At 39.5% G+C, this 72,089-nt stretch overlaps 4 protein-coding genes, 1 long non-coding RNA gene and 1 pseudogene across 7 annotated transcripts; 5 read left to right on the top strand and 1 right to left on the bottom strand.

Moving 5' to 3' along the window:
- The first annotated feature begins 19,841 nt into the window (after nt 1-19,841).
- LOC113534140 (C-C chemokine receptor type 5-like) lies at nt 19,842-21,848 on the top strand. Its single transcript, XM_026926756.3, has one exon. The coding sequence runs from the start codon at nt 19,904-19,906 to the stop codon at nt 20,846-20,848; it is 945 nt and encodes a 314-aa protein (XP_026782557.2). The 5' UTR covers nt 19,842-19,903; the 3' UTR covers nt 20,849-21,848.
- Nucleotides 21,849-22,170: 322 nt separating this feature from the next.
- LOC113534102 (putative nuclease HARBI1) lies at nt 22,171-25,233 on the top strand (annotated as a pseudogene).
- A 7,663-nt stretch (nt 25,234-32,896) lies between these two features.
- Nucleotides 32,897-36,908, bottom strand: LOC117597834 (uncharacterized). Of its 3 annotated transcripts, none has more exons than XR_004578599.2 (3): nt 33,856-35,771; nt 33,164-33,782; nt 32,897-33,035 (listed from the first exon to the last, which is right to left on the bottom strand). It is a non-coding gene; the product is annotated as an uncharacterized LOC117597834 (long non-coding RNA). The 3 variants fall into 3 exon arrangements; XR_004578598.2 differs by having other exon boundaries at nt 32,897-33,433; nt 33,520-33,782; nt 33,856-35,770; XR_004578597.2 differs by having other exon boundaries at nt 32,897-33,782; nt 33,856-36,908.
- A 164-nt stretch (nt 36,909-37,072) lies between these two features.
- On the top strand, nt 37,073-38,451 carry LOC113534101 (C-C chemokine receptor type 4-like). Its single transcript, XM_053242018.1, has 2 exons — nt 37,073-37,091; nt 37,364-38,451. Exons 1-2 carry the CDS (start codon nt 37,073-37,075, stop codon nt 38,302-38,304), a joined length of 960 nt encoding a protein of 319 aa, XP_053097993.1. The 3' UTR covers nt 38,305-38,451.
- A 21,955-nt stretch (nt 38,452-60,406) lies between these two features.
- On the top strand, nt 60,407-62,808 carry LOC113534135 (C-C chemokine receptor type 4). The gene is made up of 2 exons (XM_026926751.3): nt 60,407-60,454; nt 60,765-62,808. Exons 1-2 carry the CDS (start codon nt 60,424-60,426, stop codon nt 61,811-61,813), a joined length of 1,080 nt encoding a protein of 359 aa, XP_026782552.1. The 5' UTR covers nt 60,407-60,423; the 3' UTR covers nt 61,814-62,808.
- A 5,030-nt stretch (nt 62,809-67,838) lies between these two features.
- LOC113534138 (C-C chemokine receptor type 5) lies at nt 67,839-70,153 on the top strand. The gene is made up of 2 exons (XM_026926753.3): nt 67,839-67,938; nt 68,285-70,153. Exons 1-2 carry the CDS (start codon nt 67,911-67,913, stop codon nt 69,331-69,333), a joined length of 1,077 nt encoding a protein of 358 aa, XP_026782554.3. The 5' UTR covers nt 67,839-67,910; the 3' UTR covers nt 69,334-70,153.
- Nucleotides 70,154-72,089: the final 1,936 nt, after the last annotated feature.

Here is a 72,089-nt window from a genome sequence, read left to right as displayed (position 1 = left end):
GGGGCTTGATAACTGCTAATTTAAAAGATTTAGGTACATAGCCAATGCTAAGGGAAGAATTGATTATCTTTAAAAGAGGTTTGATTGTTTCAGGAATTATCTGTTTGAGGAAACAAGTAGGTAAAGGATCTAGCATACAGGTTGATGATTTTGATGATGAAATTAGTGAAATTAGTTCAGTCTCTTCAAGGGGACTAAAGCGTTGTAGTTGTTTATCTAATATTATCATATTATCATCTACAGGGTTAGTTATAGAACTGTCCGGTTTTAAATTAATAGTCTGAATTTCTAGCCTGATATTTTCAATTTTACCATTGAAAAAATTCATGAAGTCATCGCTGCTATATAATGATTGTGTGCGTGTTTCTATTGTGGTCTTATTCCTAGTTAATTTTGCTACAGTATTAAATAAGAATCTAGGATTATTTCTGTTATCTTCAATTAGGGTGGAGAGATACATTGATCTAGCAGCACTAAGAGCTTTCTTATAGCTCAATAGGCTCTCCTTCCATGCTATTTGAAATACTACCAAGTTAGTTTGACGCCATTTACGTTCTAGTTTTCGAGTGGTCTGTTTTAAAGTTCGTGTGTGATCGCTATACCAGGGTGCTAGCTTTTTCTCCCTAATTATTTTTCTTTTAAGTGGAGCTACCTTATCTAGTGAGTTGCAGAACGTTGATTCTAAACATTCAGTTGCCTGGTCAAGTTCTTCGGGATCAGACGGTGATCCAATCATGGTTGATAAATCTGGGAGATTACTGATAAAACTCTGTGCAGTTGTTGACGTGAACGTACGTTTGACACGGTGACGTGGCAAGGTGCATATACTATGATTAATACACATTTTAAATGAGATGAGGTAATGATCTGAGATAGCTTCAGACTGTGGACATGAGACTATATTTTCTATATTTAATCCGAATGTTAGTATTAAATCAAGAGTGTGACCACCACTATGGGTGGGTCCTATTACATTCTGATTAACCCCTACAGAATCTAGAATGGACACAACTGCTGTTCTCAGAGGGTCATCTGGATTATCAAAATGAATATTAAAGTCTCCAACAATTAATGCCTTGTCTAAAGAAACAACCAGGTTAGAGATGAAATCCGCAAATTCACACAGGAATTCAGAATATGGCCCTGGGGGTCTGTAAATAATAATTACTGGAATCACCTGGGTAGACTTATTTTTAGTGGCTACGTATGTTATGTTAGAATAAAGAACTTCAAATGCGTTGAATTTATAACTAGGTTTTTGTGTGACGGCTAGATTATCATTATAAATGACTGCGACGCCTCCTCCTTTGCCAGTTAGACGGGGCTGATGTATGTAACTGTACCCGGGAGGACTAGCTTCATTTAATGCTACAAACTCGTTTGGTTTAATCCACGTTTCTGTTAAACACAGTACATCAAACTCCTGATCAGTAATGGTTTCATTAACAATAAGCGCTTTAGACGTAAGAGATCTAATATTCAACAGTCCTAGCTTCAGATCAACGGTGCTGGCTATGCATTCGGTATGGTTTAATTTTATGTTAATTAGATTACTAAAACAAACTGTCTGAGTATGTCTATAATTTTGTTTAGCTCGGGGAACAGACACAGTCTCAATACGGTGGAACCTAAGTGACGACTCAGTGCAGCTAGCAGACGGTCGGTTTAGCCTGCTTGTCTGCTCCCTGGCCTTGGCCCTGGATTGTCACCGATTAACTAGGCCTGTTCTGAGACTATGTGCTATGCTGCAAGAAATGAGAGCAGCACCTTCCCGAGTGGGATGGACACCGTCCCGCCCTAACAGGCCAGCCTTGCCCTCAAAGTTAGTCCAATTATCTATAAAGCCCACATTGTTTTCGGAGCACCACCTGGACATCCAGCAGTTCAGCGACCATAACCTGCTGTAAGCTACATCGCCATGCCGCATTGGGATGGGGCCAGAGCATACTACAGCATCGGACATCGCCTTCGCTAATTTACACACCTCTACCAAGTTAATCTTAGTAACCTCAGACTGATGAAGGCGTATATCATTAGCTCCTACATGAATAACTATCTTTGAGAACCTGTGCTTGCCTAAGACCCTAAGATTACCTGCTATGTCCGGCGCCCTGGCTCCCGGTATACACCTAACTAAAGCTGATGGTGCCCCTAAAGGCCTAGCTAATTTCACGTGCCGCAAGATAGAGTCACCTATAACCAGAGCTCTTTCAGGTTTCTCAGCGGGTGCTTCACTGAGGAGAGCAAACCTGTTGGACACGTGAAGCGGAGAGGAGTGGTGCTCCTGTGGGCGAGCCTTAGCGTTAGCTTTGGCTTTGCGATTATGCTGCCGAGTCGTCACCCATTCGCCCCGCTGTGAGGGCTCTAATGCCGGAGTTGGGGGATTACTAACGCCGCCTAAGGCATCCAGACTTTCCCCTACAGAAACTACGCTGCTCTCACTCTCACTAACCCTCTCTAGAGACTGGATGCGCACCTCTAATGCAGCAATCTTCTCTGTCAGAGAGCTAACTAACATGCATTTATCACAAATAAAGTTAATACTAACGACGGAGGAAGAGTGACTAAACATCCTGCACTCAACACACTGAACAAGCTGAATGTTAGACATGTTGTTTAACGCACCTTAGTCGAAGATTTGTTGATATTATTGTAGACGGCGTGGATCCGGTGTGAATGGCCTCCGCTCGCTGTCTTGACAAAATACAAAAGCGCACTTCGAGAGAAAAAAGAAATGAAAATACGGTAGAAGAGAACGTGAAAAATACAACAGATGAAAACGATAGCGCGATATTATTGATTTAAAAAAAGAAAGAAACAGTATAGTTAAGACGCCGATGCAGGCAAGAAACTCCCGGCAAAACAATTCGAAAACAGGAAGTGACGCCCTTCACACGGACACTCTGCTTACACAAGCCAAGACAAGACAAGACAAGGGGTCAAAGTCAACCCAGGGCAGATAAACCAACTTCAACCTCCTTGATTTTATATAAGAATCTGTACCTCCACCAAGACACACAGCTCACTCACACAGCACACCGGTGAAATCACGCACAACCACACAGCACGCCGTGACAGAAACACCACCACCATACAGGAGGGACAGCCTAAAGCCTGCCCTGGGGGCTTGACTCCTAAAACACACAGGACAAAAAGAGAAAATTTGTCATACACCAAAAATACAATCAAAAATATTCAGAAACAGAGTCAAATCAATAAAGCAGTAGTTAACCTGACAAAAAAAGAAGAAACCCACACACAATTTCAATAAAAATAATCCCTCCTTATGGGACTCAAAATATTGGAAGACGGGTTTACAAGCCTGGACACAGGGTCACAGAAAATCAAAGTCTACCAATTCCACGCGAAACGTCTCGGTACAATGTCACACACACACACACGGCATGACACAACCCACATCGCACAAGAAGCCCCACGAGGTAGCACAGTTCGCGTCACACCGGAAGCAAACGGAGCAAAACAGCACAGAACAAACATGCGCGGAGCAAAACACCATCGCCACTGGATACCGCCCTGCAATCCCGATTAAATATCCGGAAGACCAATCTTCAAATATGGGCAGCTCTACCTAAAAGAAAAGAGAAACATTTTACGGTGCGCTACATTAACATTAAATGACCCATACACCTACTGTCATTTTGCTGCTATGATTGGAATTCCTGAAATACGCACCCAGAGGCCAAAGATTTTCCAGCACGTTAAATTGCCAACCCGAGGGAAAACAGCAGACAACCCACACAGCCACAATTAACCCTGCAAAACAAAAACTGTCAACTAAGAAAGTAATGTAAATCAAGAGCATAAACTATTCCAGTCAGTGTTAACCAAGTAGCCAAGCAGCACATACTGTCAACGCAGCGGGAGCTATGAGCGATACCGGAAATGGGCGGTCCCCAAGCTATGGCACACACCGGGCAGTGCCCCATGCCCCAGAATATATACACACGCCAATCACGCAGTGAGTAAACCACGCCCTGCTCACCAAAACTCAACCAGAAACAATTAATGTGCCATCTCAGTCTTAAAACATAAACCAACTGCATGACTCACCACAATCTATCCCACACTCTTGGATCGTCGCCCCGATGATCACTGAATCACACAGCTAGTCCCAAGGCCTAAAAATGGCCCTTATAGCACTAGACCTAGGCTGAGGAGAGCTCCCGAGCCCCACTCCTGCTGACCGGGGAAGGTGGTGGGGCTTAGAATGACTACCTGCAGTCACCCATCCTGTTCTCCGTAACTCTCTCCCATTTTCCCCAAATGAACCTTCAGCCTGGGGCTCCAAACTGTTGGGGGGTCCCTATTGACACCACTTAACTCTTGTTGGGGCCTCTGACCCACCTGCACTGGGCCTAGCACTACTGACTGGCCTGACGGACCTATCCCTGTGTCTGCGTTTACACTATCAGACACTGTCTACGGGGCTATTCGCTCACACCCCTGTACCACAGCCCACAACTCCATCTCATCCTCTCCATCTGATGAGGACTCACTTGCTAGGGGGTCTTGAGACCTGCCCCCTGCCCCACCAGCCACAGGTTCCTTCCGCACATGGCCCTTGAGTAATGAACGATGCACATTCCTTACCATAGTCAAGTCATCCGCGGGGGCAATCGCATACACTACGCCCCCCTCCTTAGGCGCTCGTACCACTTGATACAATACCGGACTCCACAAATCTTGGATCTTATGACGTTCCCTCACCCCATATTCGCGGAGATGCACTAACTGGCCTTCAACCAGTGGCACATCTCTAACATACTCATCATGCCATGCCTTATGCTTACCCGCCGCAGCCTGCAACCGCTCACGTGCCCCTTGGAAAGCCACTTGAAGTCTAGTCTGATGCTCTACCACCCAATCATGCACACTGCATGGCATCGATCACACTCTTAACACCAGCAAGCAACATCTGAAAACAAGCTAGGCCAATAACACCGCTGTCGAACCAACTCCGTAGTGCGATCTATACCCTGATGGCCATGTTGTTGGTGCAGCTGCCGCAACACTTCAACCTTCAAAACCTCAGGCAACAGCACCTGAAAAACCTCCTCCTTACCATTAGGGCAGAATATCCGGTGGTAGAACACTCCATCTCGCTCTACCAACCGGTCCCACTGGCGGAGTAACGCCAAGGCAGCCTTAGACAACCACCGCCATTCCTCAGGGCCTGGATGAACATAATTCCCCAGCTGCATACCCAGGCAGTGTAGTAACTGCACATTGTGTCACCACTCCCGCAGGGTCCAACCCTGTCCACTGCCTTAAGGGTGCCGGAACTGCAGTACTCGGGGCCAACCCACTCAATGCACTGAAGTCAAGTGGGTCCCGCCGAGAAAGTGCATCTGCATTACGGTTACTCTTACCAGAATGAAACCTGATGTCAATGTCAAATGCAGCTAATTGGGAAGCCCACCGCTGCTCAGTAGCGCCAAGCTTAGCAGATGTCAGACGGCTCAGGGGGTTGTTATCTGTAAAAACAATACACTTGTTACCCAACAGGTACTCACGAAACTTCTCGGTCATTGCCCATTTAACCCTCTGGGGTCTGAGGGCGTTTTGGGGCCCTGGAGAAGTTTTGACATGCCCTGCCATTTGTGCATTTTTCATTTGCTTATAAAAATATAAATGGCTAAAGTCTGATTACACTGTAATCAGCACAACCTGGGCTACAATAATATGTGTGCAGCATATATGTACAAGTTTGTATTTTGGAAAAAATAACAGTTATGTGTGGTTATTGAAAAAACAACAAAAAAGTTACTGAAATAAGGCCATAAAACTCATTCAAAACATTTGTCCACAAGACTTTTGAGAACTGGATCTTGTAGCCTAGTTTTTGCTTCAAAATGACGTGAAAATCATCCTGCTCACTGATTCAGAGAAAACAATATATTGATTTAAAATTTCTAAGACACTTTTCATATAGAAAGTCCATATGCGAGGAGGCGTGAATGATCATGCATAATGCAGTGATTCACACCTGAGAAGAAAAAGACCAGCCTAATGAGCCTTTCAGTCAGGTATGTGAAATGACAAAAGCTAGCCAAAACTAGGCAAAACAAAGTAAAAAATAATTTCTCTTTTATATTATCAGAATAGGAATTATATAGGACTTACTCATCCTAACAACTTGCAGGACAATCCTCAGCTGGATCAATTTGCTCTTCAAAATGCAACTGTTCGTCGTTGGAGTTGCAATCTTCTTCTGAGGAAAAGGTCAATTCTTCCTCACTGTCCAAACTCATCTGAAGAGCTTCCTCGCCTGAATAGAGTGCCATCTTCCAAACACGTAGGAAAGTCAAAGAAATAAACTATGTGGAAACTTGATGTTTTTATGGCATTGTCTGGGGGGCATGTGCCTCATACAGGAATCACTGAACTATTTTCCCTGTGAATAGCGTGTGGTTGTGTCCCGCCTCAGGTCATTATCAGATAATGAATTGAGACGGAAAGAATGTACCTCTTCTTGATTTCATATGGATTACATAAACTGAGAATTTTTTTTTTCGATTTGACTCGCTTCATTTAAAAGTAGACACCTCATGCTTTCCACAGATATATTTCCCATCTGTGTGTGTCAAGTATTCACTGAGTTTCAGTTCATTTTAGTGACGCATTTCAAACAGATATGCGCGGAGACTGAGATGGCTGAAAGCACACCCTGTATATTTTCTTTATTTTACAAAAGCACAATGATTTGTTGATATTATGAGTGTACACAAATAAAAATAGACCCTTTAAGTTCTTTTTGCTGTTATTAAAACTGCAAGTGGTGGTGCCGGCGCCCCTGTTGACGCCAAAGGGTTAAGAGCCAAGAACTCCAATTTCATGGAACTGTAGTTAGACATATTGCGCTCGGTGGGCCTAAGACTATGACTTGCATAAGCGCACCACACCTTCCTGTTCCTGTGAGAGGACTGCCCCCAAACCTTGGTGACTCGCGTCCACCTCCAGGACAAAGGGCTTGGAAAAGTCAGCGTAAGCTAATACCAGAGTAGTGGTAAGTTTCTGCTTCAACTCCTCAAAGCTCTCCTGACAAGACTCATCCCAAGCACTAAGGAAACTTCACCCTGACTGCTTCCTAGGCTTATTCCGATTGCCAGCAAACTCTCCAACCAACCTATGTAAAGGACCAGCCAACTTGGCAAACCCCTCCACAAAGCGGCAATAATAGCTGGCAAAACCAAGGAAAGAATGCAGTTCAGTGACACTGGCAGGCCATTGCCACTGAGCCACAGCCTCAATCTTAGCGGGGTCAGTTGTTACCCCTGGGACGAAATAACATGACCCAGGTATTTCACCTCTTGTTAGAAAAAGACATATTTCTCTAATTTAGCCTTCAAACCTTCCCACTCCAAGTGACTTAAAACCACCTCCAACCTCTCTAAGTGCTGAGTGACAGAGGTAGAATACACCACAGTGTCATCCAAATACAAAAGTAGGGACTGACATTGCTGGTCCCCAAACAATCGTTCCATCAACCGCTGGAAGGTAGAGGGAGCATTGCACAGCCCAAAAGGCGGTCTTAGGCTTATCCCCCTCTTCGACAGGGACCTGATTATACCCACTGGCTACATCCATGGTGGAAAACCAGCGGGCCCCTGTCAACGCATCCAGCGACTCCTCAATATGAGACAAGGGAAATGCATCCCTTCTAGTCTTGGCATTAAGCTGGTGGTAGTCCACACACAAGCATAGGCTACTGTCCTTCTTTTTGACCAAAACAATTGGGGATGCATAAGGGCTACTACTCTCCCTTATGACTTGAGACTCCAACAGCTGATTAATGTGAGCTCTCACTACATCATATTTGGAAGGGGGAATACGGCGATGACGTTGCCATACTGGAATGTCATCTAAAAGTGGAATATCATGTGAAATGAGATTGGTACATCCCAAGTCACCCTCATAAGCAGAGAAGACAGTCTGGTACTTCTGAAGCAGAGCCCTGACCTTCTCCTGTTCTCTCTCAGGCAACACAGACAAATCCTCTGTCCCAATCTCTTCCAAAACCGTAGAACCCATGGCTTGGATGGCTCGGGAACACATGGTGGCTGCCACTGATCTAACCTCAGTAACTCCCACTGGTAAAATGAGAACATACACACTGGTCAGGGTACCCAACACTCTGTGTGGAAAAAGCAAAACATCAGACATACCCACATTGACTACCGGCACATACACTGTGCCCACGGTCACCCACAACAATGTGGGCGAAACCAGCAAACCCTCAGGTAACCCTGACTCTAAAGGTTCAAGAAGCACTGAACTACTCGCAAACTGCTCTGCACAGGTAGCTGCTACCAACTTTAAGGTCCCACCCGGGATGCGACATGCCTGGGGACCTCGCACCTTAACCTTGCCCATGCCCCTAAACTGACCACTATTCTGATGGCAGTGCTGCAAGGCTTGAACCACAAAACTTGGAACACTCGAAACCAATGGGGATTCAAAATGTGCAGGGCCATGCTGGCCAAAGAGCTCCTGGTAACACCGCCCAAGCACGTTCATCCCCAGCACACCAGATACTTGGGCACACAAGCCCCCAGGAGGATCTCTGACCACCAGAACACCACACTGAGGAACCAATTTACCACAAAGCTCAATGTCTAACTCCATATACCCAATATATGGAATAGAAAGCCCATTTGCGGCCCAAAGCTGGATCCATGAACAGGATCTAAAACACTCCTGACCCCAGGGTTCAAAATGCCGTAAAAAAACAGCTTTCCGTAATTGTCGATACCATTGAACCAGTGTCTATTAAACAAAAAACAGACACACCACCAATAAGAACATTGAGATGTGGACATGTAGACATTAGATTTGGAATAGGGTGGGAAGGGACAACTATATCAGAGCCAATCTCCCCCCCAACCGAGCTGTGGCTCTTCAGCGCGGCGGGAGCTAGTTTTCCGAGGGCTGAGTGGACCATTGCTGCTGCCCCCCAGGCGCCCCTTGACCCCCACGAGAACGCAAGGGAGGGTGAGGCAGGACACGTTCTCCCTCACACTCCCTAGCAAAATGACCTGGCTTCTGACACCATCTACAAATAACAGGGCCATTACGAACAGACTGAGTGCAGGGGTGGGAATGAGCACCTTGCAAATGTGCAATCTTTTGAGTGAGTTGATTTAGCTGTTCTTGCTGCAGCTTTAACATTTCCCTCAGCTCACTCATTTCGGACTGCCGGGGCAGGCTACCCCTACTCAACTGTGCACCCCCTTGCACCCCATACTGAAACCCATACGTCGCGGAAACAGAATGGCTTCACCCCCTAGTTCCGCCTGGCATCCCCTCCTGCTCCCACCTAATGGCCTCGCTACGAACATCTAATAATGTGGAGTCAGGTTGGCGGTGGACTAATTGTTTTAACTCACGCTGAAGGGCACTATCCAGGACATACTCAACAAATTGGTCCCTCAACACCACCTGAGCATTTGGAATAGCATTGGGGGACCACTGCCTAATTTTCTCCAGGAGGCCCAGGAGGGGCAGAGAAAACTCTAACAAGGTCTCCCCCTCCTGCTGCCTCCTAGAGAAAAAGGCCTCCTGCAGGGCGACATAGGACTGGGAGCAACCATATAGTTCTCGCAAACTAGAAATAATTTTTTGGATCTTCACGCTCTACGGCAGGGCGATAGCGAATCTCTTCCCAAGCTTCTCCCTCTAAACGATCAAACAAAAAGAATGCTTGCTCAGCAGTTGACAAACAACGGGCACGAATACAAGCTTGCGCTTCTTCCACCCAGTCGTTTATACCAATACCGGACCGACCATTAAACTTTGGACATTTACAATCCCTTGGTACAAACACAAATTGCTCAACTGGTCGCACACTGAGACCAACTGATTGACCATCAGGGAGTGAAGGAATTTCACTAGAAGGACCCACGGAAGGACTAAGCGGAGGAGCATGACCTTGTTCCCGCCGCAACTTCTCATTATCTGATCTAAGTTGAGCTACAAGCTCCCTCAATTCTTGTAACTCTTCTTCCATTATCTACTGCTTACTCACCCAAAGAGCCATACCAGAAAAAGTAACAAGAAGGAAAAGAGAAAAAAATAAATACTGAGCTGCTCCAAGTCCAACCAACCAAAAGCACTGCTGTCTTGCTTCTAACAAAAAACACTTTGAACACAAATACACAAACCCAAAAAAACACAAAATGAGACAAAATACAATACACAATCACTCTGCATCCACGTCTCTGCTCCAAGATGGAACAATATCCTGCTGACTACGCCAGATTGTGGCAAAGCGGACTAAGCAGGGATAGTTTTAGCTGATCACTAGAGCCAGTCACACCAGATTATGGCAGAACAGGCTAACCAGAAATGCGAATTCAGTAAAACAATTGCACCGACTACGCCACCCTGTAAGGCACAGGGAACCATCATTACACTATCAAAAGGAACACAGGTTCGTTGGTCCAGGGTAGGAAACAGAAGAATGAATGCAGAGATATGAAACTAATACTTTATTGACAATGTAAAAATCAATCACATAAAACAAAAAAATATTTATTCAATTAATTAAAATAGCCAAGATACAAAATCACACACAATTCCATTAAAATAGAGGGAACTATCCCCCCAATATCATGGTCCCACATTCACGATTTATAAACACACACAAACCACACAAGACAAGGGGTCAAAGTCAACCCAGGGCAGATAAACCAACTTCATCCTCCTTGATTTTATATAAGAATCTGTACCTCCACCAAGACACACAGCTCACTCACACAGCACACCGGTGAAATCACGCACAACCACACAGCACACCGTGACAGAAACACCACCACCATACAGGAGGGACAGCCTAAAGCCTGCCCTGGGGGCTTGACTCCTAAAACACACAGGACAAAAAGAGAAAATTTATCATACACCAAAAATACAATCAAAAATATTCAGAAACAGAGACAAATCAATAAAGCAGTAGTTAACCTGACAAAAAAAGAAGAAACCCACACACAATTTCAATAAAAATAAACCCAGATGACCCAACTTTCACAAAAAACCCTCCTTATGGGACTCAAAATATTGGAAGACGAGTTTACAAGCCTGGACACAGGGTCACAGAAAATCAAAGTCTACCAATTCCACGCAAAACGTCTCGGTACAATGTCACACACACACACACACAGCACGACACAACCCACATCGCACAAGAAGCCCCACGAGGTAGCACAGTTCGCATCACACCGGAAGCAAACGGAGCAAAACAGCGCAGAACAAACATGCGCGGAGCAAGACAGCGCGGAGCAAAACAGCAGCACCACTGGATACCGCCCTGCAATCCCGATTAAATATCCAGAAGACCAATCTTCAAATATGGGCAGCTCTACCTAAAAGAAAAGAGAAACATTTTACGGTGCGCTACATTAACATTAAATGACCCATATACCTACTGTCATTTTGCCGCTATGATTGGAATTCCTGAAATACGCACCCGGAGGCCAAAGATTTTCCAACATGTTAACTTGCCAATCCGAGGGAAAACAGCAGACAACCCACACAGCCACAATTAATCCTGCAAAACAAAAACTGTCAACTAAGAAAGTAATGTAAATCAAGAGCATAAACTATTTCAGTCAGTGTTAACCAAGTAGCCAAGCAGCACATACTGTCAACGCAGCGGGAGCTATGAGCGATACCGGAAATGGGCGGTCCCCAAGCTATGGCACACACCGGGCAGTGCCCCATGCCCCAGAATATATACACACGCCAATCACACAGTGCGTAAACCATGCCCTGCTCACCACAACCCCACCGGAAACGATTAATGTGCCATCTCAGTCTTAAAACATAAACCAACTGCATGACTCACCACACATGTCTGAATCTTCACCTGTGGAGGGTTGTCAGTACTGAGTGCTGTGTCTCACACACGTGAAACAAAACTTCTGCCCTGTATGGATTGTTTTCCCTGTGATGCTGCTGATATGGTCAGCTGTTTTTATGTCAATAGTTCATAAGGATTTCCTTCTGGAGCTCTCTGGATGGAAACTGAAAGGGTGACAACAGACCTTCGGTAGAAAGGAGTACTTGCCAAGAAATACCTTTTCATGATGCAAACACAATGCTGTTGTGAAGTCATGTTTCCTGAACAAAGTCCTTCGAAGAAACAGCTCACGATCAGTTTAAGGAAGATCAAAAAGCTTAGTAAGTCCACATTTTATGATCAAATTCTTGCTGTGGCACTCATCTTCTTTACCCAAATGTATTCTGATGCTACAGTTGTCCATGGTGAGGTGCTGAAAATATATGTTTCAAAGTTTGAGGTGATATCAGTGATTACATTAAATATACTCCTTAGCAGTGGATACTGCTTGATCTAGCATATCTGATTGTGCATCACATTTTATAACAAGAGACAATTCTAATAATTAAACAATCCAGGTGAGGCAAATCTTGGTTTATTGAATATACATTTGGGGGGAGAGCTACCACACTGCCCCAAGAGGCATGCAGTTGTTTCAAACATGTAGCTATGATACAGCATATTTTACCTCTTGGTAGTGCCAAAAGCAGTTAAAATAAACAAAATTGAGAGCAAGTTAATATGCCTCAACTTGACCATTTCAGTGTATTTTTGGCAATCAGATGTTGTTAAAAATTAGTATGTTCAATATACTTGTTTTGATAGAGGGAAACAAGATACAGTTATAGTTTCAACAGTATTTGTTCTTCAGACATTCCTCTTTAAAAGACAAAAAGTATCAGCTGTATGCAAAGTGACCCACATTTAGTTTTTGACCACTGAAAATGGACATTGTCACAAAGCAACTTAAGAAATATATAAATTCCAGATATGATATGTAAATGTATAATTTTATCTCTAATGATCAAGCTAGAGGCGACAGTGGCAAGGAAAAAGTCCCTGAGATAATATGAGGAAGAAAACTTCAGAGGAACCATACACAAAAGGGAACCCACCCGATCCTCCACACCAGATAGTGCGATTATAAATAATGGCATCTATAACTGTATACTATATACTCAAAAAGTGCAACTGTGTAAGCAACTTATGAATATGATCATCAGAGTCATTTCTGAATTCATTATAGTTTTAATTTTAAGTCTATTTTGTTGACGTTATCAACTATTCAGTGATGGAGACTTGAGTGCAAAACTGTTTGTAGCAATTGCAGGATATTCAAGTAAGAACATTCACAGCCATCTTTATGGTTTCTGTGTGGTACCATCCACACTAATGTCATTGATTTTTAGGCTGTCCATGTGCGGCCATCCTCAGCAGCAGCAAGTGGTTTTAAGGTGTTGAAAACTCCAACCAGAAGTAGGGCACCAGCATGGATCAAGCAGATCCGGAGAGCAAAAGGGGTCAGGATCACTGGTATCTCAGGAGTAGCATGTGTAGCTTGACACAGAGAGAGAGAGAGAGAGAGAGAGAGAGAGAGAGACACAGATTATTAAGATTATACAGTGATTTGGAATGCAACATGCTCGGCCTTTCCAGAGGCCAGGCATTGCTCTCTCCTCCTCTTGTGGGTTTTGCCGCAGTATTTACAGCTGAACGTATTTGTGTTAACATTTTGTAAATACAAAATAATCACAACAAGTAAATAGAGCTGGATAAAACAAAAATTGTGTCCGTCATCATTTCAGGCTGCAAAGCAACAAAATGTGATTATTTTGAAGGTGGGCGATTCTTTTCTATACCCACTGTATACTTACCCACTGCTCTGTCTAGAACGAATCAAGGTCAGAGGTGATAGCACTCCCAGATACAGACGGCATTAGGCCTGCTTCTGTCTTATCTGTCCCTACTCGCTTCAATTTTTCTTTATACACAAGCTAACCTCTCCATTTGAGAGAGAGCTGGTGAAACATCAGTGAGCTAGATCAACAGCAGTATGCTGACTCATTGCTGCCAAATTTCTAACAAGGACAACATTCAATTTTTGTGACTATGCAACAGATATCCTACTGGTGGTAGCTAATATCAGAAGGTCTTAATAAAAAGGAATCTACTTTTCCCTTTGTTCACTGTTTTAGGCTCCAACACAAGAAGACTACACATGGAGAGTTGTAGACGTGCAGCAAAAAAGTTAGAGCTAGACATAATGAACATATTGAACTTCCCTTGAAAGTTCCCTGGAGATTTGTTTGAGACATCAAATCCCCTGGAGGTTTTCTGGATGTACTGTGAACGTGTCCAAATGGAGGGCCACTTGATGTACTATGAATACAGTCTCATAAGATCCTCCCATAACATTTTGGCAACCCTACAACAGATGTACGTCCAAAAGATGTTTGGTTTAGGGTAAGTTTCCACAACATATTTTTGTTAGCTGGGACATTGAGGCCACGAGATAATACATTGATGCCACAAGATGATATATTGAGGCCATGAGATAATATATTGAGGTCACAATTTAAAAAGTTTGAGGCCACAATTTAATATATTGAGACGATGATGTAATATATTGAGGCCGTTAGATAATATATTGAGGCCAGAAGATAATTTTTGGTGGCCATGAGGTTATATATTGAGATCAAAATTAATATATCGTGGCCACAAAATAATATTTAGAGGCCTAAAATTGTGTAACTTGAGCATCCAATTAATTATTTGGCAGATATGGGTGAAAAGGAATTTTATACCATCAAAAGAGAAGACTCACTGAATAAGGAAAAATAATATATATTTTTTATAGCTCTTTGGAGAGACGTCTTTCGGGTAAGCCAAGAATCGTCTAAAACCGTCCTGCCAATATCACAACTGTTTCTTCTGTAAATGGTTTGCTACAACTTTTACAATGCATGATGTCACAGACTGGCTTTATAGACTCCTTTAGAAGACAACTTCCAAAGCTTTTTACCAACACAGTTCTCCTAAGATACATGGTTTATTTAAAAGACAGACTAGCTATGTTACACTGTGTACAAAATACATTGGCTATGTTAAGAAAAGAACGTTACGTTTTCTGAAAGAAAGACACCACATACTCTCACTGAGCACTTTATTAGGAACACCTGTACACCTACTCATTCATGCAATTATCTAATCAGCCAATTGTGTGGCAGCAGTGCAATGCATAAAATCATACCGATACGGGCCAGCAACTATGGGTAATGTTCACATCAACCATCAGAATGGGGAAAAATTGTGATCTTGGTGATTTTGACCGTGGCGTGATTGTTGGTGCCAGACTGGCTGGTTCGAGAATTTCTATAACTGCTGATCTCCTAAGATTTTCATGCACAACAGTCTCTGGAGTTTAATCAGAAAGGTGCAACAGCATAAATCCATGGACCCAACCTGACTTGTGACAATAGTCCAGGAATGGGAGATTCGCAGCATGAAAGTACACCTGAAAAATCTGCAGGAACTGCACGATCATATCATCATGGACAAGAATCTCAAAGAAATGTTTCCAACATCTTTTGGAATCCATGCCACAAAGAATTGAGGCTGTTTTGAGAGCCCCTACCCAGTAGGGAGCCCCTACCCAGTATTAATATGTGTTCCTATTTTTATTTACTTATTTTTAATAAATAAATAAATTTTTTTGATTTAATAAATGAATATGAATGAAAAGTGTTTCTTTTCATATATTTATAAGTATATACATGTTTATGTATTTGCTTGTTTCTGGTTTGTTCTCAGATGGTGGTTAAAATCACTGTTCTGGTAAGAAGACAAAGCCCCACCTCAGGCATAGTTGAGACTCTTGTTATATACCCCCATAAACGGACTGCTTTCACAGTCACTCTGGAATGATGAGTCATGGCTGAAATGTCCTCCAACATAACAACAAGTAGGTAGAACTTTTCCATTTAACAACTGCTTGGTGCCCAGTAACGGTTGCTGCCACATTTAGTAAAGTGTACTTTATTTATTTTTGTCTTTTCTCAGTCTTTTCGGTGGATCATGTTCATTAGTTAAGGGTGCTTTTTCGCCTTTTCTTTTTCTTCTTTTCGGGGGAACAAGTTAACAGGGGTGCACATGTCTGATTTGTATTATCTGCGAAACCCTGCTGTTACACGTGCAACCTGCAACCCTGCTGGAAGTTCATTAACATGGATATAAATAAGAGATGCGCTGTTTGTTTCTTTATTCTTTATCATTGCTTTTATTTATTGAACTGTTTGTTTCTTTTCCTCCGAAAGAAACACGCTTTCCAATATTGCCGCTTCTCCCCACGCAGAATGCGCACTGTGCACACAGCATGTCTCTACTGGGTCGGGTGTGTGTGTGTGTGTATGTGTCCACTTTTGGTATGGAAAGATGTCTTAAAATTTATTTCTTTTTCTAACATTTAAACTTAGACCACATTATTAGATTATCTTTTGATTTTATGAATACACATAAATGACAGCTTAATGATTTTTTATATTATTTGTACATTTATTTAATGTGCATGTACCATTTTTTTTGTCACTGGTGTTACCTTACTTCTTATTAAAGGTTTTTATGAAATATTGTTTCTCATTTTTTTCAGCACATGTAGTCAGAGTTACAGAAAAATAATGATAATGCAACAGTTAAGGAGATTATGTTTTATTTATTTTAATCAGGTTTGTTAAAAATGTGATTGAATGATGTTAGTTCATTTGCACAAACATGTATTTGCTATAACAATGAAAATATTTGAAAAACAGTTATAAACAAGTAATGATGCAATCCTGTAAATCTTAACTCTTGAGTGTAGCAGAATTCAATGGATGTAAAATTATTATCATGTCACATGTGACACATTTTATAGAATGTGACAGAAAAAACACACAGTAACACCAGTGACACAATGAATCACCAGTGACATACATAAGACCAAACATCCTTATTCTTCAACTATAATTAACAATTACTAAATTGTTACATTTGGCACATATTTGGCAATTATAGTGAACGTAAGGCATGTGAAAGCAGTTAGTAAAAGAACATAAACAACATTTTAAAACATTTGAACTAAAACAACTAAAATGTACAACAAAGTACATTGTCTAAACTGCAACTGTCCGGTGCTATTTTATGTCATGCTATTATACTCGGTTATGACTAAGAGGTGTAAACTTCGAACTGTCCTCATTTTTACATTTCATGGTGCCTTATTTTACTTGCCCAACCGCCCCATAATGAACTCCCAGAATCGCTTATCAATTTGAACTGAACGCTTATTCAGTGCCTGGGGCTCTGGAATCAGGCATATGATCTGGTCAACACCGTATCAGTTAACATCATCTCTGGGGCTTGGATAGGTGATATGGAAAGAGTGCAAAAGGGGTATTTGAGATGGTATTGTTGTGAATATCCAGGGAAGCAAATCCAAATGTGACAGATGATAATGTAATGGTGTGTGTGTGTGTGTGTGTGTGTGTGGTGGTATTGTCTGCTATGCACTTTTATAACTATGTTTCACAGTTTCACCATTGATTTCTGTATTTGTAACAGTTCAGTTTGTACATTGAAATGCTGGGTGATCTATCTGGTGATGATGGGGGGTCAATGCTCCTGCTCTGACTCTTTGCCTGCATCTTTGCTGACGGACCCTCCATGCCTTACGTTCAACTTCTCTTCCCCCTTTCACTTAAATCGGTTATTCTCTTTCTCTTTTTTGTTTCAATGTCTCTGACATAACTCTGTTTCCTTTTCTGCAAGTATTCTGCTCTACTTTCAGGATCAGCATCCCTACGCTGTCTGTAAGGTCGCTGCTTCTCAGCTGCACTCAGTTTAGCCATACCTGACCAAAGGAGGATTAACAATGACAAAGAAAAGTTAGAATCACAAAATCTTAGTGCTATTTTATGCAGAAGAGCTAAATGAATAGCTTTGAATTAAGTTTATCTAAAATGGCAGTCACTGGTGTTACTGATCTTCACTGGTGTTACCCATAAAGAAGGTAACACCAGTGACAGTAACACCAGTGACAATTTTCATGAAAAATGCATTTTACAAAATGGCTGCTGCAAGGTATCAAACCACATGTTGTCAGTCATAGTATACTCACTAAATTAAGTAGTTTAATCCATTTGTACTCTAGTTTTTTTACAATTCCGTAACCATAAAGTAGGTCATATCAGTGACTTCAACTAAAAGCTTCGTATGAAATCATGAGATAAATGAGAACATTTCCGATAACTGAAAAGAGACAGTGGACTTACCATGGGCCTTTCTTCATAGATCTTCAGGAAATAGGAAGGAGGAAGTGATGTCATCAGTGTGATTTTTATTTCAAAATGAAAGATTTTTGTTAAACGGTAACTCCAGGGGACCGCTATTTTCATTATATATTTTATAATATTTATTTGGCATTTTGTTTTTTTATGTCATTTATATCATATATTTGATAGTTATGAATAGACTTTTGTATTTTAAATGGTAAAAAACCCTGTTTTTGATTTCAAAATAAAGCACTTTCCCTCTGTACATGGCTGTGGGGATGAGCAGTTTTGTGGTGCTTGGAATTCTATATAATTAATAAAAAAAAAAATAATAATGCCACATTGATGGCTCAAGAAGGTGTAATTGTTCAAATAACATATTGTTTAATTTTAAAATATAAAAAAATTGTACACCTAAAGTGTTTTTCAAGTGTAATATTTCTGTAAAATATTACAGGGACAGAAAAATGGATGTTTCCATAGAATGACCCATATATAAACAAGTATGTATATATGTATATTTGCAATTTGTTTTATATATAAACAAGTTACAAATGTATATACATACTTGTGCGTTCATTGTGCGTTTTAAATCATCGTTCTCCATAGTTATTAAAAGATAATGTTACTGCTTTTTAGGGGTTCAAGCACAAAGTGCTGAATTGCCCTACTGTGTTTGTAAGGATTATTATTATTATTATTATTATTATTATTATTATTATTATTATACCCTAACTGAAACTTTGAGGGATGGTAGTACTCCATCAGTCTACAACTAAAAATCCCCCTATAGGCCACAAGGTGGCGCTACAGTGATCAAAACAAAATAGTTTACACAAATGGCCATAACTTTTGAACCATTTGTCACAGACTCAAGTGCCTTATATCATTGGAATATTTGGGTCAAGATGAACAAACATCTGTATATCTCTGTATGTCTGATTTCATTTCTGCCATGAAAACTTTACCGTTTTTTGCGAAACCCACTTTGCAAACTAGTCCTAGGCTGTTTGTCTGATTGGAACCAAACCAGTGCAGAAAGATTCTCTGGAGTCCCTTTATCAATAATTATCAAAAAATATATATTGAACTTCTGATTTAACACATGGCACATCAAAATGTTTGAAGTAGGCATGACCAATTGTTAAATGGCTATAACTCTTGAACAGAATGAGATATTTTCACCAAAATTGACACATTTACGTGAGCACGAACAGTTGGTGGTACAATAACAGTTAAAAACATGAAATTGGCTCTAACTACTGAACCATTGGTCCAATTGACTTGAAAAATGCAAGCAGTGCCTTTGTTAAAGGTCCAATCAATATTTATGAGGACAGTCTGGCTGAAATGACAATAAACTCCACTTGAACTTGAACTTGAACTTGAAAAGGGTCTGTGTAGGCCACAACCACTTCTGGTTTAAATCCTAAAACAGATATGAATATTTTGAGCACTAAACTGATACAGATAACTGCATTGCGTTTCACCCCTGCTGTCACCTCTTCACCAGTATGTTCGTCAGCTGAAAAAGAAGCTATCAAAAGGTGCAACTGCTCTTTTTGTGCAGCCACTCCCTTAAACATGTATTAGCCTTTTTATGTTTTTGTATACATTATTACATTGTAATTTTTCATGCAATCTGTCATAATAAGAGCCTTTTTTTCCATAAACAGCCAATATCTTTTCTGCTTATGACAACATAATACCGGATGAGTTCTCACCCTGCAACTACACCAATGTAATGGCTTTCAGCCAAGTCTTCCTCCCTTCCCTCTACAGCGTCGTATTCATTGTGGGGTTAATTGGCAATGGCCTAGTGGTCTGTGTCCTGGTCAAGTATCACAAAGGGTCCAACATGTCAGATCTGTGCCTCTTTAACCTGGCACTTTCTGACCTCCTCTTCCTTATCTCATTGCCCTTCTGGGCCCACTACGCTGCCATCAGTAAGTGGACCTTAGGGAGCTTCATGTGCCATGCAGTGACAGCGCTCTACATGCTGGGATTCTATGGAAGTATCTTCTTCATGGTCCTAATGACCATAGACCGCTACGCTGTCATTGTCCACACTTATAACTCCCTCTTCTCCAAGTACCGGTCTGTCAGAACTACTATAGTGCTGTCTTTGTTTATGTGGACACTCAGCTTGGGAGCTTCTCTGCCAGCAATCATTTTCTCCCAAGTGAAGAATGAATCAGATGGATGGACATGTAAAGTGGAATATCCCGAAGGGACAGCTTGGAAATCATTCTCATACATTGAACTGAACTTTCTTGGTTTGATCATTCCTCTCTCAGTGATGGTGTTCTGCTACTCACGCATCATCCCCATCTTAATGACCATGAAGTCTCAGAAGAAACACAAAGCTGTCAAACTTGTGCTGGTGTTGGTCATTGTTTTCTTCCTCTTCTGGACCCCCTACAACATCGTCATCTTCCTGAAGTTCCTGCATCACTTGGGCTACATGAACAGCTGTCAGAGGGATCAAGACCTGAACATGGCTATGCAGTGGGTGGAAACCATAGCGTTCAGTCACTGCTGCCTCAACCCCATAATCTACGCCTTTGTGGGGCAGAAATTCAGGAATTTATTTCTAAAGATCCTGAAGGAGTGGTTTCCTCTTTGCTTTGGCCAGGGTACAACAGTTGAAAGTGAGGTCTCAGAAAGGATGACCACTATGCACTCCTAAGGAACATCATGCACAATGACAAAATAAAAAATTGTAACCGTTATCACATATTATCACGAAAGTCTATTTCAATTTGTAAAAAGTCCATAATTCCATAATACTGTTGTTAGACATCCCCTTTTCAGAGAGGGTGATGGTCATTTGTTGTTAATGTTTTACCTTTTTTTTAATGGCATTTTTGTTGCTTTGTTCTCCATTCTGAAGTAATGGTGCTTGTATTGTTAACAGCAAGCAATGAGCAGAATTTGAAGTATAATTTACTGAGAATATGTAATCACATCGTATTAACTACTAAAAATCTCTTTTAGACTGCTTTGTATTTTTTATCATATTATTTGCACAGTGTAACTGATGCATAGTGAAGTTGCTGTTACTACCCTACGATTATTATTTTCTGATATTGTTATTGGAAAATAATCAAATTTGTGTGCTTGGTAAGAGAGAACAACGATGCATTATGTAATTGAAAGAAAAACACTTTAGGGCATGCTTTATTTTGAGTGTTGTCAAGTTTTCATATGTTTTTACACACACATTTTTGATGTTTTGACTTCCCAATCTGAGTCAGACAGTCTACCCAATGTCATATTTCCCAGGAAAGAGAAGTCATTCCTCAACTCATCTAATATATTACAGGGTTAGACAGGTTAAGGTGAGTAGATGAGTGTTTATATTTGTAAAAATCTGGTACGACTGAAAGCATCTGTGCCTTCTTTGTGATAAAACTTTCAATTAGATGGGCATGTATTAACAAAGAATGACAGAGTTTCTAGGTTGCTTTTCTTATTATATGATCACATCACTGTATCACAAAGATATTTAATACTATTATCATTATATTTTGGCACATGCAAATACACAGTGAGGCTTTCACAATACCAGCCCATTTAATCAGCCTGCACAATCACACTCTTTGGTTTAGTTTCTTTTTTCCTGCAGGATCCCAGTGAAAACAATATGTAGGCAGTCACAGCAACTACATTTTCCAAAAACTCTTCTAAAACACCCCTAATTCTGTAACTGCTGAAAGTATTTACAAATGTCTGTAATTTAATTGTTAATAAACAATAAAATGGTAAAATGAGACAGACACATGACTACATGTTACACATGACTACAAATCCTTCAGAATCACTTTCTGCATGAATTGGTCTGTTGAAGGACGCTGCAGTCATGGACCAAGAATAAAATGTGCAGTACAGCTCCATGTTTCATATGTATGTCTATTTACAACAGGCTGTTTTTGTTCAGTGAGTTTTAAGATATTGTAAATAACTAAAAAACAAATTATGGGTACCACTGAAACCAACCACCTAGTACTTATGGGTACCACTGAAACCAACATACTTAGTAAAATGTTATTGGATATTTTCTAAAATCTAAGCTGCTTTCTTCCAACACACTACTCCAAGATAGTCATTCTCAGAGTTAATTTTACAGTGGATATAAAAAGTCTACACACCACTGTTAACATGGGAGGTTTTTGTAATGTGAAAAAATGAAATTTTCAAAGTGTACAAATAAAGTGAAATACAATCAGAAACTTTTTAGGGAAAATAAAGAAGAAAAGAAAAAGAAAAAACCTTACAATACCCTAGATGCATAAGCATGCACACCCCTATCCTAATACTTTGTTGAAGCATGTTTTGATTTTATTACACCAAGACTCTATCAGCGTGGTACATCTTGACTTGGCAATATTTCCCATTCTTTCTTGCAAAAACATTCTAGATCCATCAAATTGTGAGGGCATCTCCTGTGCACAGCCTGCTTCAGGTCACCACACAGATTTTTAGTTGGATTGAGGTCTGGGCTCTAGCTAGGCCATTCAAAAACATTGATTTTCTTTTGGTTAAGCCATTCCTTTGTTGATTTGGATGTATGCTTTGGGTCATTGTCATGCTGAAGGTTGAAATTCCTTTTCATATTCAGCTTACTAGCAGTCACCTGAAGGTTTTGCACTAAAATCGACTGGTATAAGTAGCCATTCATGATTTCTTCCACTTTGATAAAAGCCCCAGTTTGGTCTGAAGAAAAGCAGCCCTGAAGCATGATGCTGCCACCACCATTCTTTACTGTGGGTATGGTGTTCTTTTGGTGATGTGTTTTTTTTTTTTTTGCGCCAAACATACCTTTTTCATTGATGATAGCTGTATGATAATTACTTTTGAACATGAGATTGAATGTTATTAGTTCATTCTGAACATAGTCACACCCCCAATTATAAAAGGGTGTGCACATTTATGCAACTGGGTTATTGTAACTTTATTTTTCCTATTTTACCCTAAAGTGTTTCTGTTTGTATTTCACTTAACTTTTGTATGCTGTAATTTCACATTGAGGGTGGAAAAAGTTCTGACATTCTTTATATTAGTTTCACCTGCCATTTTAACAGGGGTGTGTAGACTTTTTATGTCCACTGTACCTTCAGGAACAGCCACAGAACTGGAAAATTCTTCACAATTTTTAAACACAGGATTATTACTATATGTTAAAGACTCAGAATGATCCTGTACACTTTTGCTTTTGCAAGCTTCAGTTTGTCACATAAGGAATTTTTTTTGACAGCTCATAAATGTACCAATAGATGGCACTGCAGATTTTGCTAAAATTTGTCCTGTTCAACAGTCAGTCCATCAACTAACGATTAGACAATAGGCTTAATTCTGCTTTTAAGCACAGCCACAAAGAAAATAAGAAAATGATAAGCATTCATCATCAAATTTCATAACAATGTTCTTTTGACTGTATGACCTTAGCAACCACTTGAAGTTTCTTGGTAAGGTTAGCCAGGCTGTGTCAAAGTCAAAAATCAAGACAAGCCCTCACCAGGGTAAATACAGAGGGTTTACAACAAAATGTAAACCATTGGTAAGCCCCAAAAACAGGGAGACCAGGGGCCAGTTCTTTGTATGTCGCTAACTCAGTTAGCTGGATTTGATTGTTGACGATTTGGCATGATCTTGTATTATTTGGTTCTTCGACGCTCATCCTGAAGTTGTTGTCATAGCAACGGGTCGGTAAGCTTAAACCTGCTCGGGAGCAGGCTTATTTCATGAAAACAGGATTAGATCATGGCTATATAAGCGGAGGTGATACGGTAAGTCTGTCGCAGCTATATCTTGCCCGTTTTTACGAGAGCAACCTGTTGTGGAAGGTACAAGGATAATTCACAGAGCTTTTAGAATTAATCGCGTTTTGCGAGACAGACAAGATCCATTAGCACAGCGCGATAGTGCAATTTTGAAAGATATCGTTTTTCATGTGAGGGTGTCATTTACATCATTAATTTGTTGGAACCTCATATTAAAAGTTTGACTCGTCAGAGTAGGGCTTTAACAACAGCACAAACTGTGTGCATCGCGTTGAGATTCTTTGCGAGTGGCACTTTCCTTTACACTACTGGAGATGCGGAGAACTTGGCCAACAGTGCTGTCTGTCGTGCCATTCGCAAAGTTTACTTGGCCTTCAAGCATTTTTTAGGAATTTTTGTGGTCTTTCCAAGCCACTTAAGACCCCAAGTTGTAAAACAGAGCTTTTTCGCCATTTCAGGTACATTCTACTTGTTAATAAAAATCATGTGAATGAGACCACGCCAGTAAATATGAATTGATTGTCCCCCAGGCTTTCCTAATGTGATTGGTGCCATTCATATCAAGGCCCCACCAGGCCCCAGTGAAGGGGATTTTGTAAAATGCAAGGGGGTTCACAGTATAAATGTGCAGGTGAGTTACTATTACAATTCTTAATATTTTAGATTGGTAATATATACAAGAATGTATTCCATAAGTATGCAGTTGATTGACTAAAATGTCTTAGATGGTGTGTGACCCTATGTGCCATATCACAAATGTGGAAGCCAAATGGCCAGGATCTGTGCATGACTCAAGAATTTTCAGAGAGTCACGTTTATGCACATTATTTGAACATGGTAAGGAAAATATTAATGTCAAGCTCACCATTTTACACACACTTATTCTGGGCCTAACACAACTGCATTTTACCATTGTACAGGTGACTACGATGGGATCCTGCTTGGGGACAGGGGCTGTGCCTGTAGGCAGTATTTTATGACCCCATTCCCTGACCCCAACCCTGGGACACAAACCCATTACAGTGCAGCTCTAGCCAGGACAAGGGCATGCATTGAATTGACCTTTGGGCAACTAAAGGGAAGATTTCAGTGTCTGAAAAGTCTGAGGGTTGCTCCTGACAGGGCATGCAACATTATTGTCGCATGTGCTGTATTACACAACATTGCCACCATTAGAAAGGAGAGGACCCCTGTGGTGGAGGTGCAGCCTGATGATGACCTCCAGCCAGTGCACTTGGACCAACCTAGTGGCAGAGCTGCACAGGATAGGATTGTGGAGCACTATTTTTGAGAAGAATTAAAAAAAATAAAAATAAAAAAAACACAGAGAAGGCAAATATTACTTTTATTATCTTTATTAATTTTTCTTGAAAAAAAAGGTCATCTTTTGCCTGCAAAGACAGATATTGTTATGCAAGGTCAACAGTAGTGCTCTGTGTGAAATGGTGTTTTAGTACTTACTCTGAAGTTCCTTTTGCAGCATCTCTATTTCTAGTGCAATTTTCTTCTTCATTAGCTGTTGGATCTCCATTTCTCCCCTCAGTTTTTGTTTTTTTTAATTCCAAATATTCATCTTATGCTGCAGACTACGTTTATAGAGGGAACGGATGTCACCCTGTGCCATTTACAGAGAAAATAAATTGAACTAATAATAATTAAAAAAAATAAAAAAATAAAAAAAAAAGATATGCAACACTGTCCACCTCTGTATCACTTCTCTGTGCAGACTCCCTCTCTGCAGGCCTCTCTGCAGATGTGGACTCCTGCAACTCATATTGCAGTCAAAAATAGAAAATACATTAGTTGATACAAATTTATAGTGTGTATTATATAGTGTGTTTTTATGTGTAGTTATGCACTGACAGGTATTTTCTCCAAAGGGCACTCATCCGAGAGGGTTTCTTCACTGTCCTGTGCAAAGACAATGAATGGTATGACAAAGTGATACACTGTCTTCACTATTGATGTAAAAAAACAAAGTACACCAAGTCCACTTACTGCACATGCTTCAGCCACCACTTGCATGGGAACAGGTAAAAGTGTTTGTGTGTTATGTGAAACTGCACAAAAGGGGAAAAAACAGTTTCATTACAATGAGGTAAAAGAAACATAGCAACATTTTTACATTCACTCAAAGTAGGTTTAGCTGCCATCCTTTCATGTCAATGCAATTCAGAGCACTACTCAAGATTTAACATGAGTGTAGCTGACATTTGGATTACACCAACTGCAAGGTAGCAACCAATTATGTTACAGTACACAAAGAGAATTAAAAGCCTCTTTACCAGTAATGAAGGTACTGCTGCTACTGGTCCCCGGCTGTGGGTCTAAGGAAGAGCTGCCCCCAGGGATGCCCTGAACATTGGGTCGGTTCACATTTAACCCAAGGGCCAGCTCTTCTGCCGGGGTGTGATGTGGGGGCACAGGACCACCGCCTGTTTTTTTTTTTTTTGCTCTGCCTTTTTCCTAGTTGCTGATATAAACAGACAAGAAGCACATCATTTCACAGTCTATTTTAAAAAAAATACTAAGAACAGTATATGTAGTTAATATTACCATTTTGTAGAATATTCTTGTATTTCACCTTTACTTGTTCCCAAGTTCTAGTGGGTCCCATGGTGGCTCTAATATAAAAGATTAAAGTAATTATGAAAAAAAAAAAGAAAAGTACATAATATATACTGTAATAAGTGATAAAAACATCTAACACCGTCACTTACTTACGCATTTATTTTGTCTGCAACTTTTTGCCAACCCTCTCTCCTGGCTTTTGCAGCCTTTGAGGTGTTCCCTGAGGTTTTTATTAAAGTTTGGAACTCGCCATAGCCCTCCATTAAGAGTTCTTGCTCTGTCGCTGAGAAAAAGTGGGCACGCTCTTTAGCCATTGCGGACAACCAATAGCAGCGTTGCTGATCAGTGTTTCTACTATCGATACATAGCCCCTTTTAAACCAGCGCATGAACACGCAATGATCTCAGATAACTTAATCTAGCCATAATCATCAACAACAGGTGTGTTCGAAGAGCCGAATTAGCCAGATAATGATTAGCTGGATCATATCATCTCAGATGTGTCTTTTGATCTCGGATGTAATAAGCGATGTATGAAGAACGGGGCCCAGATTAGATTAGAATTTACCAAAAAGACAGGACCTGCTCATTATCCAAAACATATGAGCTCATCAGTCATGCACGGTGGAGGTTGTGTTATTGTTGGCTTGGGCTTGTATGGCTGCTTCTGGAAAATCTTTATTGATGATGTAACTCATAATGGTTTCTGTAGAAACCTTCTGTCTGCCAATTTACAGAGAAATGTATCCAATTTGATTGGGAGGAACTTCATCATGCAGCAAGACAATGATCCGAAACACACTGCCATCACAACAAAGGACTTCATGAGGGAAAAAAAAGCAGAAGGTTTTAAACTGGCCAAGTCAATCACCAGACCTTAACCCAATTAAGCATGCATTTCACATCCTGAAGAGGAGACAGAAAGGAGAAATGCCCCAAAATGAACAGCAACAGAAGGAAGCTGCAGTACAAGCCTGGAAAAGCATCACAAAAAATGAATGCAACAGTTTGGTGATGTCAGTTATTTACTTTATGACGACTACCTGTTTTTATACTTTTGCTCACCTAACAATTGGGTGGGCTTCCACCAAAGGTGCCATGTACTAGATGTAAAATCAGGAAATGAAAGCTGATTGGCCTTGCTAATACAATACTTTCGGAGGGGATTGTATATACTGTGGTAAACTGCTAAAATAACAATAACTTGTCAGTGTCCAAATATTTATGGACCTGACTGTGTGTCAGTAAAAGATAATGATAATATACACAGAGTGTACAGTGAGTTTGAGTGAGTTTGTGTGTGTGTGCGCGTGTGTGTGTGCACGTGTATTACCCATGTGTTAATGCATCCTGCTTCCTTAACGGCTAATGCGTCCTAAGTGAACACAGATGGGGTGAATATTTCTAAAGTGGGAGACTTTTGAAAATATTACTTTTTATATCACTTTTTCCCATAATCCCAGTGTCATATAATCTAACAGAATATCTATAATAAAAAGCTTAAAATCTCCTTTGTACTATTCAAAAGCAACAAATAAAAAACCAGGTAGAATGGCACTTCTTAGAATCTTTTCTTACCTCTATTTTTTCATGTGATACTGTTAAAGTGGGACACTGTAACACTGTAAAAGTTACTGTAAAATCAGGAGACATGCTTGGAATTTCATGTACATAATGTTTTACCCACATTTATTTAGCTTGGTAAAAATATTTATCATGGCCTTTGACCCTCTGGTGTAGGGTGGTTTTTTTTTGGACCTCTAAATCTCTGCCATTTTCTTCTCTGTCTTTCTCATGTTCCTCCCTGACTTTCTTTGTTTTACCATTTGATTCTTAAATACATTTCAACCATTATGCATTATGCATAATTCAATTATGGAACAATACAGATACAATACAAACTATACCAATATTACAGGCATGGCCTACATTAACTGAGAATCTCCCATCGTTTATAGAATTTTAAAAGCAATTTACTCATTCAAAATAAGGCATTCAATCTAGGCGTGCACAGTATTTGTCTTCTGCGAAAGACATAGAACATCAAAACCATATTTGTAGCGCTTTGCTTTGAGCACCAGCTGCAAAACTGTGCAATACAATAGAACTTTGTTGTAACAATTGTGGTATAATAAATAGTAGCCTTAAATTTTCCAGCTTGAACACATACAGCTCATTTCCTTATAAAACTGCACACATTGTACCGGAGACTACCAATTTTTTTTAACACAAAGGATCGTCACACCAAATAGTGACTTTGTTTCACTTATTACTGTTTACTGCTCTTTATAGTATTTTTTTAAATGTAAAAACATTTAGTTTCATTATTTTTGAAGGCATCTTTGCTCTACAGCATTTCTTTGCATGTGCCTAAGACTTTTGCAGTACTGTATATATAGTTTTATATTGAGGCCATGAGATAACACACACACACACATGTATATATATGTTCTGTTCTGTCTTAAGCACAAGGTTGAGTTTCTAAGACAGTTGTAGAGTTGTAGACTAGCATCTATTAGACTACAACTCTACAACTTTATTTTTATTTTGTTTTAAACACAAAGCTTCAGTGAATACATGACTAGCATCTATTAGACATGTATTCACTGAAGCTTTGTGTTTAAAACAGCCCTGGCCACTTTATTAGACACACTTCCCCTGTTGCCACACTTTGGATGATACTATAGTGGTGTTCTCTTTCTATCGATGGACAGGGTAGACGAAAGATAACATATTATGTGTCTGTGCTACAGACAATAATTGTATACCTAGAAATGCAGCTGAATGAGGTAAACATGTAATGCTTAGTCATTACTGAATGATCCATAATTTTTCTATTGGCCATAAAAATCAGCCAACAAAAGTCAGAAAGAGTGTGATACACATTATCTTCAAAATATGTTAAGACTTTAAAACTTTTGCAGTACTTTCAGATTTTTTTAGCCAAACTTGACCGGGTTTTGACTTGTAGTAGGTTTTAAATCAGTTATTCACAAAACTTCAAGAATCAAGCTTAAAATTAATGAAGTATGAAGGGTAGTGTCTTAAGAAAGTGCTGATAAGGAGGAGTGCACAGCTGTCTCCAACAATCATGGGGAACAGCAGAACACACTATCACCATCCAAATGACACCAAAATTTGTGCCACATTTGTCATTTGTGCCACATTTCCACTGTTGAAAGAAACATTATTTTATCAAGTTTTTAAGTGATATATTTTAAATGCATGAAAAGAAAGGCAGGATTTGTCACTCAAGAATCCATCTAATCACACCCAATCCTAATCACACAGGTAAAATCTTGTTCATTTGTGCTCATTCTATGCTGTCAGAAGGTATTGAACCTTTGTGCCATTTTATTTCTCAAGTTAATAAGCAACGTATTTTTTCACTGTGTAACACCACACAGCATTAACTCAATACCAATAATGGCATATCTGTTGGGGTCACATCTGATCCCAGTAAAAATGAAGAAATTCCAAGTATGTGACTTTATAAAAGGAATCATTATTAGAATCCATCTTTCTGTGGTGACCAGATATCAGGTGATCCACAGACGGGACAGAGGATCACTATTCTGCGTATTTTCAGCAGGCAGACAGCTCACATGTGGACATAGATCCATCTGCGGATTTTCTCTTAGAATTTACTTTGGCAGATAAAATGACACTTCATAAGCATAGTCTTTTATATGAGTGTTTGTGACTTATACTATGACAAACACAACAGGAAGCTGGTCAAGAGGAAGTGGTGAGAGAACTAGTGGCACCATGCCAAATGTTGCCAGAGAGGATGATACACCCATTTTTTGCTTTCTTGGGCAACCTGCCTTGCTTTCCTATGTGCTATCTAAAGGAATATAAGTTCTGGCACTTTCTACCATGTACTATGACAAAAAGTTGGTGGATCGGCAGTACAACCCTGAAATCATCCAGGATTACAATGCCACCAAATATGGTGTTGGTAATCTGGACGATCTCTCTGCAATGCACACAATAAGCACAAGATCACCTGATGGTATGTGCTACTGTTATTCAACATGATTGACATTGCAGGCATTGTTGCATTCATTATCTGGATGGGAAATTATCCTGATTAGATGACTTCAGAGGGTAGAAGGTGTTGAGTGTTTTTTAAAGAATTAGGGCTGGCCTTAGTCATGCTACACATAAAGGTACGATCTCAAATCCTAACTCTGCATGCCTTAGTCCAAGCAACAATGCTGAGCAGTGAGTGAGGGAGTGAGGCCGAGTTCTGCTGTTACAGTACCACCGAACACAGCAAATCCAAATGCAAGAAAGACATTTGACCTGAAGAAACTTCAAGATCCTGGATTTCAAGAGAGGTTCCTGCTTGAACTAGCAAACAGGTTCAAATCCCTTCAGTACACCAGCCCCTCAGCCCCTATTACAGAAAGGTATAACAACTTTGAAAAGGCAGTGGAGGAGGTTATAGAAGCATAAATGCAAGCACCACAGACTTTCCAGCTGAATGTCAAGTAGGACAGTTAAGCTGAAAGCCAGGTGAGATTCAACCGAGAGAAGGTTCTTGTTTTTCAAGTTTCCTCAGGCACGGGGAAGGTGGCATAACTTAAATCAGAGAGAGTCACCAAAGCCTATCAAGTGGACATTATTTCAGAAAACGTTGTATAAAATATTTAAAGTACTATGACATTAATTAATCTCATTAATTTGCAAACTTATGTTTGCTCAAAGTACAGTTGTTTAATTGCAGGTAGCTTGCTAATGGTTTTCAGAATCTTGTATGCTACATTAGCTTTAAAATTTGGAGTGGATGGACATAGGAGTTGATTTAATGTAGTTACTGTGATTGGTCATTTAGCTGGATATAAGTAAATAATTAGTTTATTTAGCAACCTAGTTAACCAGTTAACATATGATTACTATTATGAGTACTTTAAGGCTAGCTAGGTCCACTTAAGGCTAGCTAGGTCCACTTACTTATCAACGCTTATAGAAAATAATAAAAATAATCCTAAATTCTTATTTAACACCATAGCAGAATTAACTAGGAATAAGACATCGACAGAAATTTCCACAATAACAGCATACAAAAGTAACGATTTCATGAAATTCTTTGATAGCAAAATTAAAAACATTAGGCAGAAGATACAGGCCCAAAGTCCAAATTATACAATAGACTGGGAGGATAGACTAACCATAGATCAGAGCTTAGAAAGTTTTACTCCTCTTGAAGAGAATGATTTAATCTCGCTCATCTCTTCTGCTAAATCATCAACCTGTCTATTAGATCCGGTACCAACACGTCTTCTTAAGCAAATAGTTGGAACCGTAACTGAACCCCTGCTTAAAATAATTAACTCCTCACTGAGCAATGGGTACGTTCCAAAATCACTTAAATTAGCTGTTATTAAACCACTAGTGAAGAAACCAGACCTTGACCCTAACGACTTAACTATAGGCCGATTTCAAACCTTCCCTTTCTATCTAAAATACTAGAGAAAGTAGTAGTGCAGCAGCTAATTTCATATCTACAAAGTAATAATATCTATGAACTTTATCAATCAGGTTTCAGGCCCCACCACTGCACAGAGACAGCATTAGTTAAAGTAGTCAATGACTTGCTATTAGCCTCTGATCGGGGTTGCATTAGTCTATTAATTTTACTCGACCTTAGCACAGCGTTCGACACTATCGACCATAATATCCTTCTTCACAGACTGGAAAAGGTCGTAGGAATTAAGGGCTCAGGCCTCGACTGGTTTAGATCTTATTTAACTGATCGTTATCAGTTTGTAGATGTAAACGGTGACCACTCAGCACGTTATCGAGTAGAATATGGCGTTCCGCAGGGTTCAGTCTTAGGCCCACTGCTTTTCACGTTATACATGCTCCCTTTAGGTAACATAATCCGTAAACATAATATTAGCTTCCATTGTTATGCTGATGACACACAGTTATACGTCTCAGCTAGGCCAGATGAGAATAGCCAGTTAAAGAAAGTTGAGGCATGTGCGATAGACATAAGAGACTGGATGCTAAGCAACTTTCTCCTGCTAAACCCAGAAAAAACAGAGGTTCTGGTACTGGGACCACAAGCCGCTAGAAGTAAGTTTAGAGATCACACTGTTACTTTAGATGGTCTCTCTGTTTCAAGTAGTCTAACAGTAAAAGATCTCGGTGTGATTATAGACCCTAATCTCTCATTTGAGGCGCATGTGGATAATGTAAGCAGGTTAGCATTTTTCCACCTCAGAAATATCGTACCTGACGCGCAGAATACCTACATGTACTTTACTGTCTGACTACGCCACCCCCTAAAATGGGCGGGGGAAACCCCTTTTCTCTCTATAGTGTGGCTGATTCTAGACCCTGCCCACAAAGAATCAGTTTACACAAGGCATGTACACAAGCTCAAATTTATTACAATTTTGAATAGGTACAATTGCTAATGTGAAAAAGAGACGAAGGGAAACTGGCTGGAGCTTCTCAAACTAATAAGGTCGGGTCGGCACGGCACCCACAGCTCCTCTCCTAGGAGGCCCTGGTGAGAGAGACAGACACAACAAACCCAACACCATACAAGCATGCAACATAGCAACCACTGCACACACAAGGTCAGTAATTACCACTACAAAATACCACACCGTGTTGCATGTTACCAGTACACACCAAAATAGTGTCCCCTCAGTGCAGCCCCCAACTGAATGGAGCAGTAGTGAGGTGCAGATCCGGCCTTGTACAGAGAACCTATACAGAGACAAAAAGAGGAGAACAGCCAGCTCCCAACACAATGACCACCGCGCTGGCTTGGTCAAGGCAGGGTTACACTAGACCAAGGACAAAAAAAAAGGGACAAAGCCAAAGGCAAACAAAACAACCAACAAACAAACTAAAAAAAAGACTTGTACACTGACAATAAAACAGTGGCTGGCCTGGTCCCTTTAAAAAGAAATAATACCACATTAATCCCCAATTTCATTCACCAGCACACATAAAACCAACATATACAAGAAGTATTGGCCTACTTTGCAAGAGTGTTCAATACTCCCCGCAGCACAATAACCCAGGAAGATAAAATGGGGCACTCCAGTGGTACAAATACAAGTACATAATCAACACATTTTAAATACCAATATAAAACAATTTAAAATGAAAAAATAAAATCACATAAGAAACTACCAGAGTGTCTGCAGCCCAGCAACTCAATAGGAGGTCACAAGTCCTTCAAATGCCACGCAGTCACCTGTGTCCTTCATAAAGAGTGGAACACATTGTTCTAGCAGTCACCCTGATAAAGTTAAAACAGAACATGAGAATTCAGTTCCTATATCGATTAAAACACAGTCGAGTCACTCCATTACCTGTATGACGGGAGTCTAGTTGCAGTGGCAAATGGCAGCAGCAAGAGAGTGTGAACTCCACAAGCCAAACTTTATAATCTCCTAATGTGTCATGTGACATGCCTCATGTGACCCAAGACAAGCAGCCACACAATGCAGATCACATGATCCCCACACTGATTATCAGTGCAGGTAACCACCAACAAGAAAACACAGATCCCCACAATTAGAAATATACTTTCGCTAAGTGATGCTGAAAAACTAGTCCATGCATTTATCACGTCCAGATTAGATTACTGTAATGCTTTACTATCTGGATGTTCGTCTAGATGCATAAATAAGCTTCAGATAGTTCAGAACGCAGCAGCGAGGGTCCTTACTAGGACTAGGAAGTATGAGCATATCACGCCAGTCTTATCTACATTACACTGGCTCCCAGTAAGATTCCGCATCGATTTTAAAATATTACTCCTAACCTATAAAGCATTAAACGGTCTCGCTCCGCAGTATTTAAGCGATATGTTAGTACCTTACGTTCCGACGCGCCTACTTCGCTCTAAGGATGCAGGCTGTCTATCAGTACCACGCATTGCCAAAACCACGGCAGGGGGCAGAGCTTTCTCTTACCAAGCCCCAAAATTATGGAATAGCCTCCCAGTTAATGTACGTGAAGCAGACACGGTCTCAGTGTTTAAGTCGAGGTTGAAGACTTATTTATTTAACCTAGCATTTAGCGACTAGTGTTTTTATCAAAGGAGTAGATCTGGGGGACTCGTGGATGTTGAGTTTTATCTCCACACGGTGACTGTGAGTGTACCTAACCACTTTCCTTCTCTTTCTGCCGAGCTACACTCCTGAGCTGCCGGTGATCCAGACCCCCCTACACTCTGGACCAGATGAGCATCACTCCTGAGCTGCTGGTAATCCAGACCTCCCCCCCCTTCACTCTGGACCTGTCCACCGGCAATGCTTCATACTGCCACGAAAACGCTTCAGCTGTTTTCCATGGACTACACCAACACACATTGTACTCACACACACGCACACTACAGTGTAAACATATGAGGATGGGTTCTCTGTTGAGCCTGGTTCCTCTCAAGGTTTCTTCCTATCACCATCTCAGGGAGTTTTTCCTTGCCACCGTTGCCCTGCTTGCTCATCAGAGACGGCACACACACACACTTCACTTTACTTTTGTTTGTGTAAAGCTGCTTTGAGACAATGACCTTTGTAAAAAAAGCACTATACAAATAAAAATGAATTGAATTGAATACTTACTACAATATAATTAAAATATTTTTGTAAAAACAATATTTACATTGTTTCTGTCTGTTTTCCTTTAGACCTACTCTACCTCCATTGTCAGTATGTCTTTCAGAACGGTAAGTCAGCTCCCCAAGGGCACCCTGAGGGTGCCTCAGTGAGCCAAAAGCACACACACAAAACAGCAGGAGTGTTCATTCTTTTGTCTCAAATAATATAGTGTTATTAGATTAATAACAATTAAACTAATCTACCAAAACCTAATTAGGAATATGGTCAAATAAAGGCAACATTTAAGGCATGTTCCGTGAATGTCCCTGAATAGTCCCTTGGAGGTCTGTTGCACGTAGCAAACATCCCCAAATAGTCTCCCAGAGGTCCGCCGTATCGTGAATGTCCCATAATGTCCCATGTGACATTTTGGTGACCCTACAAAAGAATGTCCTGTTTGCATTGTTGGCTCGGGGGACATTCCCACAGCATATTTTTTGTTAGCTGGGATATGGAAGCCACAATTTAATATATTGAGGTCACAAGATAATGTATAGGGGCCACGAGATAAAATATTGAGGTTGCAAGTTAATATATTAAGGCCAAGAGATAATATATTGAAGTCACAAGTTAATATACTGCAGCAATGAATTAATATATTGACGCATTATAATATTGGTAATATAGGCAGGCTTAATATATTGAGGTCATGAGTTAATATTTTGAGGCCACAAGATAATAAATTGAGACCACAAGTTAATATTTTAGAGTTATACAAAAATTGTATTATTTGAGCCTCCAATTAATTATTTGGCAGGCGGGCACTTTGGAGAGACTTGGCTATCAGTTCAGTTCAGTGCTCTTATTTTGATTTCAAACATCACACTTTGAAAATTCACTTAAGGTAGTATATCCATGCCAGTGGTATATCCATGCCACAATGCCAGTACTCTGGTATATATTTATACATCATTCCAAGACTGAAATATTGTGTAATATTATCAGTCCTGGGGGGCACGGAGGCTTAGTAGTTAACATGTTCGCTTTGCACCGCCAAGGTTGGGGGATTTGCTTCCTGCCACTGCCCTGTGTGCGCAGAGATTGCATGTTCTACCTGTGCTTTGGGGGTTTCCTCCGGGTACTCCAGTTCCCTCCCCCAGTCCAAAGTGTGTTGTAGGCTGATTGGCATCTCTAAGTTGTCCGTAGTGCGTGAATGGGTGTGTGTGATTGTGCCCTGCGATGGGTGTTGCATGTTTCTGTTTTGTTCTCATACATGTTCACATGTGCTGTTCTGGCAACAAGACAAAGCCCCACCTCAAGAATTCATATTTCAGACTCTTGTTATACGAGCATATACAGACTGCATTTACAGTCACTCTTGGAGTGAATGAGACATGGCTACGATGTACTCCAACATGACAAGTAGGTAGAACTTTTCCATTTTGCAGCTGCTCAGTAGCCATTAAAGGTTGATATTACCATTAGTAAAGTGTGCATTTTTTTCTTTTCTCCATCTTTTTGGGGGAACAAGTTAACATTTCTGATTTGTAGTATCTGTAAATGCTGCCATTATACGTGCAACCTGCAACCTTGCTCACTGCATCAAGTTCATTAACATAGATATAAATAAGAAATATGCTATTTGTTTCATTTCGTCCGTGGTTTGCTCCACTGTCTTACTGAGCTCCAAAATAAAACCTTACCATATTCTACCATGTTTCTGTACAAACAAAAGAAATATGCTTTCATTTATTTATAAATAAATTTAAGATATTAACTATGTGTTTTTTTTTAATGATTGTTCATCGTTATTAAAAGAAAATCACATGAGTATTTTAATGAAATTTCACCTAAAGGATTTTACAGAACTTTATGCTTTATGCATTATACCTTCTGACAGTGTGTCCAGTTAACTTTGTAAACTTTTCTGATCTTGCTGGAATGTAAAAAACCCCAAAAAGTAAATTTGATAGAATATTGTTAGATGACTGTTGTTGTCACTTGTATATAACAGTTTGTTGATTTGGGTAAACAGTTAAAGCAGTTAGCTTGCTTACTTGGTCAGTTCAGATAGAAAATAGAAAGATTTCCAGAAAGGTACTACAAGGCATCTTGTTCAGGAGCTGAATAAAGTTCTGCAAAATGCTATTTGTTATAATAATTTGTGAATTACAAATGAAGCCACACAGAAAAAAAACTTGCATTAGCCTTTTTAGTGTTCATTATTGCATTATAATTTTTCTGACAATGAGACCATTGTTTGTTTCATAAACAGCTAACACTGTCTACCAGGCCTGCAACAACAACAATGTGAGGGAATTCAGCCGAGTCTTCCTCCCTACCCTCTACAGCATTGTCTTCATCGTGGGTTTCATTGGCAATGGCCTGGTGTTGTGTGTCCTTGTCAAGTACAACAAAATATCCAAAATGTCAGATGTATGCCTCTTTAACCTGGCCCTTTCTGACATCCTCTTCCTTATCTCATTGCCTTTCTGGGCCCACTACGCTGCCAACACTGAGTGGACTTTTGGGGTCTTCATGTGCCATACCATGACAGCACTCTACATGCTGGGATTCTATGGAAGTATCTTCTTCATGATCCTCATGACTGTGGACCGCTACGCCATCATTGTTTACATCTTCATCTCCTCCAAGCACTGGTCTATCAGAACTAATATAGCTGTGGCTTTGTTTGTGTGGGCACTTAGCTTGGGAGCCTCTCTGCCGACCATTATTTTCTCCCAAGCGAAAAATGAATCAGGTAATTGGTCATGCAAAGTAGAATATCCACAAACAGCTTGGATGTTGTTCTCTTACATTGAGCTGAACATCCTTGGTTTGATCATTCCTCTCACAGTGATGGTGTTCTGCTACTCACGTATCATCCCCATCTTAATGGCCATGAAGTCTCAGAAGAAACACAAAGTTGTCAGGCTCATGGTGGTCTTCATCAGTGTTTTCTTCCTCTTCTGGACCCCCTACAACATCGTCATCTTCATGAAGTTCCTGCATCACTTGGGCTACATGGCCAGCTGTCCGTGGCAACAGAACCTGAACATGGCTATGCAGTGGGTGGAAACCATAGCGTTCAGTCACTGCTGCCTCAACCCCATAATCTACGCCTTAGTGGGGGAGAAATTCAGGAAATTATTTCAAAAGATTCTGAAGGAGTGGTTTCCTCTTTGCTTTGGTCATTGCACAACAAATGAAAATTGAGTTCTCTTAGAGGAGGACCTTTATGTATACATGCTCCTCAGCATAAAATCTAAACTGTAACTATTACTGCATGTTATCACTAAAGCCTATTTCAATTAGTAAAAAGTTCATAGTCCATAATACATTGCTTAGAGTACAGTCTTTCCAGAGAAGGTTGTTGATTATTTGTTGTCATTCTGTTACTCTTTTGTTTAGTGCTTATTTCTCCATTTTGAACTAATAGTGCACATATTGCTAGCAGCAGTGTAATCACATCAAATAAACTACTAATAAATCTCTTTAAGGCTGTTTTGTATTTCACATACTATTTGTCTAGTGTAACTGATACTACCCAAGTTTATTCTTTTCTGATGTTTCACCAGTAGAGTACTTTTTTCCCACCACAGATTTCCAAAGAATACAGAATATATAAATATATATAATATAAAAAAGTTGTATAAACTGCAACTGTCGTATTACAAGATCAAAATAAAATTACAAAAAAGGGTAGCTTTAAGGGTAGCTTTATATATTTTTTAAATACTAATTACCTTACTGTACCACTCAAACAGGCTGTTTTCTCTTGTCCCACCTTGCTGATCATTTTGCATGCCAAATATAATAATAAATAATAACATATTAAGTTTCTTTTTTGTCATGGTCAATTTGCTATGTGTATTTAAAGGTGAAAACATTAATTTGCATTATTAACCTATTTTAAGTAATAATAATTATACATTTAAACTATGTCCCACTCAGCCTGCTCAGCCTACCTTTTCATGTTGCTCCATGCTCCCAAAATGTATGTGCAACCCTATAACTGAAACCCATTTATCTGGTTAAAGGAACCGATACTGTAACAAACAAGTAGATTTTTTGAAGACTATTGATGCCTCCATGATACTCCAATGGAATTTTTTACTAGAAAATAGTCAACTATGTGTTGTATCACTTGTTAAGAGAGAACACAAATGAACACTGCATTATATAATGAATAAAACACTTGAGGGTGGTGGAAAGCTGGAGGAAAATAATCCACTGTGACCTTGACCAGGATAAAGTGAACTGATAATGAATCCTCCTTTTTTGGGTTTTGTCAAGTATTCACTTTTTTTTTCTTGTGTTTTTCAACAAATTGAGTTAAACAGTCTACCCATAGTCAGAATGGGAATTTTTTATTGACTTTTACTCATATATAATGTATTATAGAGTTGGACAGGTTAGAACAAGTAGATGAGTGTTTGTGTTAAATCTGGTACAACTGATGTAGGAGCCATGTCTAGTCTACACTGTCATTAGGAAAACTCTTCTAGGAACTAGCAAATGAAACCAAGGGTGAAAATCTCATTTCAGCTTAGGGACAATAAACATTTGACTGACATTTTCTCAAGAGCATTTCCTGAAGGGGACAGCAAAAGTCCTGCTGTAGCAAACACAGTTAATAACATTAAGCGTACAGTAATTATTACTACTGTATATGACTACTAAATGTATTTTTTTTGCCAGAGCCATACATTCATTCATTATATATAACATTCTTTAGGACTATCTGAAATTGCAGTTGTCAGTAACAGTGCCATAGGATGAGCAATAATATAAAATAAGAATATGAGCTTTACCCTCATAGCCTTTTCACAGCTTGTAGACAATACATTATGTAGGCCTATGGGAATAACAGTCTCATTCTGTTTAACCAATCTTTATTGAGTCTGACAGGAATAAGAGTTGTTCTGTACATATTTTTATGCTTTTTTCATTGTTTTAATGATAATAGTATTACCATAAGCACAAAGATAAAAAAAAATTACAGTTCCAGAAACAAAAAGTATATATATTTTAAACAAGCAAATGAATTATCCAGACAAATCAGCCAAAATGTTTACTTTATTGTTCTATCAGCGTGTCACAAAACAACAGTTATCATCAAGTATATGTCACCCAAAGTAAGGCCATTTAAAGTTGCACTACAGTGTTTCTGCCTTCAATTACACTCATAAAATGAGTGTGAACTGTAATTACCTGCTTGACTGCTGGAAAGTGTATGTCTTACTTCTCTCAGTTGCTCAAATTTAATATGCTGCATGTGCTGAGATCTAACCAGGTAGATAGGTATATATTCAATTCAATTCAATTCAATTTTATTTGTATAGTGCTTTTAACAATGAATATTGTCTCAAAGCAGCTTTACAGAACATAAGAAACAAAAAGCATGCAAACAGAAACAAAAACATGCAAACAGTCCTAGATGTTAGACAAAATTATCCCTAGTGAGCAAGCCTGAGGTGACTGAAGTGACTGTGGCAATGAAAAACTCTCTTAGATGATATGAGGAAGAAACCTTGAGAGGAACCAGACTCAAAAGGGAACCCATCCTCATTTGGGTGACACTGGAGAGTGTGATATGAACAATGTCCTTTCTGCATTTAATTATAGTTACATAGAATTTTATGTGAATATTAATTTGGAGGTTGTTGTCTTCCTTATGGCCAGGAAAATAAATGAGTACATTGAACAGAATGCAGTTGTTTTATGAATAGAAAAGCATTTTATTGAGTTCGTAAAAGTAAGCGAATTGGTAAAAGGAGGTATCTAACTGACACATTCTTTGTTTGAGGCTAACATTAACACATTACTTACATCAGCCACCACTGGCACACTCACAAAATCATGTTGCTTCTCTGTAGTCACAATTAGTGTTTGTAAAAAAGTCTTTTTGTTAAGAGGCTTCCAAATTGATTAAGGGTCTAGGACATCTTTATTTGGCAATTTTATTACACTCTTCCTTGCAAAAATGCTCCTTCTTCTTCTGAACCCATTCTTTCTTCTAAATGGTGAAATTTATCGTCATCTTCAGTTGTCTAACAGAAGCCTGCAGGTTTAGATTGGTATTTGGAGCTATCCATGATTCCCTCTATCTTGACTAGAACCTCAGTTCCAGCTGAAGAGAAGTAGCCACATAGCATGATGCTGCCACCACCATGCTTCACTGTGGTTATGGTGTTCTTTGTGTAATAAACTAGTCTTGGGTAGTCTTGTTTTTGAGCCAAACATATCTTTCACAGTTATGTCAAAAATGTGCCAAAAACTTTCTACTTTGCTCTTATCAGACCATAATATATCCATAGACATATGAAGAATATGAGAGATTGTTGTCACATGTAGGCCAGTAGAGATTGTAGACACATGATCAGTACTGAAAAGATGTTCCTGCATCTCCTTTAATGTTTTCATTTTTCATTAATTTTTCAAGTTTTCATCTTATCCTTCCATCAATTTTGGAGGGACATCCTTTTCTTGGTAATGTTACTGTGGTGCCCCATTTTCTCCACTTGTGATGATGTCTAATGTTGTGGAAATTCTTTTGTACCCCAATTCTGAGCAATAACTTTCAACAATGAGATCCAGTACATGCTTTGTAAGCTCTTTGATGACCATGGCTTTATCAGTTAGATGAAACCTAGAAAATGTCAAGAAAAATCTACGTAAACAGCTGATTGTTATTTGGGGTTAATCAGAATCACTTCATTGATAACAGGTGTATGATTATTACTTTTGAACATGAGTTTGAGCCCAGTCACATGCCCCTTATGAAAGGGTGTGCAACCAGGTTTTTTTTCCTTGCCCAACCCGCCCAAATGTTTTTATTAGTTTTTCACGTAACTTTTGTTGTCACATTCATAGTAGAAAACGTTCGGCTACAATTTCTTTGTTTCAATTTGTCTATAACAAAAACCAGCAATTTTAACAGGGGTTTTCAGACTTTTTATATCCACTGTAACTGCACTTTATGGTCAAACGCCAAATGTGGACACCTAACAACCATACCCATATGTTGCCACAATTTGGAAGCACACAATTCTCTAGAGTACCGGTGTATGCTGTAGCCTTAAGATTTACTTGTTTAAGAGACACGTGAACATTTCTGAGAAGAAATAAATGCAAAACAAAAAAAGCAGAAATGGTCATAATGGGAGCCCATGGAGACAGATGCAAGTGCAGAACTTCTTTAATAAAACAAGAGACAACAGGGAAAAACAAACACAGGGAAAAAGGAGCCAAGAACTAGTACATGAGGAGCTAGGCTAATGTTAAGTTAGGGCTAGGAATAACTTAAACTGGTGAACAAAACAATACACAGTGCAAACAGGAACTAACCTAACCATGAACACAAGCTCAAGCAAGAATACAAACTTACATAAACTCAACACATGCTTACACAATGCTCCAACAAATAAAGGCAGAAATATGGAACTTAAATTGTGTAGCTAATCAGAAAATAACACACAGGTATGCATGATCATGACAGGAAATAGGGCAGACAAACAGAATAAGTTCTACATAGGGAATAAGGTGTAGAATGGGGGAATGGTTATCTTCAGCAGCTATTAAAGCATTTTATTGTGACTTTTTTCTGTTGGATAGCACCTAGGATATCCTCCAAAAACTGTCAGAATAAGTAGACCACCGTGACGTTTTAACAGTTGAGTCACAAGAACTAGGGTATGCGGCAGTGGGAAAGGCAGAAAAAAGGCTCTCCCAAGAATATTCTTAGAACAACATTTAATGCAAATACTTTTATTAAAAATTCCAATGAAAGTTGATCTGCCTTATTCATTTTTGTTAGTTATTTCTGTGTCTCTCTGTCATTGTTTTGGGAAATGTAATCAGTGGCACTTCCTGGTTTGTCAGAATGGCATCTGGGCCTTGAAGGGTTGTGCCCGGCCCTAAATAGAGAACTTAGAAGGCTGCAGGCAAAGTCCCTGCATAGTTTGTACCTTCTCTCTTGGAGAGTGGTCAATAAAAGTGCTTTCAGGGCATCTTGATAAATAAAGTAGGCAGGCTCGTTTCTGAATACACTCATTCTGGTTTGATGGCACTTCCATGTCATGCTGGGAAGGCATACTCCAATGTGGGGTGAATATATTCAGTGTATGTTATTGTCACTCCTGCCCTTCTCAGTCACCCAAGGAAATGTAGTTTGGTGTTACCTCTTTTTACTATTACTATTTTCCCACTGTAGGTCAGATCATATTCAGATTCTGAACACCTTAACTGCACCATAAGACATTAGCTGTTGTCCAGAGAGAAGGAACAAACTGTGCAGGGACTTTGCCTGCAGCCTTCTAAATTCTCCATTTAGGGCTGGGTGGCAACCCCTCAAGGCCCAGATGTCATTCTGGCAAGCCACATTCCAAAACAAGGACAGAGAGATGCAGAAATAAGTAACAAAAAATGAATAAGGCAGATCAACTTTCACTGGAATTTTAAACAATGAAATACATGTTTTAAAAGTATTTGCATTGAATGTTGTTCTAAGAATATTCATGGGAGAGCCTTTTTTCTGCCTTTCCCACTGCTGCATACCCTAGTTCTTGTGACCCAACTGTTGTGACTCAACTGTCAGTGGTCACTGTGGTCTACTTATTCTGACAGTTTCTGGAGGACATCTTCAGTGCTATCCAAAAGAAAAAAAGGTACAATAAAATGCTTTAATAGCTGCTGAAGATTACCATTTCCCCAACTATTTATAGATGACATACTGTAATTCAGCACTAGCATTAATATATAAATGCAGCTAGAAAATATTCAATTAGTATTGAACATACTTAAGTTTCATTGCTAATCATATAATAAGATAATGACAACAATACATTCAAGTATGCTTTGTGATGTGCAAATAGATAGAGAGTACCATTCTAATCCATTCACTCCAGCTGTTGTATTGTTTCTGGCAAAGCAAGCTGTTCCAGATTTCTCCAAACAGTCCTTAAGTCCACAATATATAAATCCACAAAAATTGTAATGCAGCTGTAATCTACTTTGGGCTGTGGTGGATTAAGCCTAATATAAATTTGACCTCTCTGCACATTCACTAGCACGGACTTCCACAGAGCTGGAGGAAAATTCTTCAAAGCGTATGAGACACATCTGTACAAAATGTGTTTATTTTGAGACAAGCAAAGCACATATGATTAAACATGATTGTTCTAATAGTCTACATGTTGATATACTTACAAACTGTAGTGTTCATGTATGTGTGCAATAAAATAAAATTTTAAGCTAAAAATAATAGCTCCCTATAAAAATATGTCACTCAGATTGAAGCGCTAAAAGTCACAGTGCCCAACAATAACACACAGGATCATGCCATTTCTGTTCTAAAAACTGTGTTTGTCCTGGAATGAAAATGTCTTATAATTCTCTTAGATTCTATATATATCAGTGCCACATCCCTGATGTATGTATATTAAAAGCAAAAGCATATTAGAATCTTATGGTAACATTGAGGCACCCCTTAACAAACTACTTTTTTTTTTTATTTTCTTTTTTTGTTGATTTAATGTGTTTTACATCATGTAGGTGTTACTACAAATACATCAAACAGAAATTTTCAATCAAATGGTCATACAGTACTAATTCCATTCATCCAGTGTCCTCAAACTAGTACATTACAACTGTTTCATACTGCAGCATACTTTATGGTGTAGTTCATTTGCATAAATAAGTGATAAAAAATATGATTTTTAGTGTTGGAGGATTTAAAAAAAGGATAAAAGGAATCTTTAGTGTTGGAGGGTTTTTTAAATTATACATACATTAAAATCACATTTTCCAAAAAAGGTAATGTGTTCTGCATAGCTGTTTGACTGTAAATGGAATGAATGTAGTTCCCATCATTAGCATTTGCCACCAAATTATTAACAACAAGTACTGAATGGCAATTTGATTGAAGACTGAATACAAAAAAGGGTGTTGACATTTAAGTATGCTTTGTGATGTGCAAATAGATAGAGAACTTACATATATAGGAACTAAAGGCCTGATTTTATTACTACTACTTTAGTACTATGGTTTGTAAGTCTATCAACATGTAATGTAATGTATATATAATCAGGCCATTAGTTCCTCACAGCTGATGTACCTATTAAAAGCAAAAGCATATTACAGTCTAATATAAATGTTTGGGCTCCCCTTATCTAACTATGTTTTTGTGAATTTTCTTTTGTTTTGATTTCAACAAATTTTAACATACAACTAGTACTTATTTACTTAATTTAACATATTTCAAAAAGGAAAATATGTGGCATGCTTTAAATGTTTAGGGGTGTAATACAAAAATAAAATTGTTATGTTAAAATTTGTTCGATGCAGAGGCTGCATTAGGTTCGTTTGATTTTAAAATCAGCCAGGGGTGCCCAAAATTTTGCACATAACTGTATGTAGAACACATACAGGGAGTAGATTTTAAATAAAATAAATTTTAATTGAACTCAAAAATGAAACAACCATTAAGATGTACCAACTGTATTTTAATACCTTGTGATCTGGTTTCACTGCTTCTCTAGATGGGGTACTTTCAACTTCCTTATTGTCCGAATGTCTCAAAAGCAATATCTGAAAAAAATCAAATCAAAAATCAAAAATAAATAAATAAATACATAAAAATCAAATAGTGCTTATTCAATCAAATAATCAAGCATAAGAAAAATAACAAATCAAGTTATAATTAAACTTTAAAAACAATAAAGGTTCCAAAAACATTAATTTGAAGCAATACCATGTAGCATTGTTTCCCATTTCTGGTCATGGAGCTTCTGGCCATGGACATGGACAGTTTTCCCTACACAGATAATCCAACTGATTGGCTTATTATGTGTGTTAAGGCCCAAGAAAAAATGTGCACATAAGGCTACTCCAGGACCAGGAGTGTGAATCTGTGCCATAGAAGAAAAAAATTTGGTTCATTAAAGACCCTAAATCTCTGTATCTGGCCCCAGGGACAAATGCATCTCACAGACATGTTAACTGGCTCATGGCTTCTCTCATAGTATATGATAGGTGGCCAGCCGGACAAGACATTGCAATTTCTCCTTTCACCTGACAGTGGCAGCAGACTGTGTTAACACAGCTTATATGCAAGAGCCTTTTTTTTCTCTGACTACACCTGCAAATTAATATACTAAATGATATTTAGTCATAGCTACAGAAAAAAGCGCAAAATTTACAGTCAGAAGGAGCAATTTCAAAAGAGCTGGAATCAAAAATACTTTTTCATCAAGAGCCATAGCAAATGTGTGTACCTCCTATGTCAAGAGACTGTTGCATTAATTAAGGAATTTAATAGCATGAGACATTATGAAAAAAACATGGGCATTGCAAAATATATTCAGAGGATGAGAGGCAGAGAAACTGAAGCAGCTGGAAGCAACTTTTTATCAGAACAAATGGGAACAGAAGTTTAATAGAGCTAATAAGTAGCGATGCTTCCAACTACTAAGCATGGAAAAACTTTCGTGAATCCTTGAAAGACTTCTTAACTAAAGTGGTCAATGTCAAAATTAAATTCACTATGTTTGAGCTCTAAAATAATATTTTGGTGACTGGCTCTCAGGTATTTTGATGTGGTATAAACTGACCCTCTTCGGTAAAAGTCTGGACACTTGTGCCTATGGGATCTATGTAATTCAATACAAATACATTTTCGTATTTAATATCAGCCATAGAATGTGACACTTGGTCCAAAAAGTTTGCCAATCTCTGCTTTAAAAGTTGACTTTGCCACCGTTGTACTATAAAACATCCAGATATGATTAAACCTTTTCACTTTTCATGTGAATCCTACAATGCCAACTTGTGTCATTAATAAGGGGACTATTCACATGGTGTCATTGGATGTTTCCTTGGACCGATCACATCTTCCATGAAGGGACAGTTGGCATGCTTACTACCTCCAGACTACGTATAACCATATTTTCCTCCACATTAGGTGGACAAATTATGTGCATTCAAGTTTGCTTTACAAATCTCAATTTCTCATTAGCTTACCCCGCCACTTTTACCAATCAAAAAATGCCTTTCTATTCATTAAATTACTACATTCTGTTCAATGTACTGATTTATTTTCTGGCCATATACAGTATACCTATCTACTTAGTTAGATGTCAGCACATGCAGCGCATTAAAAGCCTATCAAGCCATTAAGAGAAGTAAGACATACACTTTCCAGCAGTCAAGCAGGTAATTATAGTTCACACTCATTTTATGAGTGTAACTGAAGGCAAAAACACTGTAGTGCAACTGTAAATTGTCTTACTTTGTTTTACATATACCTGATGATAACTGTTGTTTTGTGACACGCTGATAGAACAATAAAGTAAACATTTTGGTTGATTTATCTGGATCATTCATTTACTAGTTTAAAAATATATACTTTTTGTTTCTGGAACTGTATTTTCTTTTAGCTTTATGCTTATAGTAATGCTATCATCATCATCTCTTCAGCTGGCACTAGCTGGATAGCTCCAAATACTGTCTATTTTGGTATAAAACCTGCAGGCCTCTGTTAGACAGCTGAAGATGGGGAATTTTTTTTACCTTCCAGCATAATAACGGCCGAAAAGAACAAATTCAAGTGAACAAAGGAAAAAGAAGATCAACGTTTTGGAATGGCCCAATCAGAGCCCAGATCTAAATCTTATCAAAAACCTGTGGAATGACTTGAAGAGGGCTGTGCACAGAAGACCCTCTCACGATTTGATAGATCTGGAGCATTTTTGCTAGAAAGAGTGGAATAGGTTTGCCAGTTCAAGATGTGCTAAGTTGATATACTCTTACCCAGAAAGACTGAGTGCTGTATTAAAAGCAAAATGTGCTTGGTATATACATATATATATATTTTGGCTGTAACCACAAGACACGTGTTTGTCACATTAACATTCTAAAAGCTTATCATACTCATGAAGACCTCTCTGGTTCTGAATACAAGGACATGTGCAATGATAAAGCTTTTTCTGTTGGGTTGATAGCGTACCTGATAGCAGTGAGGAGCACCCTGTTGAGGACTCATGTAGTCAGTGATTGACAGTTATGCTCACTTATCAGCGAGGGTTTTTCCCTATTTCAACACTAATTGGTTGTAGCTTGGGATGCCTCACATCTGATTGCTCTTCTCGCAGCCTCATCGCTGACGTGTGGCATTGCTGCGGGAATGCCGTCATCATAACCATTTAAGGGGACTGCTCAATGTCTGGTTCTACTGTGTGTTGCTGCCTGGTTTCATTGCTCCGCTACTTTTTGGCCTAATTTTGTTGCGGGGGTGGGGCTATGTTATTGTAAACTCCTGGAGAACTAATGTGGTGCTCCATATGAGCTTTGTCTCCCTCCTTGGATGGATTGAGTTTTTGTTTTCTTTTCTTTTGTTCTCCTTTTCTTTTTGTTTCTCCAAGTATAATTATCATCCTTTGAATCTATATGATGTAGTTTCTTATTTTATGTTAATCTATTTTTGAGTTTATTGTATTGGTGATTATTGCAACCTGCCTTTGTGCAAGTTGCATGTTACCAACTGTTTAATTATTCCAATACTACACTGTTACTGCTCATTGTTGCTTGCTTCTATGAGAAGGAGCTTATCGCAACCAGTTATTTGGTCATTTTAATATTTTGTGATTCAGTTACTTAAGTTGTTAGTTTATTTATTTGTTTCTGATTTATTGAAGGAGCTGGGGTCCCACGGGTGGAAGGATCTTTCCTATGGTGGTGATGTTTCTTCACTGAGTGCTGTGTAGCACTTGGAGTGTTTGGTTGTGTGATCTGAGTGCACGGTGGTGTGTGTGTGTGTGTGTGCTCTTGTAAAACCAAGCTAGGTAATTGTTCCTTCTGTTGGGAGCCTCAGCCCTGTGGGTTGGTATTTATGATTGTTTTGTTTGGTTTATTTTTCCTTAAGTTATATAAGTGTTAGTATTTGTATAATTTACTTTCTTGTGTTTGTAATTCTATTTGTGTTATTTGAAGTAGTGCTGCCAGTGGCTTTATTTAATGTTATTTAAGTGATTTTAGAGTGTCTAGCCTTTTTTTATTGTGTGTTAATAAAGATTTGTATTTTGTTTTATACTCATGTTACTTGCCTACCTTTTCTATAAGAGGAATTAACCTGTGTGCCTTAAATACTCCATTGTTGGTTATTTTGAACATTGCTCTGGATGTAATTCCTAGGGTGATGTAGTCGGAATCTTAATTAGTAAAAGAACGTGGGCTTGTGTTTTAAACCTGTACTGCTCCATCACACTCAGATGGGTTAGTGCTACATCATGTGCCACAACCCTTTTGCAGGCTTTCAAATTCTGAAATGTTGTCCAGCCTGTCTTCTCTCCTAGGTGATTTGCCTGACCACCAGAAGGTTGGAAGATGTTGAAAGTCTAAATTGTCAGTTCACTAGCATTTTCCAAGATGTTCCTTCCCAGACAATGCTCTTGCAACATGATATACATATTATTACAACAACACCCATTAAACAGCATGCTTAAAGAATCAGTGCAACTAAGAGGGTGGCCATGTAAGAAGAAGTCAAATATTTGTTGGAGCATGAGTTAGCCAAACACAGCTGTAAACAAGGTAAACTCCTCTGGAGTTTGATTTAGATGACCTTGTCATTTACATTACTGAGTGGCCTACTCATTTAGATGTGTGTGCATGAAAGTGAACTAATATTGGCCCTGTGGGGATCTGAAGGTTGTGGTCTCCCTCGACTTCTCCAGTGGCACTTGCCAATATACTTTATAAGGGTGATGATATAGTTGGCATGGCCAATGCACTCCAACAACTCATCGATGCGTGGCATGGAGTATGCATCCAACTTGGAAACACTGTTGACCTCCTGCTAGTCATTGCATTTCTGCAGTGACCCATCCTTCTTGGAAACAATAACCATGGGACTGCTCCACTCACTCTGTGCAGATTCAATGATGCCCATGTTCCTTGTGGTCTTAATTTGTTGGGCAAATTCTGCTTGCATACTCTCAGGCACACGGTAGGGACGCTGCCAGTTAGGGGTGGGATTATGAAGATGGATGGTGTGTTGCACAGTGTCAGTTCTGCCTGTCTCTTTTGTAGACTCCCGTGCCTTCTATTTTTTTTTTTAGCAGATTCACATGGTAGACCTGACAGTCCTTCCCTGGATGTATAATCTTGTAGGTGTCTGGACCCATCCGTCAAACACCCTGGCATTATGGTTGTACCAGAACCATATGGTTGTGCTCTCTAGCGCTTCACTTTGATATTTCTCCATCCAGTCCCTCGTCTGCAACACATAACCCACCACCCCTTCAGCTGGTGGGGCTGGCTTCTTCCCCTCCCAGTTGGCATGCAGCAGGTCCAACGGGCTTTGAACTGTTCTTGCATACAACAGTTCCAAAGATGAGAAGCATGTGGATGCCTGCAACACCTCCCAAGTAGGCAAAAAAGCAGAAAAAGGAGCTATTTGTCCCAATCCGTCCCAGTGTTAGAGACAAGCTAGTCTTTAAGGTCTTATGAAAACATTCCACCAGTCCATCTCTTTGAGGGTAATAGGGTGGTGTTCTCATCCCTGTAATGCCCATCTGCTGGTAAAGCTGCTTCATGATGTTGGAGTTAAAGCTGGTTTCCTGTTTTGTGATGATCTCATCAGGGTTCCCCACCCTTGAGAAAAGCTGAATTAGGGCAGGAATACCCTTGGGGGTGCTGATGGAATGAAGCGAAAAAGCTTGAGGAAATCTGATGGCATAACCACTGATCACCAGGGTGTATTATTATCCTGAGCTGCTCTTCTCTAATAGACCCAATTACATTTGAGGGGGGGAACTCAAATGTAGATGAGGTAGTTCTATTACCAAACTAACCTCTAATTAGAATCAATATAGTTAAAAGATGAACCACTTGGGCACAGCCCAAGAAAATAAACTGAGCCCAACAAGGCTTGCACAGGTTCGCTTGTCACACAGGGTCAGAAACAGTGGGTTCCCATATAAAAATCTTTTATTTCAACTGAAGAGTTACAATGTTAAAAAGCAACACTATGTTCACTCATTCATTCACAACTCACCCAAACATCAAAGATTGCATCTCTTAACAATGACAGTTAGACAAGGACAGGCTCTTGTTCTCAAATAGAACAATTCACTTTCTGTAATTAATTCACACACCCAGTGCACTCACACAACCACCTCCCAAGGAGCATGACACCCGTGAAAGAAACACGGCACCAAGAAAGAGCCTCGATTCCTGCCAACACAAGAGATACAAGTTAAAATAAAATAAATCAGAAAATCAAAAACAGTTCCAGAAAAGAAACACAGAAGCTTAAACAGAATATAACTAAAAAGAAAAATAATTAACAAATCTTAACAAAAATAACAGAAGAAAAGAAAACAAAATAATGTAGAACAGTCAACACTAGTACTGGAAATTAGGGCACATTAAAAAGAACGTTAAGACTCAGCTACTGGTTATTAAGGTTTTACACAAACAGAACGAGTTCGCTTTTTAAAGCCAACGTGCTAATTCACGTTTATTTATCAAGCACGTTAAACTCTATCCGCGGGTTGTGTCAGCCGGAAGGTGATGCACTCCCATGCGAAACACTCTTAAAGAACGCTCAAAACACTGGTGTAAAACCCTTATGTAGAACACGAATATGGAATGCGGATGTAGAACGTAGAACGTAGAACGCAGAGCATCCAGACATGCGTAACACTCGGCCTTTGCACCCCCTTGAATAAAACAAATTAATAAAAGGTTAGTTTCGCTAAAGTGTTATAACATTTTAGAAATATCGGCAAAGCGTACATACATACTGTTGTGCACTTCTGGAATGCACACTAAAGGACAGACAGCAGGCTCCTCTAGCGCATGATAGAATGCCTATTGCCTGAACATGCAACCCCCTAAAATAAACTAAAATGAGCATGCAGTAAGCATCTAATTGCCTTAATTAAAAAAAAGAAACCACAGCAGTGCCATACCGTCTCTCGTGTCCACCAGCGATTTCCAGCACAACAGTAGCGCATAGATGACGTCACGGTCCACCAATGATGACGCATACAAAACCACATACCCTTGCAGTTTTTATACCCTCCAATGCGTCTTCCGATTGGCTAAAACTTAACAAGGAGAGTAATCACCTCTCTTGCCACACCTCCAAGCCGGAAGTAGGTTCATGCTTTCAGACCCATGTTTGGATCTCCACTGGAAGAATGTGGAGAAATTGTTCTAAGACAATCTGCCCCCCAATATCCTCATTGTTGCACTGCTCTAGCTTCATCCACTGGCAGCACAGCCCCTTCAGCCAATGATAGGTCTCCTTGGGGCTCTTGCCGGCTGGGGTGTTCTTTGATCAGAATTTCATCCAATACATTTCTGCAGAGATGTTGAATTTAGCCAAGAGTGCCTTCTTCACGTCTGAGCAGCTTTTGTCCAGGTCTTCATCCATGACTGAGTAGGCGTCCAAAGCTTTCCCAGTCAGCCAGGGCACCAGTCGATATGCCCACTCCCTCTCTGACCAACCCTAAGTCCTGGAAAGCCTCTCAAAATGCAGAAGGTAATTTTCAAAGGGTGTCCTCTTTGGCTCCCCTTGTAAGGATAGGATAGCTCTGCTGGTTCTTCTTGATCTAAGATGGAGAGGTGTCTTTGTAGATTGTGTCATGCACAAGTCTGAGGTTGGAGCCAGTGAGTCTGAAAAGACCCTGTTCATGTCCTCAATCATAGAGGAAGCTGAAAGACACTGTGGGCAGAAAACTGTTGGTGCCTGTTATGGTGGTAACCCTAAGATGTGCTGGTGGAAACCAGTGGTGAGAGATGCCATCAAGATAAAGAAGAAGGCCTTCTGAGTAATGCGCATGTAAGGCTCTCCTTATTTATTTGAGAGGTATATGAGTGCCAGAAGGGCACCATTTTGTTTGGTGCCTCAGGAGAGATGAAGCCATGCACAAGCTCTGCTAAGTAAATGTGGGGGAATGTTAAGCTCTACTGTGGATATTGTTGAGTGATGGATGGAAGGAGCACTTTGAGGAACTCCTTAATTCGGTGGATATTCCCTCTTTTCAGGAGGCACTGTGAGAAATCTGTGGAGTTTTGGAGTCCGTATCTGGGGTTACTATAGTTAGAAACTTTCAGAGTAGCTCCCTAATGCCTCCTCCCAATGGGACATGCCTCCCAAAATGAATGAATAACAGGATAAAATTCATTTATATACATATATACATACAATCATATACATATGATCCCATACTCACTATCACTGGGATCACTGGGTTGTTATTTTGCACTGTTACTTTGCACCTTGTTCTGTTTTTGCACCTTACCATGCTGCGTTTTTGCACTGCATCACTTTTGCACTGGGTGTGATTCGTTAATGTGTTGAATGCATAGCCTTGTCTAGTGCATCAATGTCTTTGTAATGTGTTGTGGGTTGAGGCAGGATGTAAATGCATAACATCAGCATGCTTTTTATTTGGGGATATCCAAATCCACAAACCATTGTCAAAGCCCATTGCAAGGATTAGGAAAACACATGCACATTTTGCCCATTCACCTGCTCTTATGGTAATCCACGATAGCATAAACCTGACTCTCTCTTTCTCGTCTGGCTGAGGAAGTTCCATAAACTGAATATAAGGGTCAAAATCACCATTAAGTGCCTTTGAGACCAGCGTCCCTCAGCCGACACGAGCGACATGGTTTCGTTCGGCGTGATCGAGCTGCTAGATGACAGAATGTCTTTAGCGGCGTCAGACGTGGAGGATATTTCGGGCTCTTCCCTCGACCCCGCCCCTCTGCCGTCTACGGATCCCAGCGTCACCAAGATGGGGATGGATGCCGAGCTCTTCCGCGTCCGCTCCCTACTCGGCTCACCTTCGCACGTCAGTTTCGAAGGGCTACGAGAGACTACCTCTGCTGGATGAGTCAGTGGCTGCACACTTCTGCCCGCCCACTGCCATCGGATGGAGAGCGAAGGTCGCACACCCCTCTAAGCCGTGCAGGACGACGTCTGCCCTTGCTGGACGAGCGTACTCCTCCGCTGGGCAGGCGGCCTCATCTCTGCACTCCATGGCCGTGCTCCAGGTCTTCCAGGCCAAACTCCTCCAAATTATGGACGAGTCGGGGCCCGATCCTGCGGCTTTTAAGGAACTACGCAGTGCGATGGACCTGGCCCTTAGAGCTACGAAGGCGATGGCTCAGGCCATAGGGAGGTCTATGGCCAATCTAGTGGTATTGGAGCGCCACTTATGGCTGAACCTGATAGAGATTAAAGAGGCAGATAAGGTTCCCTTTCTGGATTCTCTGGGTTTGCAGAGCACTTTACTGCTGCACAGAAGTCATCCCAGGCATTGCGACACTTCTTGCCGAAGCGCTCAAGCTCTACGAGCGCCACCAGTTGCCCCAAGCCTGCTCCAGCGCAGCAGCTGGCTAGACCCGTGCATGCGCCTGCTCAGCCTGCCCAAAAGCCTGAGCCTCCGCAGCGCTCCTGCTTGGCCAGACGCCACTCGTTTTTGAGACGCCAAGGACCCTGGCCCAAGCTGACGCTGGATCCTGCGCCTTGGGCATCATCCTGATCTGCCAGACAGGAAGAGGAGGGGGCAAAGTCTCGCCATTGCCGAACCACCCCCCAAACGACATGTTATGTCCCCAAGCACCCCGTTCTGTTCCGGGTGCCGGTGGCAGTGTGTTTGTAAATGCTGTTGTGGAAACTGGGCCTGTTCTGAAAGCGCCCACACAAGCAGCTGCTGTTGTAACAACAAAAATAAAACACAAACATTTTCAGACAGAGAGCAAAATTCCTCTTCCACTTATAACGAGTGTCAGGTTCCCTCACAGCAATCTGCCACTCGAACCTGGCAGGCCATCCCCGGGGTGTCAGATTGGGTTTTGGGGATTATAAAGCAAGGTTACTCACTCCAGTTTGCTCGAAGACCCCCGCGATTCAGCGGTGTGGTTCCCACCTTAGTGCAGAGCAAGGACGCTCACGTCCTACACTCCTATTGGCGAAGGGTGCTGTAGAAACGGTTCCGCCAGCACAGAGTGAGTCAGGATTTTACAGACGCTACTTCCTCGTCCCCAAAAAAGATGGCGGCCTTCGGCCCATCCTCAATCTCAGACACCTGAACCGCGCTCATGAATCAGATTCTCTCGCAAATACGCCCAGGGGACTGGTTCTTTTCTCTGGATCTGAAAGACACATACTTTCACATCCAGGTAGCCCCCCAGCACAGACGATTCTTGAGATTCACCTTCGAGGGAGTGGCTTATCAATACACGGTCCTGCCCTTCGGACTGTCCCTGGCTCCTCGCACTTTTACGAAGTGCATAGATGCGGCTCTTTCTCCTCTGAAACAGAAGGGAATCCGCATTCTGAATTACCTCAATGACTGGCTCATCTTAGCCCAGTCAGAGGCCGTATATTATTATTATTATATTTTATATATATATATATATATATATATATATATATATATAATATATAGTATATTAATATATTTATTAATAGTACCAAAGGTCTGGCCCTGGCTTGCCTTTTTGTCTCCTTACATTTCTTTCTTTTTCCTTTTTCTCTCTCTCACTGAGCTCATTAATACCCTTCTTCTTTCCAGTCTTTTTTCCATTTTTCCCTCTCTTTCTCAAGGTACTTTCTTCTTCTCTCTGGGTCAGCATCACGCCTTTCCTTATATCTCCTTGCTATCTCAGCTCCACTTAGACTAAAAAAAAAAATATTTCAAAACAATTCAAAACTTTCCCTTACAAACTGCTGTTTCCCCCCTTTAATTGGTGGTCCAGCTAAACTAGGCTTGCCTAGTCTTATTCATTTACATTGTTAGGGCTGTATTTTTTTCAAACAGTCAATGAAATCCATTATATGGACTTTATAAAGACAATATTATCCTTTATATGGACTGATACAGATATTGCCAAAATGTTTATATCGTCCACTCATGTATACCATCTACTGGTGTAATATGTGTGTTATAACTGTTGTAATATGTGAAAAAATTATCAAAATGTGTCAAAAACAATGCACATGTCCACCCTGTCATGGAAGGCTTGGTGACAGGGTGGACAATGACAGGATGGACATTTCTGGCTAAAGTTAGCATTTGATGAACACATGGTGTACCTGCAGTTAGCAATTTCTGAAAAGTTTTTATATTAAGTAATATTTCACTATGACAGGGTGGACATGTTAAGCTTGACAACATTCAACTACAAACACAATATGAGGAAAATTAGAAAATATAAGTGCAGATACTTACTGTGTGTGCAGCAGATGTTTTAACCTCCACTGAAGAAAGGCAAAATGGGGGACAGGATGTCACTGAGTACATCAGAGAGTTTCTTAAATGGGCATTTACCACATTATGGCAGGGTGGACAGCAATTTCAGGGACACGTGCAAAATGCTTATTATTATTATGAAAACAGAATATAAATGATCAAAATGACTTGTTTTATCAAATAACTTGTTGAGGACAATAAGAACATTCAAAAAGTATTTTAATTTTATGTAATTTATCTGCTTTTCACACTCACTGAAGTTAGCTGAGCAGTGTGTGGGACGTGCCAAAATCACATACATCCAATCAAAGAAAATGGTATAAAATGAGAAAAACATATTTCGAGAGATTCATTGTACTTCATCATTGTACTTCGTTTGGCCATTTATATTAAAACCTCAGAATTTCATTATTTTGCATTATGTTCATGATGACTGAGTGATTCTGGTGAGGACACCAAAGGCATTTTATAGTGATATTGACCCATAAAGCTTGCACTGAAGAATAAATCCATCAGCTGGGATTTCCACTCTGTCATATGACACTGGAATATCCAGTGGGCATAACTGAACTGAAACAATAGAGAAGGCAGAAACAATGCTTGGACTAAATGCATAATAAGACTTGCAAAGCTACACACAGAGAAGTATATAAATAGAAATACTAACCAGGAAACTGAAAACTAAAGTGAAAACAAATGGAAACAATGGGAAAATCAACCAATGACAAAATATTGGATGGAGACTAGGCTTGGGACAATTGATGATAGTATCAGGAATCGCCAGTAGATTTCAACTATCTCAATGACTATCAAGTCAGACAAATTAAATGTCAGAAATGTGGTGTCTGCAGCTTTAAGATAGACAAATATAAAATGTGTTGTATCCCATAGTATGTGTTTCCTTTTTCAACTGTTTTGTTATCCTGTATGAACCTTCATACCCCTGAAGCATGGGGAGTGCATGCAAACTCCACACACACGGAGGCAGGATTTGAATCCCCAGCCCCACAGGTGCAAGGCAAAAGTGCTAACCCCTAACTACACGCTAGCCACTGTGTCACTTACAGGCCTTACTTCAGTTTTGCAAGCATTCCTGACCTTTTAAACTGGTACTTAAGGAAAAAAACACTGAATAAATGCTAATGCTAGAGATTGCAGCTACAGTCGATCCTTAACCATCTTCCGGTAATTTTCTACTGTAATGACGTATGGTGTACCCACCATTACTTTTATCACGCCATGCCCCCTTCTTCCCCCCCTCAGATCCACAGGTGATACTATCATCAATCAGAGATAGTTAGTTAGGAGACACAGTAGGACGATGGCACATTACAGATGATTTCGCAAGCCTAGTAGAGACAAGCCCAGGAAGAGAAAACAATGTCATAAAGTGTCCGAGCATGCACTTCATGATGGAAATGTGCCATGCAGTGAAGGAATTTGTGTCTTCTGCTGCTGTAGCACCCATATTTTCCCCTCAGGGATCAATAAAGTACATCTACTGTATTTATCTACTGTATGCATGTATGTATGTATGTATGTATGTATCTATCTATCTATCTATCTAGGGGTAGATGACATTCAGCCAGACCAGAAGGTGTCATACTCTTTGTGGATTTGGAGGCCTATGATCCTCTGTCTCTACATTTGTTGTATGAACATAGTGAGCATTGTGTCCATATTTTGGGTGAAAATGCTTAAGGTGTGTGTCAGACACAATCAATTCAATTCAATTTTATTTGTATAGCGCTTTTAACAATGAACATTGTCTCAAAGCAGCTTTACAGAACATAAGAAACAAAAAGCATGCAAACAGAAACAAAAACATGCAAACAGTCCTAAATGTTAGACAGAATTATCCCTAGTGAGCAAGCCTGAGGTGACTGAGGCGACTGTGGCAAGGAAAAACTCTCTTAGATGATATGAGGAAGAAACCTTGAGAGGAACCAGACTCAAAAGGGAACCCATCCTCATTTGGGTGACACTGGAGAGTGTGATATGAACAATGCCCTTTCTGCATTTATGTATAAGGGTGTGTCTTGTCTCCAATCCTGATTGTGGGTTTCATAGATAGGATATCAGGATAGGATATCAAGATGCAGTCAAGGATGGAGAGGTGTCCAGTATGGGGAGCTAGAGGTAACATCTGTGTTTTTGTAGATGACGTTATTTTCTTGGCGCCATTTCAAGTGAACCTATGACATGCACTCGAATGATTGACTCGAATGCTGCTGAGCATGAAGCCCTATCCAAAAAAATATGGTGCACATGTGGGCATTGGAAATGAGGTCTGTCCACAGGGCTGCTGAGCTTACCCTCTGTAAATGAGTGAGGAGCTCAGCAATCTGGGAGAACCTCAGAGTAGAGCCTGCTGCTCCTCTGCATATAGAGGGGCCAGTTGAGGCAGTTTGTATTTATTATATACTGTATATCTTTATACTCTCCACCTGGCTGCTACTCCTTAGATTTACATTACAGCAACTTATTTTGTCACTCTTTGCACTACGGTCATATGATTCGCTTTTTATTAGAACTGTGTGCTAGTCGCGTTGCACTGTAACTCACTGCGCCCATTGTCTTGTTTTGATAGTTTTGTACTGTCTCGTACCGTCTGCACATGTTTGCACTGCGCACTTTCAGTAAATATATGTAATGTCTCCTGTAGTTCTGTGTTTTGTTTTATGTAGCATCTTGGTCCTGGAGGAATGTTGTTTCGTTTCACTGTGTACTAACTAGCTGTATATGGTTGAAATGACAATTAAGCCACTTGACTTGACTTGTACACCTTACACAAATGCCCCTAATCAGCTAGAGCTGTATCAGGCATGTCTCGATGGACAGAGACTCCAGGGTGACCATGCACAGAATATCCACACAGACAGTAACCCAAGCTTAGGATCGAACCACAGACCCTGGACCTGTGAGTTGGCAAAACTTGTTCTTGAAACTTAATTATATACTTATACTCTGAAATCTATTGACAATTTATAGTCTCTGTAGTGAGCCGATCTCTTCCAATTTTCAGGAACAGCCAGAGGGCTTAAAAACTATTTACTATTTTTTAAATACAGAATTATCACTATACATTAAAGACTTTTTCTTTAAAGTTTTTCTTTTTTCTTCGGTTCATCACATAAGAATTGTTTTGTCAGTTCATAAATGTACCAACAGGTGGCACTGCTGCACAATGCAAAAGATTTCAATGGCATATAAATGAGAAAGCTGACAAAATAAATAAATAAATAAATAACCTACAAAAACGTTCTATTTTTACCACAGTCACAAAGAAAAAATCTTTGTAAAATTATAATTATAATTATAATTGAAGAAACTTTGGAAAATTATAAGCATTAGGCAATTTGGTCTTATAGATATAAATCATTACTTTGCTTTGCTTTTCAATGCAAAACAAATCTGTGTCATAACAATAACCTTGCACTGTATGTTACTTTGTACTATGATCCTTGAAGCTTTATACTTTATCTCACTGCATAAATAAACAGTAATATGACTGAATCACTGAATATACAATTACATTATACACTTATTACTTGAAAACAATGTACTTAAATGGTCCATGCTAAGAACATTTTTATTCTCCCATGCGTTTGAGTAAATCATTAGACTAAGCACTGCAGTCAACGCACTTATAATGCACTCAGTTTTTAATCATTGATTTAATAATCGAATATCCAAACACACTACTTATTATTAAATGATTGCAGTGGGGATAATGATACATAACACATCAAGGGCTCTGCTGAGTTGATTTCAGGTGTCTGTCATTAATACGTGTTACCATTTGAATGTAATATATATTGTCACAACAGCTTAATAAAAATGAAGGTGGTACAGGATTTTTGTGGATTCTGAATACTGTATGTATATGAGTTTTAAATGTTTTTTTTTTTTTCAAGATTTTTGTTTTGCCCACAAATACATGTTAAAATAACTTTTCTGTGAGCAGGCAGAAGCTCCACCCCAGGAAATCGCAGCTCAGCCTAGTCATATAACAGCTTTCACAGTGTGCTTTCTTAGTCACACTGAGGACTGAGGCGACATGGCCACGATATACCCCAACGTGACAACAAGTAGGAGGAAATTTTCCATTTTTACATCAGTGTTAATTCTAGCAACTACTTAGTGGCTTTTACTGGTCATTACTCCAATTAGTAAAGTGTGTCTAACATTTGTAAAACTATTTTTATACTGTCTAGAGTAGATTATTGAAAACAGACATTATTTATAGCTCCTAACAGTTGGCAATACAGCATAGTAACAAAATGTCTAATATTAAACCATTGATATTAAACTAACAATAGCAACTGATTTTTTTAGTCCATTCAATGTATAGCATTGTAATTTTTGAGATAATGAGACCATTGTTTCTTTCATAAAAAGCCGAGGACTACTCTGAATACTACGATGCAATAACAAATAATGACTACCAGGTCTGCAGCAACCCCAATGTAAGTGCCTTCAGCCAAGTCTTCCTACCTACCCTCTATAGCATTGTCTTCATTGTGGGGTTCATTGGCAATGGCCTGGTGTTATGTGTCCTGGTCAAATACCACCAAAGGGCAAATGTGACAGATGTGTGCCTCTTCAACCTTGCCCTTTCAGACCTTATTTTCCTTATCTCATTGCCTTTTTGGGGCCACTATGCCGCAGTCAATGAGTGGACCTTTGGGGACTTCATGTGCCATACAGTGACAGCGCTCTACATGCTGGGATTCTATGGAAGTATCTTCTTCATGATCCTCATGACCTTGGACCGCTATGCTGTCATTGTCCATGCCCAAACTTCCCTTTTCTCCAAGCACCGTTCTGTCAGAGCTAGCGTAGCTATGGCTTTCTTTATGTGGGCACTTAGCTTTGCAGCCTCTCTGCCAACCATCGTTTACTCCCAAGCAAAGAATGAATCAGATGGATGGAAATGCAAAGAGGAATATCCAGAAGGAACAGCTTGGAAGTTATTCTCTTACATTGAGCTGAACATCTTTGGTTTAATCTTTCCACTCTCAGTGATGGTGTTCTGCTACTCACGCATCATCCCCATCTTAATGGCCATAAAATCTCAGAAGAGACACAAAGCTGTTAGGCTCATCCTGGTCTTGGTCATTGTTTTCTTCCTCTTCTGGACACCCTACAACATCGTCATTTTCATGAAATTCCTGCATCACTTGGGCTACATGACCAGCTGTCAGTGGCAACAGGACCTGAACATGGCTATGCAGTGGGTGGAAACCATAGCGTTCAGTCATTGCTGCCTCAACCCCATAATCTACGCCTTTGTGGGGCAGAAATTCAGGACTTTGGTTCTCAAGATACTAAAACAGTGGTTTCCTGTTTGTTTTGGTCATTGCACAACAATTGTCAGTGAGTTCTCAGAGAGGAGGGGCTCTATGTCCTCACGCTCCTCAGTGATTTCCAGCACAAAGATTGTGTAGCCAAAGCTGGGCAAAAGTACAGAAGGGCAAAATCAAACTATACCTTTATTGTTTAAAAAAAATCATTTAAGTTTGTAAAAAGGTCACAATTCCATACTTTGGATAGATTCCTTTTTTAATACTGAAGGTTTTTATTTACATGTTGTCATTATTTTACTTTTTTATTCAGTGCTGGTTATGTATAGTTTTTGTGTACTTTATATGCTTTATTTTCCATTTTAATTGTATAGAGCATATATTGCTTGCAGCAAAGGGTGTCAGGAGCCATATATATAAAAATATATTCTACTCAATGTAAATAGTAAAGTCTCACATAATATGTAATCACATTATATTAAGCATTATTAAATCACATTGAGACTTGTTTTCTTGAAACTTCTCATTGAGAAATGTTTTCTTGTCACATATTTGTCATAGCATTTGCACAGCGTAATTGTATATCTGAAGCCCCTCTATTTTCTGGTATTTTGAAGCATGATCCTGGAGGTGTGCTATTTCACCACACTGTATACATGAGCATTGATGGGATTCTAAAAAAACATTTGGTTGTTGAACCATTTCATTGAGCTTTGAAAATATTGTTTACAGTGTCAATGCTAGAAAACTATTCATGCATAATGTCACATCCTGAGTAATGACAGGATAAAAAAAAATCTCCTCCAGCTCTTGTGTTCTACAGTATATAACAAAATGTATTAAATTGTAGTAGTTTATATGCCTTAAGTAAGAAATAAAACCCAACATACTGTTACAGGAAAATAATCAATGATGGGGTGATGTGATGTGGCCTGACATGAAGCGGAGTTACTGTTACTGTTGGCCTGCAGAATTCTGTCACAAGTCAGTGGAACAATTTACAGTTTCATTCTATGTTCAGCTCAACCACTTAAAAATGTGCCTAACTATGGACTAATGTTAAGCATTTTGCCATTCGACTGGTCAATACTGACAAACTTACTTTTCCAATAAAACAAGTCTTTTTTCTCTTATAAGTATACATCAGTGCTCTGCCATTTTCTTTGCACAACATAATAGCATAGTAGTGTGATAACAAGGTCAAACTTTTTTTTTTTCTTAAACAGCTTCATTCTGAGGTTCACTGGCAATGGCCTGGTGGTGTATGTCCTGTTAAGTACCACCAAAGGTCAGATAGGGTTGCTAAGGGGTCACAAATAACACTGTGTCTTACGACTTTATATATATTTTTGCTTGAATTCTTTTAAACTACTGTGTGTGTCTGTATGTGCGTGCACATATGTGTGTGGGCGTGCTTTTTTTACCCATGCATTTTACATCCTGCTTCCTAGAAACCTAGAATATTAAAACCATTACACATAATTCTCATGTAAAGAATACATTCTGTATATTTTTTTCAAGGTAAGATGAGCCGCATTGATCCTTCTTCACAACTCCATTTTAAATTACTTTGAAATACTAATTAACTCTTTTGAGTGACCAGAGATTTAAAAAAGTGTAGCTATTTGATAGATATATATATATATATATATATATATATATATATATATATTATAAGCCAATGTTCTGTTGAGTTCCTTGCCTTTCTGGATGTTGCCCAACTGCATCCACTTAGCATCCATCAAGTAATTGTTGCATCTAGTCTTCAAAAATGGGAACCGCAACAAGCATTATTAGAGGTGGACAGGAATATCTCTCATTCTGTGCCCCATGCTCATTCTATGAACAGTTTTACTGAATTAGAGGCAGTGGACACAACAATTAATGACAAAGTTGCCATGTTGGGCTGCCAAAATCTTGTTTTATAGCAAATCACCTCAATGAAATCTATTGAATTTCCACTGTAAGTGCAGACAATGTGCCTACAATGCACAGAACCATTTCTATTGTAAGATAAATTGCAAAGATTGGGAGAGAGAAAGGGAGAATATGGAGTGGATAATACATCAAAAATACATGTGAAATACTAATTTGCCCACACAAAGGCTAAGGCAAAGAAGAAAGATGTCTCCCTTTTCCAATTCCTGATGGCTAGCTTCAGAACTTTTGTTTTGAGCTGAAAAGTTAAAGCCTGGTTAATTATATTACCCTGAACACATCTGAAAAAAGGTTCTTCTAAAACCACTAAAACCAAGCTGTTAGACTGAATGCTGGATAATGCTGTTGTCAACTCTCAACTGCCTATTACAGGGTTACTTGGAAAATTCACTACATAGTAGCCTTTAGCATATGTCAAGTGTGATATACTCTTAAACTTAATTTTTATTTGAGGCTGTGTCGTTATTACTGTCATCCTGCTAGCAGAATCGGGGTCAAGGTCAGGGTTACACCATGGGGCACAAAGTATTGTGAGCCATGTCTGATGTCAATGTCATATGCTCAGAGAGCCTCAAGGCAATTTCTGGGCTTTTTCCTCTGTGCATTGACCAGCACATTGTCTGAAACTTTGTGAATCACAGGCTTGGTAAGCTGGATCGGGATTTTAGGCCTGGCCCCCACCCTTAGTTTTTAGACCTGCTAGCCATGTTTGTTGAGTTAGAATTGCATCAATTTAACTTTTTAAACAAATTTCAAACAAATTTCTTTATAAGTAGTAGGGACTGTGATAAATAAATCAAGGTGCACAAATTGAGTCAATATTAGATGTTAGTTGCTAAAAGGTGACAGTAGTTAAGACAGTGCGTTAGGAATGTGCATGTTTTATACTGCACTTTAACACAGTATATGGCATTACAAAGGCTTGACATGAATAAGTGTGTGTTACCTATGCGTTATTGCATCCCAGTTCCTTAAAATGATAAACCATTGTACCAAATTCTTATGCAAATCACAATATCTCAATAGCTCAACATGACCCTTCCAGTGGAACCAGGCTTTGGGAATATAGATTGTCACTTTTACCATCACACAGGTGGGGAAGGAGCCTGAATTAGTGTGTGAGACAGAAAGGTATGGGCACTTGAGTGAAAGACGAAACTCCCAAGTTTGAGATTGGGGCATTGAGTCTGAAAGGAGCATGTTCATGTCCTCAATCTTAGAGGCAGCTGAAGGAGCCTGTAGCCAGAAGCCTGTCTGTGTTACCCAGGCAGCTACCCTGGGATGTGCTGGTGGATGCCAGTGGTGAGGGAAGCTCTCAAGTTGTAGAAGGAGGACATCTGAGCAATGCACATGGAGTGCCAGAAGGGCTGTGGTAAAAGCAGTTGCAGAAGCATAAACTTGGGAATGAGGGGAGTTTGGAGAGGCCATGAAAAAAGACTTCTGGGTCAGCTCAATTCAATTACTTTTTTATATAATGCTTTTAACAATGGACATTGTCACAAAACAGTTTTACAGAAATTTGGATATAAATAAAAAAAAAAATTTCCCCCTAATGAGCGAGTCAGAGGCAACAGTGGCAAACTCCCTGAGATTACATAATGAAGCCTTCTGACACCCCCAGAACCCTCCAGATCTGCACCTTTACCTAAGAGATAAGCTATTAACAAAAGGCTTGACTAAGCAAATAGGTTTTCAATCTAGACTTAAACACTAAGACTGTGTCTGAGTCCTGAACATTAATTGGAAGGCTGTTCCATAATTGCAGAGCTTTGGAAGAGAAAGCTCTGCCCCCTGCTGTAGCCTTCATTATTCTAGGTACCAACAAAGAGCCTGCAACAATTATTCAAAGCAGACATGGCATTTCATAAAAGATTAAACTGCTCGGTGCTTCAGGAAAGGGAGAGAAGACCATGCAGAAGCTCTATTAATTAAGTGCAGGGGAGTGTTGAGCTCTACTGGGGATATTGTTGAGTGATGGGAGAAACACTCCTTAGAGGAAATCCTTAATCCAGTGGACATGCCCTCCCTTTCGAAGACAGTGTCAGAAAGAAATAGTATTTCATAACAGTTTTCTTTTCAGGCTGGATCACAAGCCACAATGTTATCACATTATAAAAATAATTTTCCCTGTCTGCTTTTAATGACTATTTTGCAAGCTATCGAACAGAGCAACCAAACTAAATTCCAAACTAATATTGATGAAAATATAGCTGTACAAGGAAGCATAATCTCAAAGACGCCTTAGGTTAAAGTACCTTGTCATTATTTCTAAAATGAAAATAATCAAGCATGGATAACATGTTTAAAATGTGAAATACATAAACATCACATCTATTAATGTTTTCAGTATTTAAAAGTCCAGTAAATGGAAAGGTGATCAACAGGCAGGTGAGTATGTAAATTTGTTTAAATACTGAATACAATAGCTGAGTTATTTTACATTTTTATAATAAGCTATTTGTGTGGGGTTTTTTTGTTTTTGTTTTTTTTAATTGCACTTCTGTCTGCATTCGGTGTTCAGCTAAGGAATGGCAGTGTTAGAAAAATACTTGCAACTCAGTATGTCATAACAAGGATCAACTATTTTTAGAAGTCACTTAAAACCCTCATTTTCAGTAGTTTTGATGGGTATTATATCCTTGGTTATTTTTAATGTCACGGCATCAGTGAAGTCTCGGTATGAACATAGTCAGAGTTCAGTCCACATTTTTGGGGGTAAGTCAGACTCCATCAGACTCCATCAAGGGTATGTCTTGTTTCCACTCCTGTTTGTGATTTTCATGGACAGAATAACAAGATTCAGCCAAGGATGAAGAGATGTCCAGTATGGGGAGGTAGAGGTAACATCACTGTTTTTACAGATGATGTTGTTCTCTTGGCACCATCTGAAGTGAACCTCTGCCATACATTTGGGTACTGACCAAAAGAAGGTTCCAGATTGGAACCAATCTGGGAGAGCCTAGGAGTAGAGCTTGCTGCTCTAAATTGAGAGGTGCCATTTGAATGCCCCTAATCAGCTAGAGCTTTATCAGACATGTTCCACTGTACAGAGGTCCCCGAGAGAACATGCACAGAATCTCCACACAGAAAGTAACCCAAGCTCAAGATCGAACCACAGATCCTGGACCTGTGAGGTGGCAAGACTTACAGTCATCTTACTTATATTCTGAAATCTATTGAATTGTTATAGTCTCCTGTCTGTTGTGAGCTGATCTTTTCCAATCTTTTATCTCAGGAACAGCCTTGGGGCTAAAAAAAAAAACAATTTACTATCTTTAAATACAGGATTATCACTATGCATTAAGAACTTCGGCTTTTTCTTTTGCAAGCTTCGGGTCATCACATAAGGATTTTTTTTATCAGTTCATAAATGTAGCAACAGGTGGCACTGCAGCACAATGCTAAAGATTTCAATGGAAAATAATTGAGAAAAGATTAAAACTAACAAAGAACCACAAAAATGTTCTGTACGCTCAATTATATTTTTACCACAGCCACAAAGAAAAAAGGAATCTTGGGAAAATTATAAGCATTCGGCAGTTTGCCTGGTTTCTGTTCTATTGTTCTTATAGCTAAACATCTTTGCTTTTTTTTGCGTCATAACACTAACATTATCCTTGTACTGTATGTTACTGTGTACTGTGATCCTTTATATTTTATCTCACTGTATAAATAATCAGTAATATGATGAAATATTGTTGAAAATGTAATTACATTACACACTTATTACTTGAAATCACTGTACTGAAAAAGTGCTAATAACATTTTTATTCTCCTGGGCTTTTGAGTAAATCATTAGACTAGTCACTGCAGTCAATCTTCTTTCCTTTTTGCACTTATTTTTAATCGCTGATTTAATAATTTAATATCCATGGAAAGTGCCTCTTATTAAAAGTTTGCAGTGGGGATAATGATACATAACACATCAAGGGCTCTGCTGAGTTGATTTCAGGTGTCTGTCATTAATATGTGTTACCATTTGAATGTAATACATATAGTCACAACAGCTTAATGAAAAATTAAGGCTGTCCAAATTTTATTTGTGGATACCAACTACAGTATGTATATTCACTTCAATTTCAATTCAATTTTATTTGTATATCACTTTTAACAATGGGTATAAAGCACAAAGCAGCTTGCTGTATATGTAGATTTCAGTTTTGCTCTCAAATACATGGTGTTAAAATAACTTTTCTGTCAGCAGGACAAAGCCCCACCCCAGGAAATCGCAGCTCAGCCTAGTTATAAAGCAGTTTTCACAGTCAGTCACCTGCTTTCACAGTCAGTCTGGGTCTAAGGAGACATGGCCATGATATACCCCAACATGACAGGTAGGTGGAACTTTTCCATTTTTTAATTATAAACTGCTTAGTGGCATTTCTCCATCATTACTCCAAATTAGTAAACTGTGAAATTTCTAAAAATACTTTCACACTATCTGAGTAGATTATTGAAAACAGATATTAGTTATAGCTCCTAATAGATGGTGATCCACCACAGCACCAAAACTTGAAAAAACCACTGGCAAATATTTCAGATGATAAAAAAGGCTCACCAACAATAGCATCTGCTTTTTTAGTGCAGCCACACAGAAAAATATGCATTATCCCTTTTTCAGTATTTATTATTGCATTGTAATTTTTGTAATAATGACACCATTGCTTGTTTCATAAACAGACGAGTACTACGATGAATACTTCAATGTAATATCAAATTACAACAATCAGCTCTGCAGCAACCCCAATGTAAGTGCCTTCAGCCGAGTCTTCCTCCCTACCCTCTACAGCATTGTCTTCATCGTGGGTTTCATTGGCAATGGCCTGGTGTTGTGTGTCCTGGTCAAATACCACAAAAGGTCGAATGTGACAGATGTATGCCTCTTCAACCTTGCCCTTTCTGACCTCCTCTTCCTTATCTCATTGCCTTTTTGGGGCCACTATGCCGCCATCAATGAGTGGACCTTTGGGGATTTCATGTGCCATGCAGTGACAGCACTCTACATGTTGGGATTCTATGGAAGTATCTTCTTCATGATCCTCATGACCTTGGACCGCTATGCTGTCATTGTCCATGCCCATACTTCCCTTTTCTCCAAGCACCGTTCTGTCAGAGCTAGCGTAGCTATGGCTTTGTTTATGTGGGCACTTAGCTTGGGAGCTTCTCTGCCAACCATCATTTTCTCCCAAGTGAAGAATGAATCAGATGGATGGGCATGCACAGAGGTATATCCAGAAGGGACAGCGTGGAAGTTATTCTCTTACATTGAACTGAACATCTTTGGCTTGATTATTCCTCTCTCAGTGATGGTGTTCTGCTACACACATATCATCCCCATCTTAATGACCATGAAGTCTCAGAGGAGACACAAAGCTGTCAGGCTCATCCTGGTTTTGGTTATTGTTTTCTTCCTCTTCTGGACCCCCTACAACATCGTCAACTTCCTGAAGTTCCTGCATCACTTGGGCTACATGACCAGCTGTCAGTGGCAACAGGACCTGAACATGGCTATGCAGTGGGTGGAAACCATAGCGTTCAGTCACTGCTGCCTCAACCCCATAATCTACGCCTTAGTGGGGCAGAAATTCAGGACTTTAGTTCTCAAGATACTAAAACAGTGGTTTCCTGTTGGCTTTCGTCAGTGCACAACAATCGTCAATGAGTTCTCAGAGAGGAGGAGCTCTATGTCCTCACGCTCCTCAGTGATTTCCAGCACAAAGATTATGTAGCCAGAAGTTCAGCAGTTGAAACATGGGTTAATCAGATAAAATCAAAATTGTAACCATCATTGGGTGTTATCACCAAAGCACATTTCACAATTCTCCATACTTTGGTTTGATTTCCCCTTTTCTAGAGAATGTTTTTGGTTACATGTTGTCATTATTTTACTTTTTTAGTTATTGATGTTTATGCATAATTTTTCATGTTTATGCTTAGTTCTCTATTTTAGACAAACAAAGCATGTATTGCTTGCAGCAAGCAAAGGGTCTCATGAGCCCATTTTTTAAATATATTTTACTGAATCTAATATTCTACTCTTATAATATGTAATCACATTATATTAAGGGTTATTAAATGTTTTTTTTGTTATATATTTGTCATACTATTTGCCATAATGTATATGGAGCCCATCTATTATTTTATTATTTTATTTTGAAGTATGATCCTAGAGGTTTAATATTTCACCCTCTGTATACATGAGCATTGATGGGATGCTAAAAATACATTTGTCTTGGTTGGTATTCTGATTAATCATTTCAAAAGCTCTGAAAAATTTGCACTCTCAAAGCTAGAAAAAATGTGTAATGTCACATACTGAGGGGATAATGATGGGATAAAAAAAAGTTCCCCCAGCTCATTTCATACATAACAAAATGTATTTAATTATAAGTAACAAATAATAATAATAATAATAATAATAATATAAAGACATGCTGTTATAGGAAAACAATCAATGACAGGCTAGTGTGATGTGGCCTGACACCAAACAGCATTATTTTTACCATCCCGAGTATTTTCCAATAATAGCAACTCCCAGAGTGTTTTATACCACAGCAATCTGCAAAACAGCTCAGCTGTCATACCATTTACAGTTACATTTAAAATTAAATAATCTTGAGTAAATTGAATTTAATCTAATAAGTATTATTTGTCAGTTGCAAAGACATGAGAGCAGTTAGGACTGTGCAATTGTGAACACTTTACAGCAATATCATGTAAACACCTTTATACATTTTCATTGAAAACCTCCAATCTCAAGTCCTGGGAGGTCACTGTTGCAAAGTCTCAGGACTCCCACAGATGTTCCAAACATTAAGGACTTCCACTAGTTTAGTCAGATTAGTTCTTTTCACAGTAGGGGAAAATGTCAAACTCAACAGAGCGGTGATCTCTAGGAACCCCTGGCCTAAATTAGTTTATTGAAAACAGCTATTTCTAGCTACCAGTAGAGTGCACTGCAGCACATTAATTATGAACTACATCAGTGAAAAAATAACCTGAAGTATTTACAGATGCCTATTTAGTTGCAGTTTAAGTGATGAGAGGTCAAAGGAGAATGACCTGAGTGGTCTGGGCTGACAGGACTCAAATGACCACTCTTTACAACAATTGTGAGCAGAAAAGCATCTCAGAGTGCACAGTTTTATCCATCTCAAAAGAAAAACAAACATAGCAATGGTATTCAGTCTAACAAATTAATTGGCATATTAACAGTGACCCACAATGACCCACATATATGTACACTATATGGGCAAATGGTTGTGGACACCTGACCATATATGTTTTTTGAACATCACATTTCAGATTTAGTCCCTCCTTTGCAGTCACAATGACCTCCACTCTTCTGGGAAGGCTTTCCACTAGATTTGGGAACATGGCTGTGGAGATTTGCCCCTTCAGCCACAAGAGCATTAGTGAGGTCAGGCACTGATGTCAGATGAGGAGGCCTGAGGTGCACTCGGTGATTCAAAAGGTGTTCAGTGGAGTTGAGGCCAGGGTTCTGTGCAGGACACTCGAGTTCCTCCACTCCAACCTTGGCAAACCATGTCTTCATGGAGCTCATTTTGTGCACTGGGGTGTTGTCATGCTGGAACAGATTTGGACTCTACTATACGACAGCATACAAAGACATTCTCTACAATTGTGTGCATCTAACTTTGTGGAGCCAATTTGGGGAACAACCACACATGGGTGTGAGGGTCAGGTGTCCACAAACATTTGGCCATATAGTGTAGCTACAGTACTAAATAAAATCATGCAATTTTTAGTGCACAATCACTATCTTCATACTGAAATATTGAGATTTCTCCTTGTGACAAATACAGTAGCTTAAACTTTTTTTCTTCTTTCTGTCGGCCCTGTACCTGTAATTTCATTTCCTATTCTTGGTTGACCATGAAATACAGGCCTAACTTCTGTCACGGCTTGCTAAATGCTAACTAGCTAACTAGTCACTTACTATCCATGTTGGCTACTACTTTCAGTTTACATTAAGTTATAGGGGCTAGCTAGATAGCCCAAAGCTATATAATGCCATGATAGTACTTACTGCTTATGAGGGGCTTTCGTTTTTATAGTTTCTTAGAGACAATCTTGAAACTATCCACTGACTTTCAGAATGAATTGTAATAAAAATATGTTCATCTGTATAGACCAAATAACACGAATTATACAGTCAGGTGCAGTTTTACTTGCTATATGGTAATACTGTAGTTAATACATGCTAATTAGATAATGATAGCTACGTGCTTGTAGATCAGACTGAACTACACTTGAAGTTACTTTTAAAATGTCTTTTTTTTCTCTGCATTTTTCAGCATCCTGTTGGAGCATTTTTCTTTTTTGGACGCTTTTCCTCCATTCTTTAGTGTAGCTATGTTGCTTTCTGTTTCCCGTTGCTTACATTTACAGAAGCCGGATGGAGAGGAGGCGAATGAGGGCCAATAGTGTTGCAAGACTAGAGGGTTCTTGATTTATTAACCAA

This window comes from Pangasianodon hypophthalmus, chromosome 1, assembly GCF_027358585.1.
Source record: "Pangasianodon hypophthalmus isolate fPanHyp1 chromosome 1, fPanHyp1.pri, whole genome shotgun sequence".
Taxonomy (NCBI): Eukaryota; Metazoa; Chordata; class Actinopteri; order Siluriformes; family Pangasiidae; genus Pangasianodon; species Pangasianodon hypophthalmus.
Note: the sequence above shows the minus strand (reverse complement) of the source record. Positions and strands in the feature narration are given on the sequence as shown.

What these genes read in the sequence shown, in the direction of transcription:
- LOC113534138 (XM_026926753.3), top strand. Translation starts at nt 67,911, where the DNA reads ATGGCCATGATATACCCCAACATGACAG. An exon ending in GATATACCCCAACATGACAG is followed by an intron (nt 67,939 to 68,284) that starts GTAGGTGGAACT and finishes TTTCATAAACAG; the next exon opens with ACGAGTACTACGATGAATAC.
- LOC113534135 (XM_026926751.3), top strand. Translation starts at nt 60,424, where the DNA reads ATGGCCACGATATACCCCAACGTGACAACAA. An exon ending in ATACCCCAACGTGACAACAA is followed by an intron (nt 60,455 to 60,764) that starts GTAGGAGGAAAT and finishes TTTCATAAAAAG; the next exon opens with CCGAGGACTACTCTGAATAC.
- LOC113534140 (XM_026926756.3), top strand. Translation starts at nt 19,904, where the DNA reads ATGGCTTTCAGCCAAGTCTTCCTCCCTTCCCTCTACAGCGTCGTATTC.